Source organism: Phoenix dactylifera, chromosome 18, assembly GCF_051530095.1.
Source record: "Phoenix dactylifera cultivar Ajwa chromosome 18, Ajwa_hap1_PhDact_Kaust_v1.1, whole genome shotgun sequence".
Lineage (NCBI taxonomy): Eukaryota > Viridiplantae > Streptophyta > Magnoliopsida > Arecales > Arecaceae > Phoenix > Phoenix dactylifera.
The window spans coordinates 16,211,705-16,282,490 of record NC_143207.1 but is presented as its reverse complement, the minus strand read 5'-3'; the positions used below and the strand labels follow the sequence as shown (position 1 = coordinate 16,282,490).

General features: G+C 39.3%; 5 protein-coding genes and 2 pseudogenes across 7 annotated transcripts; 5 read left to right on the top strand and 2 right to left on the bottom strand.

The window, feature by feature from the left end:
- Window positions 1–18,154: 18,154 nt before the first annotated feature.
- Window positions 18,155–21,222, bottom strand: LOC113462065 (EPD1-interacting receptor-like cytoplasmic serine/threonine-protein kinase). Its single transcript, XM_039131514.3, has 5 exons — window positions 20,694–21,222; window positions 20,433–20,568; window positions 19,813–19,949; window positions 18,851–18,974; window positions 18,155–18,738 (listed from the first exon to the last, which is right to left on the bottom strand). The coding sequence occupies exons 1-5, from the start codon at window positions 21,027–21,029 to the stop codon at window positions 18,203–18,205; spliced, it is 1,269 nt and encodes a 422-aa protein (XP_038987442.3). The 5' UTR covers window positions 21,030–21,222; the 3' UTR covers window positions 18,155–18,202.
- Window positions 21,223–22,728: 1,506 nt separating this feature from the next.
- LOC103703288 (large ribosomal subunit protein uL15x pseudogene) lies at window positions 22,729–23,510 on the top strand (annotated as a pseudogene). Its single transcript, XR_015974588.2, has one exon. The product of XR_015974588.2 is annotated as a large ribosomal subunit protein uL15x pseudogene (transcript).
- A 5,909-nt stretch (window positions 23,511–29,419) lies between these two features.
- On the top strand, window positions 29,420–33,867 carry LOC103703287 (putative GTP diphosphokinase RSH2, chloroplastic). Its single transcript, XM_008786088.6, has 6 exons — window positions 29,420–30,513; window positions 30,716–30,901; window positions 32,182–32,642; window positions 32,780–32,938; window positions 33,009–33,363; window positions 33,454–33,867. Exons 1-6 carry the CDS (start codon window positions 29,791–29,793, stop codon window positions 33,727–33,729), a joined length of 2,160 nt encoding a protein of 719 aa, XP_008784310.3. The 5' UTR covers window positions 29,420–29,790; the 3' UTR covers window positions 33,730–33,867.
- Window positions 33,868–36,511: 2,644 nt separating this feature from the next.
- Window positions 36,512–39,338, top strand: LOC149750960 (endoglucanase 8-like). The gene is made up of 3 exons (XM_089928521.1): window positions 36,512–36,748; window positions 37,638–37,838; window positions 38,813–39,338. The coding sequence occupies exons 1-3, from the start codon at window positions 36,593–36,595 to the stop codon at window positions 39,242–39,244; spliced, it is 789 nt and encodes a 262-aa protein (XP_089784647.1). The 5' UTR covers window positions 36,512–36,592; the 3' UTR covers window positions 39,245–39,338.
- A 1,499-nt stretch (window positions 39,339–40,837) lies between these two features.
- On the top strand, window positions 40,838–41,164 carry LOC103703403 (endoglucanase 8 pseudogene; annotated as a pseudogene).
- A 2,081-nt stretch (window positions 41,165–43,245) lies between these two features.
- LOC103703286 (S-adenosyl-L-methionine-dependent methyltransferases superfamily protein) lies at window positions 43,246–64,363 on the top strand. 2 transcript variants are annotated; one of them, XM_008786087.6, is made up of 9 exons: window positions 43,246–43,554; window positions 44,700–44,761; window positions 46,814–46,865; window positions 51,092–51,206; window positions 51,410–51,504; window positions 63,426–63,532; window positions 63,615–63,729; window positions 63,892–63,936; window positions 64,076–64,363. In XM_008786087.6, exons 1-9 carry the CDS (start codon window positions 43,360–43,362, stop codon window positions 64,142–64,144), a joined length of 855 nt encoding a protein of 284 aa, XP_008784309.4. In that variant the 5' UTR covers window positions 43,246–43,359; the 3' UTR covers window positions 64,145–64,363. The 2 variants fall into 2 exon arrangements, with proteins under 2 accessions (XP_008784309.4, XP_089784505.1); XM_089928379.1 differs by having other exon boundaries at window positions 43,330–43,554; window positions 51,102–51,206.
- Window positions 64,364–69,005: 4,642 nt separating this feature from the next.
- Window positions 69,006–69,852, bottom strand: LOC103703285 (germin-like protein 8-14). The gene has a single exon (XM_008786086.5). It carries the CDS (start codon window positions 69,835–69,837, stop codon window positions 69,205–69,207), a length of 633 nt encoding a protein of 210 aa, XP_008784308.4. The 5' UTR covers window positions 69,838–69,852; the 3' UTR covers window positions 69,006–69,204.
- Between the last annotated feature and the right edge of the window lie 934 nt (window positions 69,853–70,786).

Here is a 70,786-nt window from a genome sequence, read left to right as displayed (position 1 = left end):
AATTCTTAACCTTCTTAAAATATCCTCCAAATTTTACCTTCAATTTGAATAGTTGTTGCTCCATTTAAGAACCTGTACATTGAATAAATAAATATACACGATATAAATTGTAAGAGAGTGTTTATCAACCAAATGTATTCTAACAAAATAAAAGAAAAAAAGAATAATATACAACCATATTATATTTCAACAATCAATCAAAAATGGGTTCGTCTTTCTTACCCCCAAATAAAGTATATGGTATACAGTTAGAAACCAAAAAATAGAGTTTCAATATAGGTTCACAGCGAAAAATAGGAATGAAATAAAATCAGCTACAACAATCATTATTGTTGTTCCAACACTTGTAATGATTATTTTTTTTGGTTCAAATTAATAGAAGAAAAATAGTATAAATCAACGAAAGAGAAGAGAGGAAAAGATGATATTGAAATACCTTTGTTTATGATCAACTTTGTTTATGATCAACAGATGGCAGAGTTTTTGAAGGTTTGAAAGATCGATTGCGTCTTTGGAGAGGAAAGATTTACAACCCAGAAATTTTTTTTCTTTATTCTTTGTTGGGTTCCAGAACAGGGAGGAAGGGGGTCGGAGATCCCGAGCGAGCGCCTCGTGATCTCGGGCAGCTCTCGCTCGCCATGTGCCGCGGGATCGCGATCTCGCCATCGCGAACGCCCGCGGGCGAACCAGCCAAGATCTCACGATCGCGTCTCCCGCGGGCGAACGCCAGCGATAGCGTCGCGATCTCGCGAACGCCCGCGATAACGTCGCGATCTCGCGGACGCCCGCGATCGGGATCCCGATTCGTGGGGGGCGGGCGGGCGCCGGGGGGTCGGGGCGGGGGTTGGGGAAGCCGGCCGCCGGGAGGGAAGCCCGCGGGGGGGTGGGGAAGCCGCCGGGAGGGGGGGAAGCCCGTGGGGGGTGGGGAAGCTGTTGTCGGCGCCCCGCACCGGAACCCACTCACACCAGCGCTGCCACCGACGTCGGACAAGCAAGAGAGATACAAACGGATAAGCACTCTCTCGCTCCCTCGACTCCGGACTCAAGGATCACCTCTTCGCTCCGCCTACGAAGGGCAAAAGATTACCCCGTGGTATCAGTAGGATAAAACACTTGAGCACCGCAACGGATTATCAAAGATCAAAGGAAGAAGAAGGAAGAAAATAGCAAAGCAAACACAAAAATGTAACGAGGTTCGGCTACAAATAGCCTACGTCCTCCACCGCTCCAAATCTCAATAAGGATGAACTGATTACAGAGATAGCACACACCCGAACGATCACAAGCGATCGATCTACAAGAGATTCACACAGAATTTCCTTTGCACAAGAAGTAGGATCCCAATCCTCTTCTTCTCTAGAACCCTAGCCTCACAAACAAGAGTCTCTCTCAAATATACGGCCAATAACCTTACCCTAGGGCTCTCATGAGTCCTATATATAGTCTCAAGACCTTCAGATGATCATAGCCGTCGAAACGCCACCAAAAACACCAAAAGAAAATCGTCCGTACGATTTTTCGCGAGCCCGAGTCGACTCGGCTGAAGTCCGAGTCGACTCTGGCACGTCTGAACAACTTCCAGTTTAACTGGCACGATCTCGAGTCGACTCCACTGTATCTCGAGTCGACTCGACGATGCTCCGAGTCGACTCGACTGTAGTTCGAGTCGACTCTGACAGTCTAGACAGAAACATGGTTTTTGCGGCTTTCTCCTCTCGGGTCGACTCGACAGACCTCGAGTCGACTCGACTATTCCCGAGTCGACTCGACTGAAGCTCGAGTCAACTCCGACAGTCCGCCAGACAGAAAACTATGCAGAATTGATTTTCCTTCAATTCTCTTCATCACCAAAGGTCTCCACATACCCCAACAATCTCCCACTTGGAGACCTTGGGTATATCCTCTTGTTACTTGGCTCTCCTCTGTGCTCCCACTGAAACTAAATCATCCTAGTGAAATAGGTACGATGCCTCCTCAACGTCTTCAAGCATGAAGACCAGCAGAAGCTGAACAACTCCTCAGCTTCTCCACCGTGACGACCTTCGTCAACATATCTGCAGAATTCTGACTTGTATGAATCTTCTCCAACTTGACGAGTCCCTGCTCGAGCAATGACCTCACGAAGTGGTACCGTATGTCAATATGCTTCGTCCTTGAATGGAAAGCTGAATTCTTTGCCAGATGAATTGCACTTTGACTATCTGAATATAACATGCAATCCTTCTGTTCCTTCCCAAGCTCCTTCATCAAGACTTGAAGCCATATTAGTTCCTTGCACGCCTCTGTGGCTGCCACATACTCCGCCTCCGTAGTCGACAATGCAACAACTGGTTGCAACCTGGAAATCCAACTGACGGCTCCACTGCCCAAGGTGAACAAGTACCCTGTCGTGCTTCTCCTGCCGTCCAAGTCCCCTGCCATGTCTGAGTCCACATAGCCCTGTAACCGGATCTCAGAACCTCCATAGCACAATGACATGTGCTCAGTGCCTTTCAGATACCTCAGTATCCATTTGACTGCGCGCCAATGCTCCAAGCCTGGGCAGCTCATGAAGCGACTCACAACTCCCACTGCTTGAGCAATGTCTGGTCTCGTACACACCATAGCGTACATCAAGCTCCCCACTGCCGATGCAAACGGGATTTTTGACATATTGAGCTCCTCCACCCGCGTCTTCGGACTTTGCCCTTTTGAGAGCTTAAAATGGGCACCCAGCGGTGTGCCAACAGGTTTGGCACCCTCCATGCAGAATCTCCTGAGTACTCGGCTGATGTACTCCGCCTGAGATAGTCTGAGGATATGTTTAGACCTATCTCTACTGATCCGCATCCCAAGGATCTGTTTTGCTGCTCCTAGATCCTTCATTGCAAATTTTCTTGACCGCTTCAGCTTCAATTTTGCAATCTCATGCATGCTAGCTCCTGCAACTAACATGTCATCAACATACAATAGCAAGATAATGTAAGATGTACCGAAGTCCCGGAAGTAGCAACAGTGATCCTCCTGACATCTCCTGTATCCTATCTCAAGCATGTAACTATCGAACTTGAGATACCATTGTCTGGGTGCCTGTTTCAAACCATAGAGGCTTTTCTTTAGTTTGCAGACTAAGTCACCCGTGCCAGCTGCAATGTATCCCTCCGGCTGCTGCATATATATCTCCTCATCGAGATCTCCGTGGAGAAAGGCCGTCTTCACATCAAGCTGTTCTAAGTGAAGATCCTCTACTGCCACCATGCTCAGCACCGCTCGAATAGTACTCATCTTGACCACAGGAGAAAAGATCTCTGTGAAGTCGATACCTGCTCTCTGCTGAAATCCTTTTACAACCAGCCTGGCCTTGTATCGCTTCTTCCCGCCTTGCTCTTCCTTCAGCCTGTAAACCCATTTGTTTGACAGTGCTTTCTTCCCCTTGGGCAGATCCACCAAATCCCACGTTTGATTCTGCTCCAATGACTTCATCTCATCATCCATGGCCAACTCCCACTCCTTCCTGGTATCAACCTCCAATGCCTCCGTGAAGCATTCAGGTTCGCCATTATCTGTGAGCAGCAAATAACTAAGAGTCCCATCATACCTTTGAGGAGGCTTCCCATGAGTACTACGAGTGGACCTTCTTAGTTGTGGAGGGGGTGCCAATGCTTCAGGTTCTTGCTCTGACTGAGTCTTCTGACCAGAATTTGTAGACTCCTCTTCAGGATCCACAAAACACGGCTCAACAGGTTTTGTTTCTGATTCAGTGCTCTGCTGCATTTTCTCATTGAATACCACATCATTACTACGAATGATCTTCTTGTGTTCGGGATCCCAAAGCCGGTACCCAAACTGTTGACCTCCGTATCCAACGAAAATACACTTCTTTGATTTGGCGTCTAGTTTGCTTCTTTGACTGGAATCAACATGGACATAACTGGTACAACCGAATACTCGTAAGTGCGCCAAATCAATCTTCTTCGCTGTCCATGCTTCCTCAGGAATCCCAAATTCAAGTTTCTTTGATGGCCCTCTGTTGATCAAGTAGGCAGCAGTGTTGTAATAACCCCCAAAATTTTTTTTTTATATAAAAAGGGATAGAATAGTCCTTTAAAATTGATATAAGGGATAAAATTGGAAGGAATCAAAAGATAATGGCATAGTTGTAGATATGTTGAAGTGTTAGGGGCAAAATGGGAATTTAATAATATTAAACAAAGGTGAATAGTGCTTTGATGTGATTTAAATGGGGTGGTTGGTGGCTCACGGGAATGAAACCGAGAGAGAGTCACAGAGAGGGGGTTCTCAGGCGTGGAGGAAAAGAAGGAAAGAAAAGGAGAAGAAGAAGAAGAAGAAAGAAGAAGAGGAAGGGGATTCGAGGAGGAGGGGGATCCCGGTTGCACTTCCAGCTGAAGGGAAAAACGTAGATCTCCTTCCCCTCTACGCAAGGACCTCGATTTCCAAAAAGAAAAAAGGTAAATATCCGTCCCTATCTAGTCTTTTGATGACATTAGGCTATACAAAGGGTGGATATAGTCTAGAGGGGTCGGATAAGGGTTGTAGAGGTGGTTAAAAGAGGAAGAATCGGATTTTAACAAATTTTTCCGGCACTACGGAAAAACTGTGTCGAAGTCCCAACTTCGGTGAATTATTTAGGGGGTCAAACGGCCTCCGATGATGATGTATGTTATCTCTTTGGAATCCTCTATGAGTGTAGAATGTTAGGTAAAAATTTCATCAAATTTGGAGTCTTGAAAGTGGATCAAAACCGGGATGAAGTAACCCACTGTCAGTTCGGGTTACTGTTCATCCGGGTGGAAAATAGGGGATTTCATGCTATAATAGAGTATTAAGCCTAGATCAAGCTAAAAGGGACCTTGTACTCATACAAAGGAGTCCCTAATACACATAAATGGTAAGTTAATTAATTAAAAAGAAAAAGAAGAAAGAAAAGAAAAGATTTAGGGAACAGGGGAGTTGAATCAATTAAAGTTCCCTATGTTATAATTGGCACGTAGATTATAGCCCTTGATACAAGACTAAATGTATTGTAAATGCATGTCACAGTTGGGCAAGAAGCTAGGGAACAAGAGGAAGAAGTCCCCTGCTGCCTACTGTAAAATTCTAGAGGCGTATCGAGGCCGTGCCGGATTGACAGGTGAGTGGGAGTCATGTACTTTGCACCATGAGCATCCTTAATTCATTTTCATGAATGTCGCCAAGTGTGAATTGATTCCACTTGAGCATATTGATTGATATTGTAGTAGATTCCTCTATAATCTTGATTCTCCATGCTTGATTATTCTGTACATGCATTTGAGAGAACATTGAGAGAAATTACGAGGGGTTGATGAGTAATCAAATTGATTCCGAATTGTGAAATGATTTCTTTTGTAAATTGATTTCATTTCCTCTATTTTAAAGACTTGTGAGTCGTAGCTTGATTATACTCCTTTATGAGTAATGAAATTGGATCTGAATTGTGAAATAACTTCTTTTGTAAATTGATTTCATTTCCTCTATTTCAAAGACTTGTAGAGCCCTTCTCATGGTATATTGAGTTGCATTGTACTCCCGTGATTCCTCACTCCCAACCCTGATGTTAATTTATGATTGGGTCATGATCGAGTGAGTGGTAATCTTGATTATACTCCATTTTAGTAGAGTATTGGGAGGGTGCATTATGGCATTTATGTATGGCTTGACAGTATCTGCAGGACACCTATAGTCGATGGGGTTGAACATCGGCCTTTGTGCACATAGTAGCCTTCTGGGTGGGCGGAGCCCAGTCCCTTCCTAGGGGGGGACACGGCCCTAGGCGTAGGATCGGCCGGTCCTACGACTTATATTCTGCTTGCCGCCGGGCATAGTAAGACCCCGCGAGGTGCAGTATGGCTTTCCGCGGATGTAGAATTCCCGCGAGGTGCCGTTTAGTATGTAGATGTGAGATGGATTTCTGTTCTGGATACTGGCCAGCATTTATATGATCAGTGTGGTGTCTTATCCTGCATATGCATGTGACAGTAGGGAGTTGTTGCTGGTTCGCCTGGGGCGTAAAACCCACCTCCCGATAGCTGTCTAGCATTTATGTTATCGGTATGGTGTCTTATCCTGCATATGCATGTGACAGTAGGGAGTTGTTGCTGGTTCGCCTGGGGCGTAAAACCCACCTTCCGACAGCTGTCTAGTGATGATTTACATATTGGTGTGGTGTCATATTCGATGTATGCATATGGCAGTAGGGAGTTGTTGCTGGTTCGCCTGGGGCGTAAAACCCACCTCCCGATAGCTGTCTTGTTGATGATTCAGCCTATTGACACCTGATTTATATGATTCAGTACTATGACCTGTTGAACGTATTCATGAGTAGCATATATGTTGACTTGATTATTCCATATATGCTTCAGATGAGTTGATATTGATTGTGGTGATATTGATGATTTACTCCATATTCTCTATGTTGAGTTCATGTTCATGTTGTTATTGATCTTGAGATTTCATCTCGAGCCATGATTATATTCTGTCTCATGTGCATAGTACTCTCTACTCCACTCACTGAGTATTTATATACTCACTCCCCAGTTTGATATTTTTGATTGCAGGGCAGGTATTGTATAGAGAGGAGCAGGATTAGTGGTTGCCTGCTAGCTGTGCCGCTCCATAGTATAGTATAGTACAATGTAGATAGAGGTTTATACCCTTTTGGTGTATTATAAACCTTCTGTTGTATATAGTGTATAGTTACAGTCATAGATCCTGTTGTGGATATGGGTTTGACCATGGATGAAATGGGAACCAGATTTTTATACAGATGAGTTATATGCCTGAGATAATGTATTGATATATATTGTCCAGGTTCATTATGTGACGGATTATGTGATTGCTGCTCTGACAGGTAGTGTGTTGTATATATTGAGATAATCCTGACAGGTCACTATAGGAAAAGTGATCATTTTGTGCATGCATCATGCCAAATTTTTCAAGATTTATTGATGATTGATAGGTAGTAGGGTTCTACGCGGTGGCTGGTGGCCTTATGCCTACCCGCACCCTAGGACCGTCGCGGCGGCCCGCCGGGAACGGGGCGGGGGTCGTGACAAAGCTTGGTATCAGAGCAAAGGTTAAACAAGAGTCCTGTCAGAGCAATAGGGTGACTCAGAATTAAGTATAGGATTATACTATGGAGCATAGGATTTTTCTGTATATTAATTTATGAGTCATTTACAATTCAGTAAAATATATTATGGCTCTGTGTAACGACTGTCCTCTCTTTTTGACTCTTTTAGAGACATATAAAGAATACTTCCAAGGAGAATGGAGCCAGATATAGCATTGGATGCGGGTTCTGCACATGTCGAGCCCCAAAGAGAAAAACCTCCTCCTGCTGATAGACGGAGGGTTGATGATCAAGGAGATGTAGGAAGTAGAGATGCATTGATGGAACAGTTACTGGCGGAGAATCAGGCTCTGAGGGAGCAGATTGCTCGGGGGAAATCTCTTGCCCCGTCAGTAGTATCCATCCCACCTCCTGTACCTGTGCCAAGAAGTTTGGCCAGGCGGGCTCTAGATGATGAGGGGATTACTGTACAGGAATTTCTGAGGCTCAGAACCCCAGAGTTTAAGGGGGAAGAAGATGAAGATCCTCAGAGATTCCTGGAGGAGACTGAAAAGATGATACGGAGACTGCCCTGTTCTGATGCAAGGGCAATAGAACTTGTAGGGCTCACAATGAAAGAAGATGCCTGGGGCTGGTACCAGAGGCACGTGGAGGACAGATTGTACAGTAGGAATCCTCCAACCTGGGAAGAGTTCAGGCAAGCAGTGATGGATGAGTTTTTGTCTCCGGCCGAGAGGCAGAATCGGGCTCTTCAGTTTGAGAGGCTGAAGCAGATGCCCGGAATGAGCGTATCTGAGTACGCTCGTGAGTTCACTAGATTGGGAAAGTATGCTTCTTACATCATCCCCACTGAAGCTGCCAGGATAGAAAGATTCAGGCGGGGTCTGATTTCCCCGCTTTATAATGCAGTACTGGCAGTAGAGGTCCCCACCTTGGCTAGGCTGATAGATAAAGCAAAACAGTGGGAGACCAGAAACAAAGAGGAAAGAGCTGAAAGAGAACAGAGAAAAATGAGTGTGGGGAAGGAGCAAAGCAGTAGAGGTAGATCTGAGGGAGTAGATCTCTCGGAGGGCCCGACGGAGCAGTCTGTACGCTCAGCTCCACCTGCCCCACGTAAGAGGAAATGGAGGGAAAGAGGTCAATCACAAGATACTTTTCTACCATCAGTACCTCGTCCTCCAGTCACTATGGCCAGAACTGAATCTAGGTTCCAATCATGGCCAGTATGTGGCATATGTGGGAAGCAGCACCCTGGCAGATGCAGAATGGGTCAGGGAGTGTGCTACAGATGTGGACAGCCGGGTCATTTTGTCAGAAAATGCCCGCAGGGTGCCACCCAGCAGTTTGTGCCTTTGGCATCCTATCCTTCTGTGCAGATGGACAAGCCTAGTAGTAGGGAGCCTGTAGGCAGAGGTAGAGGTCAAGCACAAACATCACAGCAGAGTGCTGGACCATCTCAACTGTCAGCTCCAGTAGGCAGAGGGCAAGGAAGGGTGTTCACGGTAAATCCACAGGAGGCACAGGCATCGAATGCAGCTATGACAGGTATGCTCCTCATTGATAAGATTAAAGTTAGAGTATTATTTAATTTTGGAGCTACCCATTCATTTGTGTCCCTTTATTTTGCTAAAAAGTTAGCTAAGGATAAGATATTAATGCATATTCTCTTAGCTATTAGTACACCTGTAGGGGATAGTATAAAAGCGAAGTATGTGTATCCTACCTGTGTGGTAGAAATAGAAGGTAAAACACTTCCAATTTATTTGATTCCCAATACCACACCGAGCAGAATATGAAGAGTAGATATACTCATCCCTTTGAGTAATCAGGTAATTTACTCTTTTAAATTCGAGGACGAATTTTATATAAGGAGGGGAGGATGTAATAACCCCAAAAATTTTTTTTTATATAAAAAGGGATAGAATAGTCCTTTAAAATTGATATAAGGGATAAAATTGGAAGGAATCAAAAGATAATGGCATAGTTGTAGATATGTTGAAGTGTTAGGGGCAAAATGGGAATTTAATAATATTAAACAAAGGTGAATAGTGCTTTGATGTGATTTAAATGGGGTGGTTGGTGGCTCACGGGAATGAAACCGAGAGAGAGTCACAGAGAGGGGGTTCTCAGGCGTGGAGGAAAAGAAGGAAAGAAAAGGAGAAGAAGAAGAAGAAGAAAGAAGAAGAGGAAGGGGATTCGAGGAGGAGGGGGATCCCGGTTGCACTTCCAGCTGAAGGAAAAAACGTAGATCTCCTTCCCCTCTACGCAAGGACCTCGATTTCCAAAAAGAAAAAAGGTAAATATCCGTCCCTATCTAGTCTTTTGATGACATTAGGCTATACAAAGGGTGGATATAGTCTAGAGGGGTCGGATAAGGGTTGTAGAGGTGGTTAAAAGAGGAAGAATCGGATTTTAACAAATTTTTCCGGCACTACGGAAAAACTGTGTCGAAGTCCCAACTTCGGTGAATTATTTAGGGGGTCAAACGGCCTCCGATGATGATGCATGTTATCTCTTTGGAATCCTCTATGAGTGTAGAATGTTAGGTAAAAATTTCATCAAATTTGGAGTCTTGAAAGTGGATCAAAACCGGGATGAAGTAACCCACTGTCAGTTCGGGTTACTGTTCATCCGGGTGGAAAATAGGGGATTTCATGCTATAATAGAGTATTAAGCCTAGATCAAGCTAAAAGGGACCTTGTACTCATACAAAGGAGTCCCTAATACACATAAATGGTAAGTTAATTAATTAAAAAGAAAAAGAAGAAAGAAAAGAAAAGATTTAGGGAACAGGGGAGTTGAATCAATTAAAGTTCCCTATGTTATAATTGGCACGTAGATTATAGCCCTTGATACAAGACTAAATGTATTGTAAATGCATGTCACAGTTGGGCAAGAAGCTAGGGAACAAGAGGAAGAAGTCCCCTGCTGCCTACTGTAAAATTCTAGAGGCGTATCGAGGCCGTGCCGGATTGACAGGTGAGTGGGAGTCATGTACTTTGCACCATGAGCATCCTTAATTCATTTTCATGAATGTCGCCAAGTGTGAATTGATTCCACTTGAGCATATTGATTGATATTGTAGTAGATTCCTCTATAATCTTGATTCTCCATGCTTGATTATTCTGTACATGCATTTGAGAGAACATTGAGAGAAATTACGAGGGGTTGATGAGTAATCAAATTGATTCCGAATTGTGAAATGATTTCTTTTGTAAATTGATTTCATTTCCTCTATTTTAAAGACTTGTGAGTCGTAGCTTGATTATACTCCTTTATGAGTAATGAAATTGGATCTGAATTGTGAAATAACTTCTTTTGTAAATTGATTTCATTTCCTCTATTTCAAAGACTTGTAGAGCCCTTCTCATGGTATATTGAGTTGCATTGTACTCCCGTGATTCCTCACTCCCAACCCTGATGTTAATTTATGATTGGGTCATGATCGAGTGAGTGGTAATCTTGATTATACTCCATTTTAGTAGAGTATTGGGAGGGTGCATTATGGCATTTATGTATGGCTTGACAGTATCTGCAGGACACCTATAGTCGATGGGGTTGAACATCGGCCTTTGTGCACATAGTAGCCTTCTGGGTGGGCGGAGCCCAGTCCCTTCCTAGGGGGGGACACGGCCCTAGGCGTAGGATCGGCCGGTCCTACGACTTATATTCTGCTTGCCGCCGGGCATAGTAAGACCCCGCGAGGTGCAGTATGGCTTTCCGCGGATGTAGAATTCCCGCGAGGTGCCGTTTAGTATGTAGATGTGAGATGGATTTCTGTTCTGGATACTGGCCAGCATTTATATGATCAGTGTGGTGTCTTATCCTGCATATGCATGTGACAGTAGGGAGTTGTTGCTGGTTCGCCTGGGGCGTAAAACCCACCTCCCGATAGCTGTCTAGCATTTATGTTATCGGTATGGTGTCTTATCCTGCATATGCATGTGACAGTAGGGAGTTGTTGCTGGTTCGCCTGGGGCGTAAAACCCACCTTCCGACAGCTGTCTAGTGATGATTTACATATTGGTGTGGTGTCATATTCGATGTATGCATATGGCAGTAGGGAGTTGTTGCTGGTTCGCCTGGGGCGTAAAACCCACCTCCCGATAGCTGTCTTGTTGATGATTCAGCCTATTGACACCTGATTTATATGATTCAGTACTATGACCTGTTGAACGTATTCATGAGTAGCATATATGTTGACTTGATTATTCCATATATGCTTCAGATGAGTTGATATTGATTGTGGTGATATTGATGATTTACTCCATATTCTCTATGTTGAGTTCATGTTCATGTTGTTATTGATCTTGAGATTTCATCTCGAGCCATGATTATATTCTGTCTCATGTGCATAGTACTCTCTACTCCACTCACTGAGTATTTATATACTCACTCCCCAGTTTGATATTTTTGATTGCAGGGCAGGTATTGTATAGAGAGGAGCAGGATTAGTGGTTGCCTGCTAGCTGTGCCGCTCCATAGTATAGTATAGTACAATGTAGATAGAGGTTTATACCCTTTTGGTGTATTATAAACCTTCTGTTGTATATAGTGTATAGTTACAGTCATAGATCCTGTTGTGGATATGGGTTTGACCATGGATGAAATGGGAACCAGATTTTTATACAGATGAGTTATATGCCTGAGATAATGTATTGATATATATTGTCCAGGTTCATTATGTGACGGATTATGTGATTGCTGCTCTGACAGGTAGTGTGTTGTATGTATTGAGATAATCCTGACAGGTCACTATAGGAAAAGTGATCATTTTGTGCATGCATCATGCCAAATTTTTCAAGATTTATTGATGATTGATAGGTAGTAGGGTTCTACGCGGTGGCTGGTGGCCTTATGCCTACCCGCACCCTAGGACCGTCGCGGCGGCCCGCCGGGAACGGGGCGGGGGTCGTGACAAGTGTTAACTGCTTCCGCCCAAAACTGCTGTGGCAATCCAGCATGTATCCTCATACTCCTGGCACGCTCATTAATTGTTCTGTTCATCCTTTCAGCAATTCCATTTTGTTGTGGTGTTTCTGGAACTGTCCTTTGCCTGACGATCCCAGCATCTGCACAGTAGTCCTCAAACTCCCTGCTACAATACTCACCACCGTTGTCCGATCTCAGGCATTTCAACCTCTTTCCTATCTCGAGTTCTACCATCACCTGCCATCTCCTGAAGACCCCAAATACCTCTGACTTGTGCTTCAAGAAGAACACCCAAAGCTTCCTGGTAGCATCATCAATAAAAGTAACATAGTACTGAGATCCACCAATGGAAGAAACTGGTGCAGGCCCCCACACGTCCGTGTGCACGAGATCTAGCTTTTCTTGCTTCCGAGGTTTACCTTCTTTGTTGAATGAAACACGCTTCTGCTTTTCGAGAACACAATCCTCACAGAAGTCCATCTCAACACTCCTGAGACCCTGCAGCTTTCCCAACTGGTGCATCACCTCCAGTCCCTGATAACTCATGTGCCCAAGTCTACAATGCCATAACTTGGTGTCCACATCTGCTGCAACAACTCCAATAGAGTTCTCCGTGCCGTTGGTGACATAAAGTGTCCCAACCTTCTTGCCACTAGCCACCGTCAACGAACCTCTGGATATCTTCCACTGATCAGCTGTGAAAATAGCCTTGTACCCCTGGCTCGCCAACTGTCCAACAGAAATCAGATTCCTCTGCAGTTGAGGTACGTGCCGTACGTCCTCAAGCTCAAGTGAAGATCCAGAAACTAACTTCACTTCCGCGCTTCCCCTTCCTTGTATGGTGCAAGGCTCTCCATCCCCTAGGTAGACTTTGCCAAAGTCTCCCTTCTCATATCCTTCAAGAAGCTTCCGTTGGGATGTAGCATGGAAAGACGCGCCCGAGTCTATCACCCAAGACTCGTCACAGGTAGACAAAGATAGAACGAGGGCATCCATATCACCGTCTTCAGCAAAATTTGCCAGATCCTTGCTGACTCCTTCGGTGTGGTCGCCTTGCTTCCCTTTAGGAGATTTGCAATCCCTCCTAAAGTGCCCCGTCTTCCCGCAGTTCCAGCACTTCGCTCCCTTGTTCTGAGGTGCTCGAGACCTGCTGGATCTCGACTTCGAGTCGCTTCGAAATCGACCGTCCTTCTTTTGTCTTCCCCGGTCAGAGGTGTTTAGTGCACTTCCAGACGACTCCATAGCTCCAGAAGATTTCCTTCTTGCTTCTTCACTCAGAAGCACTCCCACAACGTCATCAAAAATCAACTTCCCCGTTGCCGAAGAGTTGCTCACCGCCATCACCAGGCCCTCCCAGCTATCAGGCAATCCGGAGAGGATTAGCAATGCCCGAATCTCATCGTCAAAACTAATCTCCACTGACTCCAACTGGGCCGTGAGTCCATTGAACTCGTTGAGGTATTCTGCTATGCTGCCGCCATTTTTCATACGAAGATTAAACAACCTCTTCATGAGAAATACCTTGTTTGATGCTGAGGGTTTCTCGTACATCCGCGACAATGTTGCCATCAACTCCATCGTCGTCTTCTCGTTTTTGATGTTGAATGCCACTTGGGATGCAAGTGACAATCTGATGGTGCCGAGCGTCTTCCGATCGAGGACCTCCCAGTCTTCATCGGACATCTTCTCTGGTTTCTTTGCTCTACCTCCAAGAGGTAAATAGAGATCCTTCTGGTAAAGGTAATCTTCTATTTGCATCTTCCAAAACCCGAAGTTCGTGCCATTGAACTTCTCAATTCGCAACTTCCCTTCATCCGCCATTGCAGAATAACCAATAGCTCTGATACCAATTGTTGTCGGCGCCCCGCACCGGAGCCCACTCACACCAGCGCCGCCACCGACGTCGGACAAGCAAGAGAGATACAAACGGATAAGCACTCTCTCGCTCCCTCGACTCCGGACTCAAGGATCACCTCTTCGCTCTGCCTACGAAGGGCAAAAGATTACCCCGTGGTATCAGTAGGATAAAACACTTGAGCACCGCAACGGATTATCAAAGATCAAAGGAAGAAGAAGGAAGAAAATAGCAAAACAAACACAAAAATGTAACGAGGTTCGGCTACAAATAGCCTACGTCCTCCACCGCTCCAAATCTCAATAAGGATGAACTGATTACAGAGATAGCACACACCCGAACGATCACAAGCGATCGATCTACAAGAGATTCACACAGAATTCCCTTTGCACAAGAAGTAGGATCCCAATCCTCTTCTTCTCTAGAACCCTAGCCTCACAAACAAGAGTCTCTCTCAAATATACGGCCAATAATCTTACCCTAGGGCTCTCATGAGTCCTATATATAGTCTCAAGACCTTCAGATGATCATAGCCGTCGAAACGCCACCAAAAACACCAAAAGAAAATCGTCCGTACGATTTTTCGCGAGCCCGAGTCGACTCGGCTGAAGTCCGAGTCGACTCTGGCACGTTTGAACAACTTCCAGTTTAACTGGCACGATCTCGAGTCGACTCCACTGTATCTCGAGTCGACTCGACGATGCTCCGAGTCGACTCGACTGTAGTTCGAGTCGACTCTGACAGTCCAGACAGAAACATGGTTTTTGCGGCTTTCTCCTCTCGGGTCGACTCGACAGACCTCGAGTCGACTCGACTGTTCCCGAGTCGACTCGACTGAAGCTCGAGTCGACTCCGACAGTCCGCCAGACAGAAAACTATGCAGAATTGATTTTTCTTCAATTCTCTTCATCACCAAAGGTCTCCACATACCCCAACAGAAGCCGCCGGGGGGGGGAAGCCGCCGGGAGGGGGGGCGCCGGGGGGGAAGCCTGCGGGGGGTGGGGAAGCCGCCGGGGGGGGGGGGGGCGCCGGTGGTGGGTAAGCCGGGCGCCGGGGGGGTGGTGAAGCCGGGCCGGGGGGGGTGGCGCGGGGAACCCAGGCGCGGGGGTGTGGAGGTGGAAGAGTTAAGGGTAATAATGTCATTTCGAATTTTATTTTTATTTTTATTTAATATAAATACAATTTTTTTAAACACCGTTAGAACAACCGTTACATTAGGATATTTGTACAATAACAGAGTTTTACGAGGGTATACATGCAAATATCAATTTTGGAAGGGTATTCACACAAAATCTAACATTTAGAAGGGTATCTATGAAAAAAAAACCCTATTATTTAATACGGCATCAACGGTATTGAATTCAACGAGAAAACGGTTGATATTTCGACGGTGTCGAAGACAGCGTCTGGGGGCCACCAATGAATTAGGATTTAGGAGGCACGCGGGCCCTGTGGTGGCTTGGCTGCGGTACAGTGTTCCGCCGGTGAGAGGTGCGTGGGGCTATATCGATGAATGGCGTACATGTACATCGTACACCAAGCGGGTGGGTCCCAATCCTGGTGAAAGTCTACGTGGCGAGAAGGGTGAGGCGAATTTGATGCCAAAGCACAATGAATTATTAAAGACCCACATAAAATTTTCTGGACGCGTAACCTAATTAACGATCCATATCAAATCTTGAAACCACCTTTACGTGCAAATACATAGCTTATGTTCAAGTACATAAAGTCTAAACCTGAGATTTATATGACCTTTTTTTTATATATTTTTAAATTTCATTAATTTCTTTTTAAAACTGTTATTATTTATCTATTATCATTAGAAATTAATTATTATTTTTTTGAATATAAATCATAGTATCTATCTGAGTGCATAATGCTCAGGCTTGCTTAGGCATTACCCAATATTTTTCTTTCTTAAACAAAAATCTCTCAAAGTTCTATGGGAAGTTTCTAAGTTCGCACAGATCTCTCGAAGCACGGAAAACTCTGGACCAAAAATTGGAAAGAAAGAAAAATAGCACTTAAGCCATTGGGTACTCCACAAGTCCAGACAAAGAAAGCCGCCGATAAGGTCAAGATAGAGACACAACTTGCGGCGTCTCTGCGAACAAAACCATAGTCTGCGTTGCCTCATTTTTCTTAATTTACGTTGTCTAAAGTCCGAAATTCCATTCTACGACAAGCACAATTTCAAAGCAACGTTTGCGCGATCCATCGGTCGATTTGCGCGAAAGATACAGCCTCCAAGCCACCCACCATCCGACGTGAGGCCGAATATTTTGACTGATTCCATTCTACCGGGCCTTCCTCTTTAATATGAAGGCCTCGCCTTCCTCTTTTTCATGAAGGAGACCAAACCCTCTGCTCCAACTTCCATTCTCCCTGGAAGCGTGCTCTCTCCGAGTGCCCCATCTCCATGGCTCCAAGCTTATTCGAAGAATCTCTCCTTGCCGCGCCACAGACCGCCAGGACCAGGGGCACCAAGCCAAACCAGGTCGCTAAGTTCGCCCTCTTCGTCGCCGCCGGTGGCCTGCTGCTGTGGTCCGATCGTCGCCGCCGCCGCCACCACCACCTGGAATTGGCCTTCGAGGTAAGCCTCTCCGCAAATCTCATCACCCTCGCTCTGGGGCTCTTGCTGATGTACGTTTCAATGGTGGCACCTCCGGATTCTACCACCACCGGCAACGGCAAGCTCATGATGTGGGCGACCCTCTTCATGTCCATCGTCGCCCTCGTCCTAAGCTCTTACCTCCTGATCTTCGCAGACTGATATGTAGCGCTGGACTAGGCCAGAATCGGGCGTCATGGATCGGGTCGACTTGCACCACCCATTTGATCCATGATGGTTTCCTTTTCCTCTAGTCTTGCTCATACATAGATAATTGGTGTTGTTTGCCGGTCCTCTGTTCTGTGAGTGTGAACTGGTACGTATTGTCATGCGCTTTTTCATTTCTCAGTGTTCGCGGTTGTGTGAGCTTTGCTGTTATGGTGAGTGTGAAAGGGAAATGGCTGTGTTTCTCTACGTGTAAGGGTGAGGTAATCTATGTAATAAGCGGTGGTGTACTTTCAAAAGCTTCTGTGTTTCAGCATCTTTTTACTCTCTCCTAGATATTTGCTGGATTGAGAATAGAATTTTGGGCTTCTTTGTCTTCCAAGAAGGAAAGAAAACGATTGGTCCATAAGTGGGACCACAGATCGAGGGGACCCCAGGGGCCCTACAGCAGAACCAGTACGAGTGTCTCACCGGGTCAGCTCCCTTCCTCTCCCTCTCGTCAGAGTCTCCTCTTTCGCGAACACCTGTGGTTTTCGGCAACTCCATTTTGTTCCTTTTATTAACTTTGGGTATTTTTAACTTGGTTCCTTTCATGAATAATCTTTGATGAAGAGTCCAAACCTTCTACCTTCTGTTGATCTTGTGGCTACCATGTGGAATTTGTTTAAATTACGATCAAGGAGTTCTTAATATTCTCAGATAGCTCTGCTTATCCAATAGAAAGTCCAGGATTTTTTTTTCTTGGCAAGTTTTGCCCTCCTCCTTTTCTCCTTGCCCATATTTTTTAGGTGGTCCTATAATTTTTCCTCTTTCTACTTATTTGTAGATTTTTCTTGATAGGGATTGTTCTGCATGCATACGTTCAGCACGTTTCTTAAGGGATTTCTCTTTTTCTTTTTTTCTTCATCTTTGACCTTTTGGCCCCTCTTTTTATTTTTCTCTTGATGTGAACATGTGGCCACACTTCCACAACGCCTAATGATGCTGGTATATGCTGCCTCATGGAAATTAATAAACAAAATAAGTGATACCATATGGCTAGATTGGAGAACAACTATAGTTAAGATCTATTGTTGCTCCTAGATCTCTTTTTTTCTGAGTACAGGATGATCAAATTTGTGCCTCCTGAGCTTTTTCACTATAAAAATGCGAGCTGCTACTTGCATGGTAAGGACTTGCTCAGATATCATTTAGACAATTCTTTTTTGATATCATATATTGACAATCCTCGATTAAGAGCACATGTCAAAGACTAATGAGCTCTTGTGCCTCCACTAAGTTCCCCCAACCTTCGCTCTGTTCCATGCAACTCTTTGTACCATATTTCTTACCCTTCATATCCAATTTTTTAATTCGATCCACGGATGGTAAGCCAGAATGGACGAATGACCCTGTTATGTTTTGTAGGTTGAAATGGTCTATATTGAGACTATCTTTTAAAATTCAGATTATGTGAAGGAATGATAAGGTGGTAGTATGAACTGACGCTCAGCAATTCTAGTGCCTGTATGCACAATGGAGTAATTCATTTCTATGTAGACTGAGCCCCTCATCCTTGGTGGTGCCTTGGGGAGTTCCTATACAAATTTTTCCCCTCCCTATGAAGCATAGTTTCAGAGTGGATCGCAGAATTTGGAAACTTTAGTTTGTGTCTGCGATCATGGTTGCGGTGATCATGCTTCACCTTCGCACCGACCTTCATTTCCATCTTCCCTTCATCTTCTTCCCTTCTTTTCTCCACCGTCACTGTGTAGACCAAGGGACCAATGGGTATGTCATTTAAGTTCAGAAGTGGCTCCAAGGTTTCAACAATGTCTCTCATATGAGGCCTTGATTTGGGACTCCGGCTTAAGCACTGGTAAGCCACTGCTGCTGCTTTTTGGGCACCTTTGGGGGAGTATTGGCCTTCGAGATTGGGGTCCATGATGCGGCCTAGCTTATCGGCATTTTTCAAATAAGGCCAAGACCATTCGACAAGGTTCCGTTCTCTACTCGGTCTGGTTTTGTCTATGGACTGTCTCCCTGTCAATAGCTCCAATAGCACGACTCCGAAACTATAGACATCACTCTTTGTTGTGAGATGGCCTGGATAGAATGATCATTTGTTTGTTAATCAGATATTCATCATGGTAAGCTTCATCTGAACCAATACTTAAAAATGAACTAAATTAAGCGTGAATCATCCCTTGATTTTTACCAGTCATGATGTACTCCGGTGCGGCATAGCCATGTGTGCCCATGACACGCGTTGTGACATGAGTATCTTCTCCTTCAGGACCATCTTTTGCTAGCCCAAAATCCGAAAGCTTTGCCCTGTAATCCTGAGATGTGAAGTAGACACTATCAGACTCATATAAACTGAAGTCATTGAGAAGGGGAAACTCTGTAGATTTGGTATTCAATGTGAATTCTAGCATGTGGAATGCAGTCATTGCGTGTGAGAAGAGTAGGGTAAAAGAAATTTTTAAAAAAAACAGAGGGAATTGAAGGAATGAGAGATTGTAGTGTTGACAGCTCAAAGTGGAATGCAGAATGAGAGAGTAAGCATGGCTTTAAACAGGTTTGACAGCATAATTTAGATGAAACCCTTCTGCTATTCTGATAATGTCCATGCCTCCATTTTTTTGATTGAAAGGGTCCATGCCTGCATAAAATTTTTATATTTATGCCATCTTAATATTAATGGTGAGTTGTGGGGGAGGGGGTGAACTTATGCAACCGTGAAGGGATCCAAAGTTGTTAGATAAAACAAATGGTTAATTAGCATTGCTAATTAATGCTCGGTGATCAATTCGGCATCCATTACTCTTATTGGTCTAAATTTTTTCTGAAAATCTTTGTAAAATTGCTTGGTACTTTCAGGCAATGAATGCTCCTGCTTGTTGATCTGGATAAGGTTCTTTCTTCCACTGCTTCTTCTTACGAGCATCAAAAAAAACTCTTATTGGTCTAAAGAGACTTTCCAAAGAACCTTCCAATAAAAAGTCACAAGGCTAATAAGATCAAGCCAATGTCAATGAGTCCATGCCATACTTGTGATGGAGGGCAGCATTCGGGTATTTTTACACCAAGAATTCCCATAAGTTAACTCAGAATTAATTGGTTACTTTTCTGAAATGTTTGATAGAGGAGAAAGAGAGAAGGTGGAGAGAGACTTACCAAGTCCATTAATATATTTGAAGCTTTGAAGTCACGATAGATCACCGGCTTCTCAGCTCCATGAAGCATTGCAAGGCCCTTGGCAGCCCCTGTGGCAATCTTAAGTCTCATCGACCATGGCAAAGAAGTGAGAAGCTCTGCAGCCATGGGGGAAATCAAGTTTAATCCACATTTGTATTAACCACAACGTATCTACACACGCTAAATTTAAATGAATTAGCTATAAGATAATTATAAAGTTTACGGTTATCATAGTTGATAATGTTGAGAAACTAATCCAATGCCCTAACAAATTAGCAACCTTTGCTTCTAAGATTTGCCACTCTATCCCCTATATGCCTTACTGTAACATAAATAAAACCTCAACTGCCTGAAATTTTTTTCCTGCTCCCTGATAAGGCGTGAGACACCTTAGTTTATAAATAGTGGGTGCTGAACAATTCCATTTGGTACGAGAACAAACCATCAAAAGCTTATCCACGGCCAAACCATCTCACTAAATGTATACGGTTCATCTCTCACAGTTAGTTGTCTTCTTCTGAGTCGATATAGCTTCAAAAAGATCTCTCAAGAATCTAACTCCATGCTGAAAGATCCCAAGAAGATCAAAATAAACTTACTCTTGAAGAGATGGTTCTCCAAGCTCCCTCTTTCCATATATTCATAGACAAGAAGTCTGCGCTCATCTTCGCAGCAATAACCGATCAACCTCACAAGGTGAGGATGCCGCAATTGCCCAAGAAAGATAACCTCAGCCTGCGAATAAATCACATGAAACAAGTATTTAGTCTAGAGAAACATACTACAAGTGATTAAATTCTTAATTACCAGTAGAAGAACTTAATGTGCTAAGAAGCCAAAGGCACTGTAAAAGTCCTCACCAGCCATTCCCGGTGGCCTTGCAACCCTTCCAAGTCCAGGGATTTCACTGCTACCGTTTGAGCCTTCAGCCCCGGCATCAAAATGTCATCAATGAATCCCTTGTAGACAGGCCCAAACCCGCCTGATCCAATGAAATTGCTCATTGAGAAGTTCCTTGTCACAGCTCTCAGCTCCAAGAAAGTGAACACATGGAGATCTGATCCTACGAGGGTAGATGATAGATCTTCCGGCGACAGCGGTGAAGCGGAGTTGGCCTTCTCAGGCTGTTGGTGTGGCCTTTCATCATTCTTTCCATAGCAACCCATTAGAAAGGATTTCCATGAAAACTTAGCCATCTTCGAGAACTGGTGGAGCTATTGATCAATGAAGCCTAGCTTCTTTATCAACAATCCATGCAGATAGAATTACAACTGCAGTGAAGACCTTTGGTCATTCTTGGGGGGGGGAGATAGAGGTGGTTGTGGAGATGCCATGAGGAGGTGATGGAAGACTTTGAAGAGGGAACAGGAGGCCAGTTCACAGCTCAACAACTGATCCCCGATACCTCATGTAAGGCTTAGTTTTGTCATCTGTTTAATAGAAAATACCTATTAAAGTAAAAAAAAGTAAAAAAAAGAAGAAGATGGAAACGTTGGCCTATGCGTTTTGTAATACCAAAGCACATGGTTTTGTAGTACTCATCGTCGTTATCAAGGTAACATCTCACCTTTGTTAAGAAACTTCCTCCTAGGTAGTGTTGATTTGGTGCAACAAATGGCTGGCCATTATGATTTTCTATGTAGCTTTCGTAAGGTGGCTTGTCCCTCCCCAAGCCTATCATTTGGGTTGACATATGGCACATTCCATAAAGTATGGCTCTCGGAAACGTTGCAAGATAATGATAATTCCAACTATATATATATATATATATATATATATATATATATATATATATATATATATATATATATATATATATATATAAATTTAGAATTTAGAAGAGGGTGATTGTGATGATGTTGATCTTTTGAATTTAGAAAGATGTTTATCAATTGATTTAGTTCTCTTGTTATGTATTAGGAGTTATTATATATTATGATTAGATATGAGACCATCATAGTGGCCTTGGGAATAGATACCCCACGCCAGTGGAGCCTCCACTCCATTTTGTATTCACATTGGGTGGCTAATGACATCCAAGTGAAGGTGGGGAAAAAGGAACAATATTGTCCTATGGTGCATAGAAAATATGTGAGGCGCTCTTTCTTAATTAGGATGGGGCAGGATTAGCTTGCCATGTGAGACTTGTTTGGTTTGCAGGAACAAAAAAAATATAGTCAACAGTAAAATAAAAAAAATATATTTTTTATTTATTTGGAGTTCTGAAAAAAGAGAGATGGAAAAGTAGCATTCCCATGGAAGTCAGTTTCTTAAGAGAAAAATTCATGGAGGACATGAAAAAGCTACTTTACCACCGGTTGAAAATTGGAGACCTTTTTTTTCAAAAATATCCTTAAGCTATCAAAACTCATGAAAAAGGTTTTTCATTTTATTAAGGGTATAATAGGCATTTCATACAATTTTCTTAGAAAAGTAGATACTCAATCAAACATAAGCCACTATGAAATATGCCACTTTTTCATGGTCAACCAAACATGCCATGTGATTTATAGAAAGACAAATAAGGTTGCAAATTATATTGCGATATATGTGGCTAATTATACTGGATCTGCTCTATGGAAGACTTTGTTAGATATTTTTATTAAATTTTTTTTTTTTTTTTGCTAATTTATATGGATGTATTCGTTCTAAATTGGTTTAATAAATTTGATTTACCAAAAAAAGATAATTGTGGCAAATATGTACAGTCATTGTCATGTCTTAAGAAAGGCAGCCCATAGTATTTATGGCCCAGCCCAACTATCTGGGCTTTTAAAATGGCTCGGAGCTCCGATGAGAGTCGATCCAGCAACTACAATCTCAATCAGACGGTCCATAACCCATCACCCCCTCACGAAGCACCCCACATCCATCCCTTCAAATTTCAAAAGTCCCTCGGGCTAGGATTTGGAAGGCTCTCCGCTCATTCCGGCCCCCTTCCAAAACCCTAACCCTAGGAGAGAGAAGGGGAGAGAGGGGGAGAGAAGCGGCGGCGGCGGCGGAGATGACGACCCGCTTCAAGAAGAACCGGAAGAAGCGCGGCCACGTGAGCGCCGGGCACGGACGCATCGGCAAGCACCGGAAGCACCCCGGAGGCCGCGGTAACGCCGGTGGCATGCACCACCACCGCATCCTCTTCGACAAGTACCACCCAGGGTACTTCGGCAAGGTCGGCATGCGCTACTTTCACCGCCTCCGCAACAAGTTCTACTGCCCCACCGTCAACGTCGAGCGCCTCTGGTCCCTCATCCCCGACGATGTCAAGGAGTCAGCCGCCGCCGCCGGCGGTAGCTCTGCCCCCCTCATTGACGTCACCCAGTTCGGCTACTTCAAGGTCCTCGGCAAGGGCATGCTGCCCCCTTCCCTCCCCGTCGTCGTCAAGGCCAAGCTCGTCTCCAAGATCGCTGAAAAGAAGATCAAGGCTGCTGGCGGCGCTGTCCTCCTCACAGCCTAATCCGATCCTATCTACTGTTGTCCGGAGATCTAGGGTTCTTTCGCTTAATCCTTTGGTTAGTTTGCGATTTAAAGTTCATATTTTGAGATTCTGTTTCATTTGGATATGTGCTGGAGACTTGGTTCAGATTTCTTATTCTGGATCGCTGATGTATGTTTAAGTGATGTGATGAGTTTATTAAAACTAGATTTTGAAAAAGTTCAGACGGTTTTATGGTGCAAAATCTTCTCCTTTTTTCGGAAAATAGCTGGTTATATTATGATTAATCCCATCATATTGTTGTTTAATCCTTTAACCTGAAATAATGTGGTTGCTATGGTAATACAGTATTATATGTTTTTAGATGGTGCAGCTGGACTACTTGCATCCAATTGCTTTGGATATGAATGGTAGTATCATTTAATTTGTTATAGGAGAAGTTGTGAGTCATGGTTGCTTAGGGTTGCTTTAGATTTAGGGTCCAAGTGGAAGGATGTCTAGTTATTTTTCCTGAAAATAACAAGCTAATTCTCCTGTTTGCTAACTTGAATTTTGGTTTTTAGATTGCAAATTGTTATATCAAAATGTGAATGTATCTTATACTCAGAGAGTTTTAATTGTCTTCATGGAATTCACTTAAAAAAATTGTCTTTGTGGAATAAATTGATGCACAATTGATGCATCTATATATCTTTTTTTTTAAGAAAAAAAGGTTTTTGAATTTTTCTTGTCTATGCATGGTTGTTTTGCCGACAATTGATTTTGACTGCCTTCTGAATCATACATGTTTTTATAATTATACACCTATATACTTCTTTGTAGCCTTCGGTCCATTTCGATATCTGTTTTCACTCAAATGCAAATGATTTATATTGATTATGTTACAAGGGTGATTGCAAAGCAAATGTGATGACATTTAATCCTCATAGACACAAGAGAAAGGACATGGTGACTGAAGCTAGCTTGAAGCTTATTTGAAATCCTTGTGGATGAATTATGGCTTTTTAGTGTTACGTTTTTCTTTTTAAGTTTCCTTATGAGTGGATTTTCAGTCTTGTTTGTTCTTAATTAAAATCTTATAAACTGAATGAGATTCCATCTGTGGCACCTTTTTTTTTTCAGAGACCAAATTTACATATTTAAATAGAGGATCAAAGTATTGCATATCGGGTATGTCTCGGTCATAGCATGCTTCCATTCGACACATAAGCATTGAAAGATGTTCATGTTTGAAAGAAGATTGGCAACTAGTAGACCAAAATGTGCTTCCTTTTTTTTTTTAGTTTTAAGCATATGTTCTATTCTTTTAGCAACCTATAGTATCTAGAGTTATAAATTTTCATGGATATCTGGATTGATTGTAGTTCAGTATTTGCATTACACGATTTTTAGTAACTTATCATGCATTATACAACTATTTTACTTTCAAGCCTGATAAGCTTGAGCTCATGATAGTTTTACATGAGAATGACCATCTATGTATAGACATTAACAATATATTAGAAGTGTTTTATGCATATTATTAGATTGATAAGATGCTTAAATACTGATAGTACTATTATAAGCTTGAACGTTGTTTATTACCTTAAATTTTAAAGTTTAGTATAGTGAAAACGATTGCTTTTTATTGCTATCATGTCCGGTAGGCTATTGAATACCTAAAAATAAAAAAGATAAGGGTTACTGAACACATGGAGTTGAAACATAGGGTGCTTTGAATAATCAATTATAGGTTTAAGATGTAAAGTTAGGATCAAGCCTGGATGGCTTTGTAGTTGATTGTATTGCTTGATATCAAAGAGATGCATACTGTAATGAGCTAATATGATTTAATATTAGCTTGATGGAATGCTTAAATGCTGATAGTATTATTAAAAGCTCAAATGCTATTCCTCACCTTATTTTTCAAAGTTTAGTGAAATGAAAATGATCACTTTTTATTGCTGTCATGTCCAGAAGGTGATTAAATGCTTAAAGAAAAGAAATGATAAGTAAGAGTTATCAAACACAGAGTAATTGACCATCTGTTTAAGATGTAAAGTTAAGGTCAAGCCCATATGGCTCTGTAGCTTGTTGTATTGATTGATATGAAAGAGTTGCACACACGTATGAGCTAATGCAAATTGATAAGGACGTTGAATGGATGAAGGCAGGCACGTATATATAGCACAAATGATTCTTACCACGGTACAATCTGTTGCTGGAAATTGGACCCGGGGGCGACTGTCGGCTGAGAGGGGAGGAGCTCCGCTGCTGGAACGGTAGGTGGCGGCGCGTCAGCTGGTGGCGTCCTCCTGGAGAGTCCTGCAAGAAGCCGGTGGCCGGGATCTCCGGCGCCGGCCCTCCGATGCTTAAGTCAGAGGGGGCTAGTATATGAGTGGAGTAAAAGAGGGGAATGTTTGTTCTTGTGTCTGTCCCCTTTCTTTTTTCCCCCAGGTTCCCTTTTATAGAAGGATATTATGTTACCTGAGAGGTGACAGGGCAAATTGTCTTCTTCGTGATAATTGGGCACGATCATGCTCATTAATGGCGTTGTGGAGAATGAGACCGGATCAGACCGGAGTCAGCGAATTGTCATGGTTGATCAGACCTGTTGGAGTGGTTCAACCGCCGGCCGTGGTGGGCCTGGGGTTCGTAGATAGCAAGTGCATTAATTGCTGAGTGAACCGGTGATCAGGGAGAGCCATACGCTTTGATGGTCCAGTGATCCGGAGATCATCTTGAGCCGTGTTCATTAATGGTTGAGTGCACTGGAGGCCCGCAGGGGTCACACGCATTAATGATCGGGTGTGCCGGAGGCCTGCGGAGGTCACGTGCCTTAATGGCTTGACGACGGTAGCAGAGTACGGTGGAGTTGGATATCTAGTTGTCAGATTCTCTCTAAGGGATTAGGCTGGGGTCGAATATTTGGACAAGGCATTTTTAGGGCTCGGCACCTGGCCGGGTGCCGAGCCGAGCCAGTTGCTCAGTGGGGTGCCTTTAATTTGAGCGTCGCGAGGTCGGCGTCTCCTGGTCGGGCGCCTTTCTGGTCGGGCGTCTTCTGGTCGGCGCCCTTCTGGTCGGCGCTCTCTGGTCGGCGCTCCCTGGGCGAGCGCCTCCGGGCTGGCGCGACTTGGGTTTTCCCCCAACACAATCCATGGTCAAATATGATGATAACTAGTTTATAGAATTGATCAATAATAAGATAGCAACTAATACTACCTATTACGACATATTAAGGACCTCAAGTGACTTGAAAGACTATATTGACTGCTGAGAGATGGCTGGTATTCCATGGAAAGGGAAGCTTGAATGGTTTTAGGTGGACCCGGCAATGCCTCAGTTTTCAGCCCTCTTCTTGAGGTTTCAAGTATACTTGGCTCGCCGACAGTGCCTCGTGGTGTGATAGGGTCCGGGCCGGATAGGGCTCTTACCTTCTCCGGCGGCGCCCCTTTCCAGGAGACTTGAGCTCGGTCTGTCGCTGAGGACGTTTCTCCATACCACAATTTGGGAGTCTTTGGCTTTGGGTAATTTTCCCTCTCTAAAAATAAACAGAACGTCAAGTTAGATGTCATCTAATCAAATTATATGAATTATGTCATTCATCAACAGATGGAAACAATTCTTTACAAGATTCTCAAGCTAGCAATCCTTAACTTTACAATTCAAATGGCACGATATTTCATCCAAAAAAAAAAATGGATGATGATTGATGTAGAACTTTCTTATACTCGATGCAACTATTTGATACTAAAATCAAAAACTATGTCACTATATGATACAAACCTATTTAATACAAACCTGTGCTGTAAGTCGCTTCAACAAATTGAGTTGAAGGGGTCGGGTTTAGCCAAGATCGAGGTAATAGCATCCATAGGAAGCAAACGTGTAGCAATACCATCTGATACTGTCAAACCTATTATGTACCGCACCAATTCCTGATTGCCACATCAACGGCGATCTGAGGGATGATCGGACAACCTATTGCCACCCTTGGATCACAACAATCCCTACATGCTAACATTTGCATCGGACTTGATTCTTTGTTCCAAGTCACTTCATGGTCAACAACAGGGCGGTTCATCTGTTGCTCGCGGTTTAACTGCTGGGCTCCAAATAAACCGGTTCGATGTCGATGTGTCGGGTGAGTAACCGCCGGGATTGGCGGGCGGGCAGGACCGCGAAAGGGACGGACCGTGCCGGTCGGTACGCGAGACCCCGACCGGTCGGCAGGGCGACAGCCAGCCTTCGGCGCGATGGCCACGTGCCGACATATCAGCGCCGACGGACTCGACTCCTTCCGCACGTTTGCTACGCGACAGCCGACACGTGTTCCCCGCCGCTGAAGCTTCCGTTCTAGTATCCGGACACGTGCTCCTCTTCCGGCGAGGCGTCATCGGCAGTTTCGTTTATTTAGTGACACCTGTGCCCTTCCCTCATCTGTTTTGGAAGCTAATTTACCATTACCATGAAGAATTTTGCTTCTCGGAGCTGCAAATGTCTGCTGCTATGCTAGTTACACATGCTTGTTTCAAAAGGTAAGGGCGATATGGTGCGGACGCCAGCGTCGAATCACCTGTTACGCAAGGCCATCGCAGATCACTACTTTCATTATAGCTGAATTAATTTTATGATATTTTATTTTATGTTGATTGCGTTTGTTTACATACTATTATTTTAGGGCTTTTACGAGATTGTTTTCTTTATTGGGATTGTTTTATTATTTTATGGTCATATATATATATATATATATATATATGGGTTCATGCATATAATTAGGGTTATTGAATGATTGAATAAAATAGTCTTCTTTTCTTTGAAATCCTGGTATGAAGCTATGGCTAGAGTCAGATGAGAAGCCTGATTCTTTTTCTTCTTCTCCTCTTCTCTTCTTCCTTCTTCTTTCCTCTCCTTCTTGTAGTTGTCCTGCATCAACTTTGGATTGCAAAGAATCCTTAATTGTAAAATGCCTTAATTGTTTGAAAAATAATTATTAATGAGTATCTAAATAAAAATATGGAATTTATTCATTAGAACTGCTTAAAAAATTTTGATGGATGATATCATAACCATTTGTGACATTATGGGTTTCCTCTTGTACATGATGAGATCTGGTAATCCATTTAGTTGCAGTCGGTTTTGAGATGAGTTAAAAGGGCTATAACGGTCCTAATCTAAAAGAGTATAAAACCATGGCACTTGGGATAAATTATTATATAGATTGATAAGATACATTATCTAAAAGATATTGTAGAAAAATTATTATGGACAACAGGTACATTCTTATCCAATCCATGAAGCATAATGATGACTGTTTTAGAAAAAATAAAGTTTAGCAATGATTGTGTAGTGCAACTTTTGTCCTATATGAAACACTCTAGAAATAAGTAAAATATTTAAAAATGCTACTTGCTTTTTAATAAAGTCAAATGGTTAGCTACTAGCTTCCGTGTGTGTATATATATTAAATAAATTTAACAAGTTGAGTCACCTGCTCAAATGTGGTCAAAATATTGCCAAATATAATTTAATATTTATATAGTTTTCATAATATAATAATTTTTATTCTCAATCCAGCCAACCATTTCGAAATAATTCATACATCACCATTCAAAATCCTTCATTTCATGTCATAATCGAAGATTGTGAGATGAAAATCTTTTTAATATTGAATAATGCTTTTTTTTTTTGCAATTATCCAAACTTACTTTTCAAAGAGTTTACAACAGCCTATTAGTTAACCCCACTCTAAATCTAAAGATCAAACTACTTTACTTAACTCCTCAATATTTAGCATTATAATTATTATATCAAGATACATGAAAGCCCACCAACTATCTCCATAACTTATCATTCTAAATTATATTTCACCAAATTACAATGGAATAAGTTCGAACCAACTCCTCTATCACCAAAAAATTTTATCCAATACCAACCAAGACTTGGCCTAGCAACATGGTTCTTTCTTTCGTAGCAGGCCATGATGCCACATTGTTGGCGTGTCCACATTAATTCCTTGCCTTTGAGAATTAGATGCTACAATTAGATTCTTCCCTTCATCCAATTTAACCAACTTAGCAATGAATTAACAATTTTTACCAGCCCCCACCGAAATTTACGAAAAGTAAAAATCTCAATGGCAATTTGGTCATTCTACTGCTTCTCCTGGCCTCCGATCAATCTAGATGAGAAGCGCCAGATTCTTCCCCTCACGCACAACAAAACAAACCAACAGCGTGAGGAAAAGGAGAGAGAGGAAAAAAAAACCGTCACCTTCTCTCTTTTCTGTGACCTCTCTCCGTCGCCATTTCTCCCTTCTTCTCTCCCTCTTTCGGCTAACCTAGGGTTTCTTCCACGTCTCCCATAGATAAAAATCTCCAGGATTTCAGATCCCCACCTCCCGATCACATCAAGCTCCCTCCTTTCCCCCAATTCCTCGATCGTCTCCTCCCAAATTACCCGAATCTCGCTGCCCCGGTGCCGGATTCAGGGCTTTTGATCTCGGATTAGAAGGGAGAAAGCGGAGAAATTGGGGCCCGGTGACCATGTCCGTGCCGGCGATCGCCTTCTACGCGAGCCCCCCGAACGGCGTCTGCCCGACCCCCCACCACTCCTGCCAGATCGCCTCCTCCCACGGCCTCTCCGACTTTGACCTCAACCCTCGCCCGCCGTCCTCCTCCGCGGGCCCCTCCTCCTCCTCCGGCCAGAAGCCGATCGCCGGCGGCCTCTCCTGTCTTTTCTCCTCGCCGGCCGCCCGCCACTCGGCCTCCTCAAGCTTCACCGGCGCCGATGAGCTCGGCTCGCTCTGGCACGACAGGTCGGAGGATCTCGGCAGCTCCTTTTGCTACTCTTCTTACCCCTCGCCGTCCTTCAAGTGCCGGGACCATAGCCCCGTGTCGGTGTTCCAGGGTCCGGTGTCGTGCAGCGGGAGCGGCTCTGCTAGAAGCCTGCCGTTGGTGAGAACGACGCTGGAGTGGAGCAGCGGTGACTGGAGGCTGGGGAAAGATAGGATTTTTAGCGGGTTCGTTAGGAACGCGTCGGGTTCTTGTCTTGATTTCAATTCCCCAAGTGTACCTTTGCCCGGAGGTGGTGGGTTCGATGTGGAAGAGTTGGATTTTAATTTGGAAGAGCGTTTGCATGAGGAGGCGCCTGTTTGCGAGCCATATGCTGTGGAATTGCTCGCCGGCGCTCAATCAAGACATAAGATTTTCTGCGAGGAATTTGTGGTGAAGGCTTTCTATGAAGCCGAGAAGGCTCACAGGGGGCAGGTGAATATAAATATGCAATATTTTCCATTTGAAATGAAATGAGATCTTCTTAGCTTCTTTGCGTTAATTTGTTTATGGTTTATTCTGTGGAATCCTGGTTTACAATTATTCTGAGATTATTGGTGAACTGGATTGTCATTGAAGATGTTGATGGTATTTAGGTTTGTGAATTGAATTGGGTTTCCTTTGGCTTATCTATTAGATGAGGGCGAGTGGAGATCCTTACCTGCAACATTGTGTGGAGACGGCAGTTTTGTTAGCGAAGATTGGTGCTAATGCCACGGTAGTTGCTGCGGGGCTTTTGCATGATACATTCGATGATTCTTTTGTCGACTATGATTATATTTTCCACATGTTCGGAGCTGGCGTAGCTGATCTGGTGGAAGGGGTAATTTTCTTTTTGCCATTGCTCTACATTGGTTCTTCCTACCCGTGTGTATAATTGAGTGATGAGTTTTTATAATACGATACTTGTGAATGTTAGTTGGTGCAGTTTTGCATGTTCTCCTGCTGCATCATCGAGTATTTACATCATCTCTCTGAAAGATTGCAAAAATCATAATTGTAGCACTTGATGTAGAACAGATGTTCAAGTGGGCATTATTTCATTATCTTTGTTCATCGTTTTCCCTTCATTGACTAACAATCCATTATGCCACTAGAAGTTTAAACAAAAGTCTGATCTTGTTATGTCTGAATATCGCTCAGTGTGAAAGTTTGTTGGTTAGTAGTTTGAACTTTGGAGAAACTTTTGCTATTTTTTTCATATCGAGGAGGAACTTGGGTTCATTTGATTCTGTTAAGGTTCTCTAGTTTGGCAATGTGCTTCAATTCATTTTTGTGCTTCTCTGTTGTTATTATATTTAGACCTGATGAGTGTCTATTCAAATGAGCATCATGGACCGGCATCAAGATATGAGATCCTTACCTTGCTGCTCTGGAGTATGGACTCTGTAGCTTGTTGACCAAGACTTTCTTTTTTTTTTGCCTCTTTGGATTAAACAGAGTAGGACAACTTTAACTTTGATTTAGTGTAACATCTAATGGACCAACTTCTAATTTTTATAAGCTATACAGGAGTTTGATGAATTGGATTTATCAAGAATGGACACTGGATCATTGACATGGGTTTTCTGGGTACATATTGACATGTGTTTTAAAACATTATGCAAAAGTGAATGCAGGATTTGAACCCAGATCTCGTGTATAACCGCCAAAAGACTTCACAGCAGGCCAAGCTGGTCCTGTTAATCATTTCCTTCACAGATATACTGTCATTATCTGACTGTTCAGTACAGGCAAATTTTTATGTTATCTGGCATTAGCTCCTTCGATTGGACATTATAGCTTTCTGCCCGCATGGATTTTCTCTGTGAGGTGTTGCTTAGGTGCATAATAAGACTGTAGCGGCATTTACTTTTGGTTTCTGATTGTAAAATAACTGTTGCATATCATATGTTGTTGCGAAGGAAGACTTATCAGCTAAAACAAAAATATCATGAAGTGGTTTACATTTTTTTTTACTTTGTTTTTTTATCATGTCATTTATCTTTTTGTATTCTATACCATCGGTTGGTAATTTTGTACGTACAGGCAACCGTATCATGTATTATTCCATCACAAGCTCTGAAGACCTAAATTTTAATTGCAGTTTGGCATTTTATGCAGGTCTCAAAGTTGAGCCAGTTAAGCCAGCTTGCTCGTGATAACAATACTGCTAGTAAAACTGTTGAGGCTGACCGGTTACACACAATGTTTCTTGCAATGGCAGATGCCAGAGCAGTTCTTATAAAGCTAGCAGACAGACTGCATAACATGATGACATTGGAAGCATTACCTAGGGTTAAACAACACAGATTTGCAAAGGAGACGTTGGAGATCTTTGTTCCTTTGGCCAATAGATTGGGAATCTCAAGTTGGAAGGAGCAGCTTGAGAATTTGTGCTTCAAACATCTCCATCCAGAGCAACACAAAGAGCTATCCTCCAAACTTGTCAAGTCCTTCAATGAGGCAAATATATCATCTGCGATTACAAAACTTGAAAAGGCTCTTCAGGATGAAGGTGTTTCTTATCATGCTTTATCTGGGAGGCACAAGAGCTTGTACAGCATATACTCCAAGATGCTGAAGTACATCCTTTCCCCTTTCTAAGTAATCATATGTCCAACTGAATTCATATGTCCATCTGAACTGAACATTCATCCTTTCACATATTTTACTCCAAATTTATTATAAGGCTAATGAGGTCGATATATCCAAATTTCAGGAAGAAGCTAACCATGGATGAGATACATGACATCCATGGGTTACGGTTGATAGTTGAGAATGAAGAAGATTGTTACATAGCTCTGAATGTTGTTCATCGGTTGTGGCCTGAAGTTCTTGGAAGGTTCAAAGACTACATAGCTCATCCCAAATTTAATGGGTATGCCATCGAAAGACTTAGGTAGTTTGACTAAATATTTTTCGAAACTAGTGCTGATCATTATTTGCAGGTACCGATGTTTACACACTGTTGTTCTGAGTGAAGACATGCTCCCACTCGAATTTCAGATCCGAACTAAGGAGATGCATCTACAAGCTGAATATGGAATTGCTGCTCATTGGAGATACAAGGAAGGTGATTGTAAACACTCTTCATTGGTGCTCCAAATGGTGGAATGGGCGAGATGGGTAATTACTTGGCAATGTGAGACATTGAACATTGACCGGTCTCCATCTCTTGGTGACTCCAGTCTCATTAGACCACCATGCCCATTTCCTTTCCATTCTGATGAATGCCCTTATTCATACACAAGCCGATGCGACTATGATGGGCCCATTTTCATCATCATCCTGGAAAATGAGAAGGTGAATTGTAATTTTCATATGTGATTGTTTATAGTCCCAATTATTGTTGTTGTTCAGATATCTAAATTGTGGTGTTTTTGTGGATTTCAGATGTCTGTGCAGGAGTTTCCGGCGAACTCAACCGTATCGGATTTGTTGGAGAGAGCAGGGGGAGGGAGCTCAAGATGGCCACCTTACAGTTTTCCTCTCAAGGAAGACTTGAGGCCGAGACTGAATCATGAGCCAGTGAGCAACCCCAGTCAGAAGCTGAAGATGGGGGATGTGGTGGAGCTGACGCCATCTATACCTGACAAGTCGTTGACAGAGTATAGGGAGGAAATCCAGCGGATGTATGAGCTTGGATTATCTCGAGCCAGCATGGTTTGAGAAGTTGGCCAACACCTTTGTGCATCATGCCTTATGTTATAATTAGTCCATTGATTCATTGTATATATGAACTAATTGTACAGAAATCCATTCCCATTTGCGAACATAACAACTTAGCAGTTAATGACGTTTCTTAAACTTTGTTTATCAGTTCCTTTCCTGTTCTCCCATGGACCTGCTTCTTCGGATGCTTAGGCACTACCAGGTTCTCATGAAAACTAGCTCGTCACCAACTGGACTTTATTTCATGCAGTGTTGCCTTGGTGTCCTTAGGCAAGCAGTGACATCATCTTGCCTCTCTTAGGTTCATCCAGAAATTGCTTTCTTCGGCTGCTTTGGATGGTCCAGGAGCTTCTTCGGATGTCTATATCCTGATATCTTTCTCAGAATCTTCTGGTTCAGGCAATGCTACATACATCATATCCAGGGCGTCAGCATAAGATCTTTGGCTGCTGATCAATCCAACATGATGCTTGAGGGTTAATGCTCCAAGTGTCGAACAACCCACTGCTCGTTATTGAGGCAGTTGTCACCCCCTACCCAACTCCCATCTGTGGGTAAAATTAGCCGTCTAATTGATGCCGAGAAGCTTCAGATTCAAGAGGACAAAGCCCTTAAAATCAAGGATGCAGAAGAGCCTAATAATTTTTTTTTAACTTACAGCAGTCCTTTTCTTTCTTTCTTTTTCTATTACTTTCCGCCTTATATTTGTGTTCCGACAAGGTAGAAATGGTCTTTTCTACCTTATATTTTGTATTAGTAGAGCACTCGAACAAGAATCTCTGGCTTAAATCAGGTTAATTGGATGGTTGTAGGTGAAGGGAAAAAAAATATAGGGAAAATGTGATAAAGTAATGGGACCTACCTGTGTTAAATAAATTCACAACTTACAGCACAAGGGGAGCAGCTTCTGTGCTATTTTTCCAGACACTCGGTTTGGCTTTACTGGAGGTTTGTATTTTCTATAGTATATTTAGGTATTATTTGGATGTTGCACTAAAAGATCTAAATTCATTCAAATCCATATGGTTTATGAGTTGGGTCCTTTCTGATACCATCTGTAACTAAAAATGCTAGCTCGAAGATATTATTTGAATTATTTAGTACTATAAAAGTATTCAAAATCTACGCAATGTATAGCTATTATGAGACTAAATATACATCTGCATAAATTCTTAAAAATATATTTAGAAACATAGAAGATGAGAGAGAAATGTACCAAACAAATTTTAAGGGAAGCTTATCCTTGCTTTTACACCACCAACATCTTAAAGTGAGAAAGTCTAATAACTCTAACCATTATTGATTATTGGTGGTTTTCACCTACATAAGTGTGCTCTAGTATTTTTTATCTTATGCTTGTCGCCTTTTACATTTCTCCACAAATTTGAATATACTTTGTTAGAGATCTAATCTAAAATTAGACCCCAAGTGGCAGCTAGTGAGTGGGTACCTGATGATCGAGTTGAAGAATGAACCACTTTTTGAATTTGATGGAAACACCTGCTCAACCTTCTTAAACTTTGCACCCTAACTTTAGGCAAATTAACCAAAATCCTTCTCCTGAGAACAAAAATTTCCACAAACCTACATTGCCTCACCAGAATCCCCTAAAAACCCGTTATATGTCATGAGGAAATACCACACACATAGAACCAAATAACTCTACCCATATTAAGAAAACTTAGGAAACTAACCGTTGGAGCCCTGTGTTTAAATATCTGATAATACTCTTTCAAATCCCAAACCTCCCTCCCACTTTGTTGTTCGTTCTTCTACTTCCAGTTCCAATCCTCATTTCTTCTCGCTCTTTGGATTTGAGAAAATGAAGTCATCCATGCATGCACTGATGGCTACGTGCATGGCATGGTTGGCACTCTTCAATGGCTTTCGTTCGGTTGCTGGTGGCGACTAAAACTACAAGGAAGCACTCACAAAGTCACTGCTGTTTCTTGAGGCCCAGCGGTCAGGGAAGCTCCCGGCCAATTCCAGGATCCCTTGGAGAGGGGACTCAGCACTTGATGATGGGAAGCTTGCTAATGTAAGTTTTACCCATTTTCACTTGTTCAAATTCTAGCATCTTGTAGCTTCTTGCCCCAAAAAAAATAATAAAAATAAGATTTCTATTTTGTATTAATGTTGTATCTCTTTCAAATTACCAATGTCATCGGTATGGGTTATTATGTTATGATTTGGTTCATATGTTTTGGGATTGGAGTTTGTAATCCAAGTTTTTGCCTGTTTAGCATGATATTGGTTTGATAAAATTACATATATAATATGTGGTCTTTGCTTTGCTTGTGTTTCGATGGTGTTTACACATGTCTATTCAAATAAAGTAAGGGTTTACAATATCCACGCACATATGATTTACCCACAGCAGAGAGAGGAGGTTTAAAATCTAAAGGAGTTTTGAAAGAAAATAGATTGTCATAGTTTTTGAAGTGAAAGGTATAAGAAATGTTATAAGAAATTTGAGATGCTATTTTTTTTTTTCTGTATGTAACAATTTTGAGCTATGTAAATTTCATATTTGTCCCTTTGATGAAAGGATAATATTGTATACATAAATGTAATTTTGTTTTTTCATATATTATGCTTCGTTCGAAGTTCTTTCATGCATTAACGTTATTGAAAAGTAGTATGAGTAGTTGAGGTTCAATTTAATCAGTTTTCATGATTCAATAATTGAAAAATAAATAGAGTTTAAATATATCATGTTTTATTTCAATCGAGGAGTCATTTCTATTATCGAATGACGCTCATTTTTTGATTTTGCCTATGTTGGTATTCTCTTGCAATATAGGTGGACCTTATTGGAGGGTATTATAATGCAGGCGATAATATAAAATTTGGGCTACCAATGGCCTTTAGTATTACAACGCTTGCTTGGTCTGCTCTTGCTTATCAGTCTGAGCTACAAACCACGGGGGAGCTAAAGAATGTGCATGCTGCCATTCGTTGGGGAATAGATTATTTTCTCAAAGCTACTGTCCAGAGCAATAGCTTGTGGGTTCAAGTGAGATTCATGCCATCCAAATTTGATATTTTAATTATATGTGCCTAATATTTTTAACTTCTAGCAAGCTCCATAAATTAATCATGTAATTACCTAGAAGGGTATGCAAAATACTGATAACAATTCATGCCTAATTTACAAAACTTTTTGGTGGAACTAATAGTGACTAACAATATTATGCCTCATTTATGCTTGATGATCATTTAATTGGAGTTAGGGGATCAGATCAAGAAGCTTCAGTTTTGTAGAAATTGTATTCAAATAAATAAGATGAGTACATGCATTCCAAATATTAAGTAGATTTGTCCATATCTTTATATAAAATCCTCAAAACCATGGATTTAGTTTGAAGAGTTTTGTTTTGCATGTGAAATGATGAAATTTCTTTTATGGAAAAATGCAAAATATTGATATTGAAAACCCTCCCACCCTCACCCTAGTAAAAAAGAGAAAAGGAAAATTTTTCATGAAAGAAAATCAAGAGAGATTTTTTAACTCTTCAATTTCTTTGAGTAAAAGCTCAAAATTTCTTCCCGTTATTCGTGAAGATATTGGAAAAATAGGAGCATGAATAAGAATATAAATAAGAAGGAAATAGAATAATTTATAGTTTATTATTTTAAATAGAACTAAAGTTGCAAAAACTTATGGAGGATTCCATAATAACCAGATAATCTGCCAAGAGAATGATCTAGGTTAGATAAGAGAAAAAAGTTACATGGTTATCAATAACATGCAATTACATTTTAGTCATGAAACCAAATTGGTAGTTCAAAACATTGTATAAATAATAGCTAATCATATCCCACTAAATTCATCAAGTTTTATACATTTCTACTTTATGTGAACATTTGTAATAAGCTTGACAATTCGTATATATCACATAAAGGTGGGAGATCCGAATGCTGATCATGGGTGTTGGATACAACCTGAGAACATGAAGACACCAAGAACTCTCTACAAGATTGATGAGACTCAGGCAGGGACAGAGATTGCATCAGAGACAGCTGCTGCCATGGTTGCTTCTTCTATTGTATTTAAGGACAATGACCTTGAGTATGCTAGTAGACTCCTTGACAAAGCTAAGGAGGTGAGGATGCTACTCCATATATAGTTTGTTTGATTGCCATATGTGAATTTCGTAAGTTAGGCAACAATCTATTCAATTGGATTGTTAGTAACAGCTTCAACTAAGTTAATTCAATTCAATTGCAACGATGGATTAATGCAGCATTCATCAAGCTAATCTATTAACAAACAAGTTTCAATTTTTTTATTATTTGCGAAAAGAACATTTATAATCTACATATAGGTTGTTGATTTAATAAAAGCCTGAATTTTATAATGATATAATTGGGAAACTTTAAGCCCGAGATATTCTGATGATCCATTCCTTATCAACTTAAGCTTTTAGGGCTGGTTGGTTTGTCAACATGCTATTAGAGCTTAAGTTGCTTTATTTAATTAAACTACTTTTTATCTTGACTTGTTTCGGTCAATATGGTCTTTGCACATGCATGGTCTAGTTCTCATGTGAGTAGAGGGGATGTTAAGCCCAATATATTTTTAGCCCATTCCTTATTAGGATGGAGTTTTGGTGTCAATTAAGTACGCTATGATGATCCAGAGAAACGTGTGGTTTCTGAACCACGGATCTTGGTTCACGCTTTATGGCGAAAAATCCAATCCCATATAAAAATATTAGTTAGCATAATAAACATTCAATCTTTTTTTTTTTGTAGTATTGCATTACGAGTTTCGCAAAAAAGGAAAATTAGAGATAAAAAAGATACACAAACAATACACTGCTCTCGGGAAAGAAAATGGTCTATCCCTTTCTTTGCCTCATTAAGAAAGTGATAAGAAAAGTACACAAAAAGATTATCAAAAAGAGCTATAGTACTTGGTTAAATGAAATAAAGTAGCCCCTTTTTATTGGGTATACTAGGACAGAGTTGGATAAAGATTTGAAGAACTTTTCATTAATTATCTTGTTATTTTGCCAAATGTGGTCATATACACTAATCTAATCCTTTTCTTTTCTTTGTATGCATTTTCAACCAGCTCTTTGAATTTGCGAAGAACCATAAAGGAACTTATGATGGGGAATGCCCATTCTACTGCTCCTATTCTGGTTATAATGTAACTCTCTCTCTCTCTTCATATGTGCCCTTGGGCAACATGGGCATTGGTCAAAAGAGTACCAATAATGATGGAGATATATGGTTTCATGCATGCACTTCGTTCTTCTTGTATATTTTTGCGCAGGATGAGTTGCTGTGGGCTGCTTCATGGCTATACATGGCTACAAAATGGGATCATTACTTGAAATATATTACTGAAGAAGCCATAACTGCTAGTGTGGCTGAATTTAGCTGGGATATAAATATAAAGTATGCTGGTGCACAAGTTCTTCTGTCAGATGTGAGAATCCCAAACCAGAATTCTCTTAAAAAAAGAAAGAGAAAAGGTGTCAGTGATTCAAAAGATTATTGAAAAGGGCCAGAATGGATCATAAAATAGTAATTAAAAGACTTCTGAAGTGTTAGAAAGAAGTTTCTCCAAAACATAATAGTATATATAATCAATGTATAGGTTTTAACTCGTATACCTAAGCATATTTAATTCCCTTGCAGTTACATCTCACTGGGGAGAATGGTCTTCAAAACTTCAAAACTCAGGCTGACAACTTTGTTTGTTCAGTCCTCCCAGATAGTCCACTCCACCAAGTGTACATTTCTCCAGGTTTGTTTAATCTTTTACAAACGTCTCATGAAGTCAACTTCAAGCTCAATAGGACTTGTTATAGGTTAATTTTTGTGAAACAGTCAACAATGAGAGTTTACTTTATGATCAGCATAGTATATGGAAGAACAAAAAAGCTAAAAGCTACATTGTAGAAACAAATAAGAGCAGCAAAACATCAAACTCCAACAGACTTAAACTCATATTGCCCTTGTTTTCTTCCATTTAAACTTATGTGCATTAATGTGTGTATTTCTATATCTTTTAGATGCACAGTTAGCCAGTAGTCTTACTTATTTATGCATCCAAATTCCACTCTAGGGGGCCTGATTCATCTCCGTGATGGAGCAAACACACAGTATGTCACAGGCGTCGCGTTTTTGTTTGGTATTTATAGTGACATTCTCACAAAGAATCGTCAAACAGTTTCATGTGGAAAGCAGGAGTTCCAACCCACTCGCCTGAGTGAGTTTGCTAAGCAACAGGTCATCTCTCTCCCTCTGCATGTTGTTTAGCTTTTGCAGTAGATTTTTTTTTTCATTATTGTCAAATTATCAATAATTAATTTTGGAGACTGATGTTTCAAATACTCATAAAATTATCGAGGTTATTTACTGAGTACATAGTAATAAGTAAAACAAAAAAAAAATTATCTCAAGAAGAATTGTTTTAAGAAAAAACTTGGAGTTAATGATAAAATGCGTTTGCTATGGTATTATATGTTAACTAGAAATTCTATTACTACTATTTAATAAAAAGTTAGACTAGTACTTAAAAGTTCATGCTTAATTTTAAAAATTATTAAAATTCATCAAACAAGCATTTTCTTTTTCTCCGGTACGTAGAATCGATATTTGTTATTTTTTAAAGACTTGCATAACATAGCACTGAAATATATGATTCTAGTAATGATTTAAAATTGTTGAAAAAAAATAAAAGAAGTATAGAGCAAGGAAGAAGTTCCCTATTTGGACCATTGCATTTCTCATTTTATTCCATATTGTCAAAACAAATTATAGAGAACTAATAGTTATCCCAAATAAGGGGCATTTAAGAACATATGATTTAGTTTTTTTTTTTGAATATATGACCATATATCGAAATGAATAACAAACAACAAGTCAAGACACATATATAAGTTACAATCTTCTATTTCTCTTCTCCATAAAACTCAAATTAATAGAACTCATGCATGAAAAAGAACTAGAAAAATATCTGCAAAAAGATAAAAAAGCAAACATCTTTTCCATGTAAAATTTATACAGAAAATATTGCATTATATATATAATCTCTCTTCATTAGATAGCACCATGTCTTAAGCTTCCATACTTTGATTTGTGGCAGATGGACTATATCTTAGGTAGCAACCCTAGGGGAAGATCCTACATGGTTGGATTTGGAACCAACCCACCAATGCAGCCCCACCACCGCGGCGCGTCGATGCCGGTGCTCCCAAGCAACGCAGAGGTTGACTGTGCCATGAGCTTTGTTAATTGGTACAAGAAGGATCAACCCAACCCTAATGAGCTCACTGGTGCTATAGTCGGTGGCCCCGACCGCTATGACAACTTCGACGACAAGCGCTCAGACTCATCCAAGCTCGAGCCATGCACCTACATCAACTCCCTTGCTATTGGCCCCCTTGCCAAACTAGCCATGCATGGAGCTTGAGCTCACATGATATGTAGAGTGTGTAGATGCTTACATTGAATCCAGAGCATGGAGATGGCAGGTGGCCTCTTTCCTCTTGCTATTTGCTCTCCTTTGGAGAGGTGTGTTGGCTTGCTCCTGGTTCCATAGTGTGGAACTTTGGTCTAGTGATTTGCACCCCTCTAATTTGCTCAAGTGGGATTTTTGGGATTCAAAACCTATTGATAACATTCCCGCCATATGAATTAATTAAGAGAAGCAATGTCTTAAAATATCAATTTTACCAATATCAAAAATTTTGAACTGGCTTGTTTCAACCACAATAGTCTTTTACTTTACTTTGTTTTGTGTGGCTAGAAGGGCTAAGGTTGCTCATTAAAAAAAGGAGCTCTACACAACCTTCGTTGTTGGAAGCTATTCCAACAAGTGGATCCGCCAATTGATTTCCTCCATGATAATGTGATGACTCTTCCTATCAATCAAATTGCACACCATCTTCCAATCTCAGCAATATATGGATGCACAAAGGCCATAAGAAGACATTATCCTTTTTCAAAAAGCCAAGTCCCATTTTGGTAATCTAAAGGGAAATTTTTCGAAGATCGAAATATATAAGGAACAAGGTGATCGTGTAAGAATTCAGGTTCAACTAATGTAAAAGAGATAATATAAGAATCTACCAGAAATAATGAGAAAAATGATGGATACTTGAATTGTCTCGTTGCAACCTTTTTTTTACGAGTATGGTAGTTTTAGCAAGTTATGCCTAAATAAATTAGTCTGGCATGATACACATATATGGTGTTATAACTGTTATTTCATGCAGATGCAAATTCAATGGACTAGTGTAGATCTAGTTGCTAGCCCCTGCTAAATTTGAATATAATCCAACAAGCAAAATATACAAACCACATTAACATCTTAATGACTAGATTATTAGTCTCATTAACCAAATCTTTCTTTATATAAACCTATTTAGTCCAACCCAATTAACAAAATACACAACTTCAATATGACCTAACCACATATTAAATCTTATTAACTAAACTGAATAGAATACAAAATCCTTATTTAACTTGAATTGACGGTTATTCTGATTAACATGACCATATGATAACACCTTTGCCAATATTTTTTAAATTTTTTCTTTTCTACTTTAGTTTAGCAAGAATTTGTTTTCTATATATTAATAATTCCAGTTGTCTATTTTATCTAAGCTTTATTTTATATATTTTAGTACTTAAGTTTTTATCTCCCACCTCCGTCTCGAGAGTATTTTGCTTGTAAATTTCTATCTAGAAAAATTTATATTGCTTTGCTATTTTATAGCCATATCTTACTTGCTTATTTTAGAATTGCTAGAAAGTGCTCATACATGCTACTTTTTTAACTTCACCTTAGTGCTCATACATGATACTTGTTTAACTTCACTTTTTTACTTTAACTTGGCAATAATTTCTTTTACATATGCAGAAAATTAAAATCTTTTTTTGTTATCTAAGATTTTCTTTATATTTTAATATTTCTTTTTCTCTCCTCTGAACATGGTCATTTTGCTTGTAGATATTTATTTGAGAAAACATATATTGCTTTTGCCATTATACAACTGTATCTTACTTGCATTGGAAATGCTTGTATAGGCTAACCCTTACCCCAATCAACTTCCATACCTCACAACCCTAATTCAGCATAACCCAACCTCGAGTTGGATTTTACCACATCTAAAGTTAAATTTAGGTGGTATTTGGGTTGTGTCGGGCAATGTTTATTTAGTTTAGTTCGAGTTGGATAGAAATTTCAAGATAAGAAGAATAACATTTAATGTATTTTTGCTAGGCTTATTTGTTAGTTTAAGGTCTTAACTATCTATTAATTTGATGGTATTGTTGCATAGCTATGTAATTATAACTAAAGATACATGAAACATGCAAATAATTCATGTGAAAAATAAGTGTTATCTATTTGCTTATTATTTATTATTTATCTACTGAGTCAGATTTGGTTTGGACCAGGTTGTATTCGGGTTAGATTAAATTTAATACTAATTTAACCCAAATATGAGATTGTCGATTTATGAATCCAAACTCCATCCAAATTTATAAAACCCAAATCCAAACGCTAAGGAATTAATCTGGATCGAACATTCGAACTAAACCCTCAAATATCACAGCGAGTGCGTCCTCCTCGCGAGGGTTTCTTTTGCGCGAGAAGCTGCAATGGACGCTCGTGGTAAGAAGCGGAAATCCAGGAGGGGGAGACGAAGGAGGAAAGCGTTGCAACACCAGCACCCCGAAGCCCCGGAGGAGGAGCAGACAACGGAATCTACCACCCCATCGCAGCCGCCGCATCCGAAGCGGAGAAGGATGGATGCCGCTCCCAACTCCACGAACCGGCCCAGCTTCCTTGACAAGGTATGCCATAAATCCCTCACAAGCACTAAATTCTTCCGTTATTGCTTCTTACGAAGTAATCGATTGCTATTTTGTGCAGCAAAGTATACAAGAATCAGCTGCCGCAATCTTTCTTTCTTTGTTTGGGGTGGGGGGGAGAGGATAAAATATGGAGCAGCTCAAGGCTTGAAAACCTTCGACCCAAGCCTTGCCTGAAATTGGGCTGGCCTGAGTGTTGTTTTTTTTTTCCCGATCCCTATGTGGGTATTGCAAGGACGTGTAGACTTAGGAATTGATACAGAGAAGGGAGCTTATCAGTAGCACTTAAAGAAGATTTAGTTGCAGAAAACCAATTAAGATGCTTATTTTATTTGTATTGATGGACAGAATTTGTTGTGGTTAGGAAGATTAACGCATCAAAGTGATGAGACATATTTAAGGGCGGTTGATATGATGAAGGGTATGGTCTAGTTGTCAACAAATGGTGAAACTTTACTCTAACCTTAAATTCAAAGTCTTATCCCATTTATCTATGGTTGGTCTTATCTTCCAAGATATGATCCATCTGAATTGGAAGTTCTTCAATGGCTGATTTTTAACCTGAGCTCAACCATCTCTTGATTGATGTTGAGGAAAACTTTGTGTAAGTGAGGGGCATGGCCGTGGTAGCCTAAAATTTGGTTAGCCGGAATAGAAACCTTGCTGGTTTGCAGGTTAAGCTTAACCAACTAGGAAACAGCCCTCTAAGATTGCCCTATGGTTTGAAAATGTCTTAGATGAAGAGGGGAAATAGGCAAAAGCCATCACATAAGTTGGTTCCTGCTTTCATTTACGATGACGGTGTTGCCATTATGTCTTTAAAATTTAGTTTAGATGCCTTTTTGTGAATCTCTGTTGGAAGTGTTTCTACTGCGATGCATTCTTCTTTCTGCAGTTTAAGCAATTTGCTTTCATTCCAGTGTTTTATCATGGGTATAAAGTTAGTTACCCATCTTGTACAGTCCAACTGCAGTAAAATGTTTTTACTTAGAAACCTTTGTTTCAAAGAAGTTTTACTTTCTAGCTCTAAAGTTCCTTCTGTGGGTCTTAATTTTTTCCTTTTTATTTGCTTTGTAGGTAGTGTTATTATGCCTTGCATTTTCATAATGTTTTCTATTGATGTGCAGATGCGAGTTAGGTTATCTGGAGGACATTTCAGAATGATAAACGAGAAACTGTATACTTGCAAGTACACATTTTCTTCCCTCATTTGTTCACTTATTTTTTGTTGCTCTGCTTTGCTGAAATTTATTAGGTTTGTCCTAGCAAATGCTCGAGTTGACATTAGGTGTTGGAAGAATGAGGAATTAGCCTAATAAATAGATCGCTTTAACACAATAACAACTGATTATATTAAACCCGATTTGAATGGTAGAAAAGTAAATTTTTGAGTAGTTTTAAGCACTAATAACACATATTGATTATTATGAGACATGCCATGGAAGCAACAAAATTCTATGCTGGTGGTGCCATTGAATCTTGAATCGTCTAATATTTGATTTCGGATCATAATCGATAAACAAATTTCATTTCTAGAGATTTTTCAGCATCCCATTTCTCCATATATTTTCAAGGCATATCCTTAGCCTAAGGTTGAAAAATTAGAAGAGAAATGGGAAATTCGAAGGAAAAAAGATTATCTTATGTCTTTTAGAGCGAAATAGCATGATATCTCATTTTTATTCATTGACACTATTAGTGCTGTTATGTACTTGATAAGTGGTGTCTATTAACTGTAAGAAGGAACAAATGATTCTTCATGTCAACTCTCTATGCACTGACTTTCTATTGTGTCTTTGCTTGTGCATTGATCTTAACTAGGCAATAATAGTTTGCACTTTCTATCCACTAGCAATCCACGTACATCCTTAAATTTATTCCTGTAGAGCTTGGGAGCTGCAGCTGATTTCCTTTTTCAGTAGGTTAAAGATGTATGCATCCAGTGTACCATGTAGATCCATATGAAAGTATATTTGATGATGACAATACTTTGCTAATGCCACCACAATATTTACATTAGAGGACAAGGTAATTACAGCCAAGGGTGGATTCATGAGCTGTTTAGTGAGGACTTGGTCAGCATTGAGGTGGACGATCATTGCTGATGGAGGGGAGAAGATTCTTCTTGTGCTAAGAGACGTAAAGATGATGGAGAGGTGGGGGATGTTAGGGAAAGCGGGAGGTCCTTGGTGCTGGACTTCGAACCTTGGAGGTGAAGGTGTGGGACTGGAGAACCATTCGAAGAAGACGTCTTTGTTGGACAGTGTGGACAGAGACGATCAAGAGGATGGTGCCAAAGCTCAAGCCCCGTCTTGTGGACTGTTTGTCAAGAATTCCATTGCTGCCTACTTGCATCTGGAGGCCATTGACCGTCTACAATAGGATTGGAGAAAATGAAGGTTTAGGGAGTTATGGGAGTTGTTGTGATGGTGATGTTGCTGAGTTTCTAAACCCCTAGATGTCCAATTGGTAGATCTTTTTTGCTTAGGATCAGTGTTTGAAGTGTTTTTAGTAACCAGTGATAGATTTTGACCATTTACTAGTTGGGCTTTCTCCTTTAGGATGGAATAGACCTCTAATTGAATTGGCTTCTTTCATCTTTCCAATGAGCCTCAAACAGATAGTTATTTTTCTACAAGTATTCTATTTTTTTTATTTTTAATATATAATCAGTCCAACCAGTTGACCTACCCCTTAAGCAGGTCATCTGATAAATATGCCATTCAAGCATCAACTTTTCGCCTTCTAGATGAAAAAAATGAAAGAAAGAAAAAGAGATAAAAGATGGTTCAGATACTTCATTATTATGGAGAGATTTAAGTTAGATAGGGACTAAACTAATTGTCTTAGAACAGATGCCATTTATACAGCGTAGGTTTTCTTTTTTCAACATATTAACTCTTAGTGCTGGTATAAGTGAATTGGAGATAAAATTTTAAGAATTATAACCATCAATCCTTGGCCAAACTATTTGGAATCAGTTTGTATGTTCAAGACCATGCTACCAATCTAGTCTTACTATCAAAGTTTGGCATTGGACCCTAGTTTTTGCTGCACTTTCTGTCAATTGTAGTTGTTGCTTCATAATCTTAAGTGCACGGTTGAAACTTGGAAGCACTACATGTGTCAATTATCTCCTCTTCAATTTATTATTGTTATGAACTTGTGATATTCAAAATATGTTGTATGGTTTCTCGCATTAGCTTTGACATTATAATATTCTTTTTCTTTTATTTCTCAGTGGAAATGAGGCATTCAACTTGTTCAAGAATGATCCACAACTATTTGATGTGGTAAGCATGTTGTCCAAATATTTTTTTCCTTGTTTCCATTCTTATTAGTTTCTTGTTTTCAAAATCTTTCTTTCCAACTTGATGTGCTAGCATTATTTCAGAAATGAAGCATACATGTTATAGATGTCATGATCATAGGGGTGATCATTAATATGCACTATGCATCTCGAATCTCTAAGACTACCTACTAGAGTAACTTAATGTGCAAAAGGCAGTCAGCTGCACCTCCTAAATTCTGATGAAAAAGATAAATTATTGTTTATTAGCTTTAAAGAAGATAGTTCCAATAATTTTGTTTAAAGAAGCTGTGTTTTTTTACTTAATGATTTTTCTTTGACTGCCTACTTTATATGCTCCAGAATAGGATACTTCCAGTGATGGTAAGATTGATTTTTATAAAATCAGCTGAAATCAGCCTTTGCTCTTTAGCTTTGGTGTAAATTTGCTCTAATAGTAAAAAGGGTTTAACATGAGAGCTCAACTATTCAGCTACATCTTCTGTTTGGTTAACCGACAAAATGATTGTTTGTACAATGAATAGTATCTATTAGTAATCATGACATATAATTTGATTTAACTAGGGATTATGGTAAGTTATTGAGCCTAAAATGTTGCAAAACTCTGTGATTGCATCACTATAACTATAATTGAGCTTATTTCAAGTAGCTGTTATTGACCTATGAACTCTTCTTCTCCATTCATTTGGAACAAAAAACAAGCCACCACTTTTGGCATATCAGTTTTCTTTCTCTTTCCCCTTTTTATCCATTTCTACAACTTCTGTCCAAGTTATGCTCGGCCTACCCCTCCTATTTTTCATCTCTTGTAACACATTGATGTGTTAAAGTCCTCACTTGGACCTCTCGTGGAAAACCAGTGTCTGAAAATAAATTTTAGATATCATTATCTTAGTGATAAGGAATACAACTTCGACAAGGAGGCAATAGGTCAGCCCGAGGTCGAAGAAGATAGAGAAGGGAGAGTTTAGAAGAACAAAATTCAAATTTTCATCCAGTTTTCTGCATTACTGTTACATCGACTCCTTTTTAAAACCCTTTAAAGGTCTTTACTTAATTTTAGTCCTTAACTAAACATACAGTTACTTTTTGCCAAACTTAAGTCTAAAGAAAATAGAAAAATGTTATTTCATGTTCAGTGTCCTGTTTTGGCACTTCTTATTTAGCACTTTATAACCATGATAACATGGTCAGAGTGGGCCCATTTGGTATGTACTTTTCATTGTGGCACACAGAATCATATAAAGATCAGCTAAAAACAGATACTTATAAATCTCAAGTTATGGGCATGAGAAGCTTGGGCTGCAAGATTATCAAAAAATAATAAGAAGTGAGACTCATTATATATAGGCCAAGGAAAAAGAAATCAAACAATAAACCTGGAAACAGCAACAACCAACTTCTTATGACTGAATTAAATTGAACTGGCTAAAACTTGGCCTTCCAATGTCTGATTCATTATCCTTTCAGACTTGGTGTAGGAAGGTTAACATATTCTTTATCTTTAAATGCATGTCTCGTTTTGTTGAATATTCAGCTTGACCCAGTAAGATCTGCATAACTGTCATTGGCAACATGTCAGACCAGCCCACTTGTCTAGTAAATCTTCAACAGTGAACCACTTGAGTCAATGCAAATGCACCATCATGCTGCGATCTCGGCTGATCCAAGAAACAGAATATGGTTAGGAAACCTTAATCTACTACATAGACCCAACTTTGTGATGAAGTCTTGGCAAGCTAGGATAGCCATGCTCTAGCAATCTCGCTTACGACCACAGCACATCCTCATTTGTTATCAGTTAAAGTGGCCTAATCCTCTATGAGAAAAGGCAAATCTAGCCTCTTTCAATCTTCCCCATCCGTCATTATGTGTCCAAGCTTCCTGCTCATCTTCCTCACCAACTGCATTCGCTACTTCCCTGGTAGCTGCATGCTAATCTGTATGCCAGCTCTCCACACATTTGAAGAATGTTAGCTTTGTTGTGGACTTATTTGCCTCTGAATTGCTTCTGTAGCACTGCTCTGTCAATCTGACATGTAGGTTGTAGCTCTTTGGGTGGCTTTAAGAGCATTAAGTGGTATTTTTTTAGTACTGACAATCCTTTTGAACTTCTATACATTCTGCAAAACCACTTGCTGGGTCCTCAGCAGTGTCAAGTTGGATATCTTTATTCTTATGATGGGATTAGTAGAACTTATCCATCATTTTCCCCCGATTTTCAAATATCTTGGAAGTGGCTAGTTAAACAAATCAACCTAGTTTCTCTCCATAATATTCCAAAGCTTGAATATTATTTTCATCCATCCATAATGCCTTCTCCTTGCTCATGGTTTTCACTTCTATACAGATTTTTGCTTTTGGAAAAAGGACCCAGCAACTTACTGGTTGTGGTGCTTCTAAACAAATTCGTCTATTAGAGTTTTTGCCTGATAATTTTTGGAAATACAAATTCATCTTTATTTGACCTCCCTCTCTTTTATCCTCCAAGTTCTACCATCCTCGTTTCTGAGTGCTTCTAGCTTGTTGACATCTCTAGATTTCCAGTTCCTGAACCCACTTATGCTGAAATTGTCATCAGTTTTTTATTTGTCATTACTGGTTTTTTCACATCTTAGTCTTTTTATATCTTTCATAATCATTCATGATATCTATTCTTTAGCATATCTTAAAGTAAGTCTTCTTCTCCGTGATTGCCTCCAAGTTCTTTATTTTTAGAGAGAGAAAATGGGGAAGACCCACTTGCACTATAATTAACTAAGCCCAAATAATTGGCTGCACTACCCAAGACTCGAATCGAGAACTTTTGGTTGATTAGAGGGGTGTGACCATTGGGATAAACCCCAATTCACATACCACCAGGTTCTTTTAATTAATACCTTTTACCATTAGAGAGAGAGATATACAGTTGACACCAAGCCGAACGAAACGAAGACTTTCCATTTCATGGATTCCACTAGTAGGATTTAAAGTTTTGAACTTAGATCCTATTAGTGCAAATCAAAATGATAGGACCATCTATGAAAAAGGACAACCTAATGCATGAGGCTCCTATCATTGCAGAGTCTGAGGAGCATCGGAAGTATGCAGCCTTACCCCTACATGTGGAGAGGTTGTTTCCATGATTCAAATCCATAACCTTTTAGTTAGAATGGAGCAACCTTACTATCATGTCAAAGGCTCATCTTTTAAAATGGCAGCCTAATGTACGAGGCTCCTGTCACTGCGAGGTCTGGAGAGGTGGTTTTTATGTGTCGAACTTGTGACACTTTGTAAGGCATGTTTTGAACAATCTGGTGTAATATGTAAGTCAATGCACGTTCCCAAATCAAAGAGGTTGCTAGTCAGATATCATGTTCCGTTCAATCAAAAAAGAGTTATTGCTTTTTTCAAAAAAAAAAAGAAAAAGAAAAGATAAAGTTGAGAAATGAACAGCTTATTTTGGTCAAGCTTGTTAGACTATGAAATACGCATGCTATTATAAGGGGGGAGTGAAAGGAATTAAAGAAAAAATTAATCAAGGCTTTTGTGGAAGTTATCTTTTAAGTTGGCTAGTTCATATGGTAACACTAATATGCCTGACAGGTTGAACTGGACTTGCACATAGTATTGACCTACTGTACTTGTGAACAACAATGTAAGTTCTGTTTCTTAGTAATATTATGGCCAATTTTTTCTTGTGGATTTCACATATAGAAATGGAGATAATCAATGTGCTGGCTTTGTATGACCAATTTAAGGATGAAACCCATCTACACCTGCTAGTAGCCGTTGTAGATTGAAATAAGAAATTAAGAAATATTGGGAAAAGGAGACATATCGTATAATTCATTGGTTTGTGCTTGTGATCATTTTCTCATGTAAATTGTCAAATTCCTAGATGACATTTTGCAAGTTGAGGTGTCAATGGAGGCTGATAACCTGCTAACTCAATCCAAAACCGACCCAAAACATAAGTTCTGGGTATGAAAAGTAAACCTAATAAGCTACTGGGTTGGGCTTGGCTTCCAAAATAAGACCTGAAGTTTTATTAGGTCGGGTCTGGGTTTAGGTAGATCCACAACTGAAAACCCGAAACTATGTACAAACATATATATGTCTGTGTATGTATCTATCAATTTTTTCTCCTCCCTTGTAGCTCACTTTTTAGTAGCAATTACGTAGCTTTTAACTGTTCCAGTACAGATTTATGTTTTACTCTCTCTTCAGTATCATGCAGGGTATCAAGAGCAAATGTCTCATTGGCCAGAGCAGCCAGTCAATATCATCATCAGATGGCTAAAGAGCCGCAGCTCTTCCTTGATTGTCGCTGATTTTGGTTGTGGTGAGAATGCAAAGAACAAGGTTTTTCAAAGTTGCTATTTGTATTTTGCATTCTCAATACACTTGTTGAGATGTCATTTAATTAATTCCAAATGGTATGCTTTTCTTAGTTATGTTCAAGTAGTTGGGGCAAGGCTTAATAGTTACGACTATGCTCTTTTTTATTTTGTGAAAGTCATACTAACTATTTCTATTTTATTCTAGGGAATGCAAGCCTTGCAAAAAATGTAAAGAATAAGGTTTTTTCTATTGATCTTGTTTCAAGTGATCCATCAGTAATTGTTTGTGACATGTCTCATGTAAGTATTACCATTTGAAACAGTTCTTTCATGATTCATAACCTGTTGGTTAATTCATAATTTTTTCAGCAATTTTAAGCTATCTCATTGTTATGTTTTAGGATCCTTACTAATCTTTTTGAATGTATATCTCCTTTGACCATGGGTAAGGTTTTCAAATAACTGGAGATCAAAGATAGAGTTGCTAACTTGCTACATGTAACTTATTGTCTTGTGTTCTTGCTAGCTCCTTGTGACTGTTTATTCTTGTTAACTCCAATGCTAATTGGATAATCTACAATGGTGACAATATTACATACAGCATTAAATAGAGATGCTATATGTCTTTCCTTGTAAAATTATATGCCTCAACCAGTCACATAATCAGAATTTTGAATTGAGTTAGCTAAAGTTTTGTATTTCTGCTGGTAGAAAGTTGAATAAATGTTATAGTTTATGACATAAGAGACTTGAGAGAGAAAGATATAAGGAATATGATTGAGGATTCATGTCTCAATGCATCCTGTCATGTCTCCATCAGTATCATACCATTCTGAGTAACGGTACATGGGGCAAGCACTGGTACCCGACATCCTGACTGTCCCAGTTGGTACCGATTGGGATGGACTAGGATGGTTATGTCCTGACACTTGGGATGCGTATTGGTACCAACACTTTAATTATCGAATGTGATGGTTTATGTGAGTCCAAGGAATAAATTTAGCCGAGTTGAAAAAAAAAAGTTCATGACCCTTGTGCAAAGACATGAAATAAAGATGTTTTATAATGCATTTGGAACATAGTCTTTAAATGGAAAATATGGAAATATATTTCAACCATCCAGAGTGGTACTGGGTGGTACTACTTGGTTCGGGCCTGGTTGGGGTAAACCAACCTTGATCTGCTTGAATTGCTTCATCTGGGTCGGATAAAGTGTTTGGGGTGGTTCTTGTGGTATTTGCCTGAGTTGAGACCTACCCGTACTGCTTTAGGGTTGGCCTCGTATGTACTTGGCGGCACATACTGAACTGACCAGTTTTCCAACCTTAATCTGAAGTGTGCTAGCTGATCCACAATGTATGTTCAAATACACTTTTATATTCATTTGCATGATTGTACTAGTGGTAACAAGTCAAGGCAACAAGTTCCCATAGTGTTGCCCAGTAGATACAACCCAAGAGGGGGGGTGAATTGGGTCTTTTAAAACTTTTATGCTGCTTTTGAAACTTTTTGATTAATTATGCTAAGTTGTACAGATGCACAGTGAAAGTTAAACTTAGCAACAGTTTGATGTATAGAACGTGACTTGATTGAATATGCTTGCAACTAAAGGATGCGCGGATAAGAGTTAAGCAAGCAATTTATCTAAGTAATTAAGTGTGTTAGTTAGACAATGACAAGAAGCATTACAAACACAACAAACATATAGTGGTTCGGTGCACCCCAGCACCTACATCCACTCCCCAAGACCTCTTGGAAATTTCACTATAATTCTCCAGATTACAGCCGGTTGTTTTACAAGCTCACAACCCAACTTGTTGTTTTACGAGATCACAACGAACTCAGTCGGTTTTCACAGGCTCACCGACTCGAACCAACCGATTGTTTTCACGGGCTCACAATCCAACCCGGTTGGTTTTCCCCAAAGGCTCACCAACCACAACCTTACAACGTTGGTTTTTCCCTTTGGCTCACCAACAAACCTTAACCCTTTGATTCAATCCCTTGATTGAATCAAGTTACAAGATATTAGAATAAAGGTTTAAAACAAATCAAAGCTTCTTAAACAAGCAAATATAACAATATAAACAATAGAACCCGCAAGAACCCTTTTAGCCGTTGGAAGCGTGGGAGATGATGGTTCTTCCGATGTGGATCGCGTTGGCTTGAATGTGAGCTTTGAATGCCAAACGGGAGAGAGTAGTTGAGCACGAAATCTGTTGGAAAACTTGAAGGCGCTTGATTTCTTCACTTGAATGCACTAACTCCCTTGAACCTCTTTTTCTCTCTTCTCTCTTGAATGATCTTGTATTGGGTTGGTAAGAAGATGTTGAGAAGCACTTAAGAGGTCCCTTTTATAGCCCAAAAAGCAAATATAGCCGTTAGACACAAAAAAAGAGACGTTTGAAATTCAAATCAAACCTGAAAAAGTTGTTAGTCGCGTCCCAGGCGCTCCGGGGACGTCTCCGCGCTTTACGGGGACGTCTCCGCTTGTTTGCGCTTTTTGCATGGGGACGACTCCGCTTCTTCGGGGACGACTCCGCGCTCCGGGGACGTCTCCGCGCTTTACGGGGACGTCTCCGCCGTTATATCTCCGAAAAACAAGTCTTCTGGAATTCTCTGAGAGAGTCGACTCCGCTTTTTCAGGGGACGTCTCCGCGCTCCGGGGACGTCTCCGCGCTTTACGGGGACGTCTCCAGACGTGCCAGTTCTTCCTGTTTGTGCCAGAGACGTCTCGGAGACAACCCGGAGACGTCTCGGCTGTCCCTGAACTTTTTCTTTCATCTCAAAAATTCTTCAATAAGTTCTTAAAAATCATGGGAACTTGCCTAGACATTTCTTAACAATATTCTTAATTAACCAACTGAAATCCTCAAATAAGTTGTTAAGATAAAGGGAATTATGCTCTAGTGTTTTGTATTCATCAAAATCCATTAGAGGGTCAACAATCTCCTCCTTTTTGATGATGACAAAACTTGGAGTATGTGCAATATAAAATATATTGTGTTCTAGGACTAATGCATAGTTAAGTTGCATGAAGTAGAAAACATAAATATTTAAAACATACTTCATGATAATGCTTTAGATTTCAGTTTAAGCTGAGTTGGTATTCAATATAAAATACAAAGCATTATGAGCATATACTTAGATATTTCTCCCCCTTTTTGACAACATCAAAAAGATAGTGGAACATTAAGCACAAAGATAAGAATACTCAAATATTTTTTTTTCTTATTGTACGCTGATTTGCATGTCAAGTTATTGCAAGAATATGAATCATATAACTCAAGGCAATAATGTTAGAAAAAGATTAATGAGCATAGATCAGAGCCAATTAAGATAATTCCAGAGCAGAACACATCGAATATGATTTCAAGAAATTTTCTAATTTGATACCACAGATAGTTTTCTAATCAAGTGTAGGTGGAATCTTCCTTAGGTTAATTCAAGAAGTACCACAAATGATATTCAAGGAAAGCACGAATGGAAATCTGACCTCTCTTCAATAATAAGTGGGAAAGCTTGTTCATTTAAGACCTTTTGCCCAATCTATTAAGTATTTTATCAATAGGAGAGCAATTCAATTGATTTTCAGAGTAAAAGATCAAAACTTATATATTTGAAAGACATATCATCCTGTTGGATCATTAATTCTTAATGACTTCAAAGTTCTTTTATGATAATAAGAGCATTGGGGCACAAATACCAAAATATGAATTCATGCAATTTTTTGATACATCTTAGAGCTCTTTTAAAGACTTTCTTTTATTTCTTTAGAGAATAAGCACAATTTGATACATAAAATAATGAATTGGCACAAAATTGAAGTTCTAAAGAGCAAGCCAATTAGGACTCATTAGTGAAGTTCAAAAATAGATTTTCTAAGAGATACTCAAGAAAATTTAACACATTATTCTCCTCCTTTTTCATTAAATTAGAGGCTCTTAAAATTTGCAATTTGGTTCAAGAGTGATGCATGAGATATACTAACCAAATAACACGCCTCAAGGTGTATCATAAAGATTTTCAGATTTAAATTTCAGATGATACATATTGGAGAGTATTAGGATCACTTTTCATTTAGTATTCTTTCCCTCTCCTTTAGTTATAGATTTATGCGATTAAGTTCCATAAGATCTTTCCTTCTGAAATTTTCTTTCTCCCCCTTAATTGATCATTCCATTTTAAGAGTTTAGAATTTGTAGATAATGTTCAATAAAATTGTCAATCTCAAAAATATGTTTTCTATAAGTTTCAGCTTATTTTCATAAGACTCAAGGTTTGAGATAAGACAACCTTTATAGAACTCATCTTAAGGTATAAACTTATAATTAAAGCATGTATTGCAATATAAGGAGGTTCATCAAAATCAATCCATAAAATTCTAAGTATGCATCAAAATAAAGTGTCTTTGGGATAGGATACTGAATATCTAAAGCTCTCCCTCAAAAGATGCATTCTTCTTTAATCATTTTAATTGTTGAATTTCAGATTTTAGTGATAAACGTGAATAACACTGAAATTCTGTAATATCAAGAATGTAGAGTGATCTAGAATTATTCAGAATTTATAGTAATCACTCTTTCTAATCCTTTAAGAACAAGTTATGCTTTCTCCTAATCTTAGAGAAAATGTATAAAAGTATTAATCAGAAAATGATTCAATTGAAGCTCAATTTCTTTCAAAAGCATTTACATTTTCTTTCTTTTAGAGTCATTTGAGTGAACTGAAATATTTCTAGTTTTAAGATCATTCACTCTATTGATGGAAGTCTTTAATAATGTAGGGGAGAAAAACATATAGATGATCATTGAGGTATATATATTTATAGAACTCAATTTCTTAATCATAGTTTTTCAGCAATGTATACATGAAACACAATAAATCCTTTTAATATCAAAATAAAATCATATATTTAAAAATTTTTGTTTGCAATCAAGATCATCGAAAGACACATCATTTGAACCAATATTAGTATACTTTGAAGATAAGAAATGATATGTTTCGGATGCGTATCGGAGCAATCACCAAAGGCATCAAAATTAATTCTGTTTTTCCTAAAGTAAGACTTTATTTAAAAAATCACATTTAGTTTAAGCTTTTAAACAAAATCAGATTCTGAATTACATAGGATTTTTAATAAAGGCTTTCAAAATCACATTATAGCTCATCTTAAATGATTACGATTGAAAATACATATTTCAAACATATAAGAGCATATTCAGAATCTTTGTATTAAATGTTGAGTTTTGGTACTAAATGGAGGATTTTTTAACAAGTATTAGGGTATTATGTATCAAAGTTAGGCAAGTAGAAAGATAGATCAAGATTAATTCATTCTGCCTAAATAGAGATATCTTTCTCTTCTCCTTTTTACAAATTTATTTAACTTTCAGATTTTAAAGATGATTGTGAACGACAAATCTGAAATTTCTTTTCAATAATACCCAAAAATTTATGCAGTATTTCAAACATTCAATCAAATTATCTAAGCATGGAGCATTACAAAATATTGAGAACCCATAATTCAAAACATCATTCCACATGCAACATATATTATGTGTTAAGTCATACATTAAGATATTAAGAACAAGCATGTCAAGGATCAAAATCAATTCTTTTCAAATAAACTCCCCCTATTTAAATATAATCTTGCATTGATTTCATCCTTAAGGTGTGTTTCCAAGTGACAAAGAAATTGAATTGATTCTTCTTATATATTTTCATTTACTTTATCTTTCATTTTTACTTTCTTATGCTCTATACTCTATTTGCTCCCTATCCGGTGGAGTTGGGAAGGGGCACGAGGTACTACCACTAGCCTCCCTCTTGTGCCGTCCCTAATATGCCCTACACCGAATAGTTGGGTCAAATAGTGCCGGGTACTACCACTAGCCTCCCCATTGGCACCATCCCTATGATGAGCAATATAGAAAGTTTAAAATGTTTACTTCAAACTCTCCCTGTTTAAGTGTAATTAATTATGGATTTTATCCCTTTCAAAAGAATGCTCACACAAGTCTCACAAATGTGCCGAATATATTATGCTTGTTTTGCTTTTCCTTAAGATTGGAGTATTTGCCTTTGCTTAGATTTTACATCTCTTGAATAATATTCATTTTCTTTTCTTTATCTCTCTCTCTTTTTGTTATTCTCAAGTAATTTACATGAAAGAGCAGAATAAAGAAATAATCAAATGTATCATATAGAGGTATATCATGCAAACAACATTTTCATTATGCCCAAGAATTCGTAGCTTCTCACAAGTCATTCTAAATCAAAGTTTTAATCATATACTTGTGTATTTCATGGTTATGATATAGCCATAGAAATATTTTAGTTTGAGCAAACCATGAAACAATTTCCAAAAGCATAAGTCAATTAATACATATATGGACATGATATCAAAAGATTAATAATTAAAGAATTTAATCATGCCATAATAGGATTTAAGTTATTGACTTTGCTCAATTAATTTGTGAGAAAGGTATCTAAAATTACCTATTCATTATATATTCTTCAGGCCAAACTAGATTTCTTATGTGTGAACTTTTGACTGAAGAAGATCCTTTCTCTTGTTTGCATGTGAATGTTTATTGTATCTTACATGAAGATATCCTTCAAGTTGAAATCTCTCATTTTTCTTTCTTGAAGGAAGGTCATTAGTTTCTTTAAGATACAAAGCATTCATTCAACATAAATATTTTTTTTAACTAAATGACTCAATATAAGATATGACAATAGTTGCATGTTGAGTCACTTTACTCAAGAGATTGCCTAAATATAAGCAAGCACATATCACTTGAACTGAAGAGATAGTTTCATTAACCAAGATAGTTCAAGGACAAGCATGTGAGGCAATAGACAGATTTTTCAAGGTCAAATCAATTTAGTTTAGATTCTATTTGCTTAAGATAATTATCAATAAGATGTGTTAACTAAGTTTTAATCAACTTATCTTAAACGTTTGTTTCTATCAAAATTCAGATTATGACGTATTTGTTATTAATAACATATGATTAATTAAAGTTAGATTGAAGTCTTGCACAAGGTCACATAATGAGCATACAATCTGGTCTACTAGCTGTATGATAAAATAATTATTCTATCATGCTTCAATACAGCTTTAAACAATAGATCTACTTTGCTCATCCTTTACAATTTCTACAAGATGGGGTCATAGATATACCTTCTTCACGCCAATCTTCTATAAGAGTTTTCTTGTGGACTAACGTTAGTCAATGAAGATCCCCTTTCCTGTTTGTCTTAATTTGGAGTTTGAGAGAAGATGTTAATTCATTCATCATATTTCAAACTCACCTTGCAATATAACTATTCATATAAATTTTCATTAGTAGAACAAAAATGATGCCATCAATGTGTGCTATGAGCAAGCAAGATATCATAGATTCTTCTTTTTGATGCATAGATTTATCATTATTACTTTCTATCAAAAAGGTTGCTTAAGCTTTTATATCATGCTTTTGATGCTTGTTTCAAATCATATAATGCTTTATCATATTTGTAATGAGTGTTTTCAAATATGGTGGTTATCTAATATATATAAAGTAAGCACATAGGAGTCCATTCTACACACTCATTTGATAAGATATAACGTTTATAAAGCAAACAAATGATAAGGGTGATTTTTACTTCTAATCATGCAAGAATCTTATCAAGATCTATTTCATCTTTTCTTGATTTAATCTTTTAGTAGTCATCATTAAGTGTATATCTGAAAAATCCAATTTGGTTCTAATTAACAAGTTTTTCAGATTGTTATATGTAAAAGATTTAACCATATAATTTGATTTTAGTATTTTGATAATAGATCATTAGTCTCATAAAGAATAAAATGAATTGATACTTCTACAACTAGAATTTTTCATGAATGTTCTATATGCATTGCTTGATGAATGATATCCAAGGATAGCAATATCTTTGTTAGATTTGGCATTATTTTTCAAGAGAACATATCAAGCATAACATGTACGACTGAAAAATATGAGAGATACGCAATAGTTCGTTTTCTATTTTTCAGAAGATCAGAAGAAGTATTCATCAATGATAGATCTAATAGAAGTCATATGTATGACAAGTAGTGATGATAGCTTTTAAAAATCAATGACTATCATACAACATTGCCCTTTTTCAATTCTTCAAAGATTCTATTAATCCTATTTTACCTATAGTGTTCTTGGTGCAGAAAGAATTGTATTCAATATTATTTTCTGTGCACAACTTAACACAAAAATTGGTTTTCAAAACTATGCCGTGATTCATAGTTTGCAAACCTTTATCATTTGATCGCTTTTTGTGAGTTTGTGCCAATACAGAAAATATTTCAATTTGAGTGCCAAGAACAAGGCTAATGTAGGCTTTTGAAAAATTAGTGTTGGAAACAACATCTCTAGATTTAGAAATTATTTTTGTTTGTTTCCTTAGTTAGCATGCATAGTAAAACTTTGACCTTTAAGAGGATAATCTAAGTAAGCCTATGGCAAGGTCTTTTGAGATTAAGTACATACTAGCATGAGCTGATTTCATATGCCAAATATGGTTTCTTTAATCTTGGTATTCATAGTGCATATATTCAAAAGTATACCAAGTACACATTATCATATCTATGATCAATAAACAATAATGCCATAGATAAAAACTCTCAATCAAGCATATAGAGAATTCATAGAGTTATTCTTAATAAGTTGATTAATCATTTAGCACCTTATCCAATAGTGAGTAAAATGAAATGATTTGATTATATTTCCAAAAGTATTTTTTATATCACAAAATTGATCACTACTAGCAAATCATATCAGATACTAAAGCACAAATAATGATGAGATGCAAGAATTACTGATTTCATTATTTTTTTTTGTTAATAACTTTTTAAGTTTCTTTATGTTCCATGGGTACCTTGGTACACCTATGTGTACATCCTCATTTTCTCATTTTGGGTACCCAAGCTTGCTTGAGTCCTTGAGAGTTAGGACATATGGTTCCTTTTGGAACCCATATCTGTTTAATAGTAATAACTTTACCATTTGATTTAATTATACTAGAACGATAGGTAAAGTTGTTATTCCCATCCTTTTCATTTTTGAAATAAGTTATCTTATTTAATGATTTGTTTGGTGAATTAATAACCTTTTTCTCTAGAGATTTATTGTTAAGTAAAGAAGTCAAGCCAAGTTTTGATTTATCATAAGTAACATATTGGCTTTCAAACATCATTTTTAATCGTTCTGAACTTACGGTGAATTTGTCAATAAAAGATTTTAATTGATTAATTTCTTTACTTAAGTTTTGATTTTCTTTAATTAAGCTATGATTTTTCTGAATCAATTCTTCTGAAAATGACCTTAAGCTTTCATTTTCAGAATTTAGTTTCTTAAGATTTTTATTCTTTACAGTTAATTTTCTACATTCACTATACAAATCATGAAAAGCATTTAATAATTCATCATAAGAGAATTCTTCTTGAAAATCATTTGAGGTAAGAGTAGATTCAGATTTTACCTTGTCTTCTTGTGCCATAAAGCACAAGTTGGTTACCTCTTGTAGTTCCTTGGAGCTAATATCATCATTGTTGCTCCTAACTTCTATTTTCTTGCTAGACTCTTTCTTGGTCAAGGCTCTCTTCCTTTTTACCTCTTTCTTCCTTGTCTTTAGGAAGCTGATTTGCCTCGGAGTCGACTCGGACCTTATTGGAGTCGACTCGGTGAACTTGAGAGTCGACTCTGAGATACTTGGAGTCGACTCGACTGAGGGAGATTCAACACCCTTTTCTGCAGTCTCATTGTTAGTATATAATTGAAGCACATGTGAGCTAGTCTGAGATTTATCATAAACATTTTCTAAAGTATCCCAGATCTCCTTAGCAGATAAGCATGCAGAAATTTCATTAAAATTTGTTTCTTTAATAGCACAGTATAATATGTTTATAGCATTAGCATTCAACTGTGCTAAGTCCTTTTCATTAAAAGTTTGAGAGAGTGTGTGAAGGTCATTTATTATGATTTTCCATAAGTAATAGTTTTGTGATTGAATAAAAATGCGCATGCGTATTTTCCAATGTGTATAGTTTATGCCATTAAATAGTGGAGGTGTATCAATTGATTGTCCTTCTCCTAGAAAACTATCTATTTGAGTTGTCATGATCTTTGGCTCTAGTCGGTTAAGACTACAAATAATATTTGAGCACCTGCTCTGATACCACTTGTTGCCCAGTAGATACAACCCAAGAGGGGGGGTGAATTGGGTCTTTTAAAACTTTTATGCTGCTTTTGAAATTTTTTGATTAATTATGCTAAGTTGTACAGATGCACAGTGAAAGTTAAACTTAGCAACAGTTTGATGTATAGAACGTGACTTGATTGAATATGCTTGCAACTAAAGGATGCGCGGATAAGAGTTAAGCAAGCAATTTATCTAAGTAATTAAGTGTGTTAGTTAGACAATGACAAGAAGCATTACAAACACAACAAACATATAGTGGTTCGGTGCACCCCAGCACCTACATCCACTCCCCAAGACCTCTTGGGAATTTCACTATAATCCTCCAGATTACAGCCGGTTGTTTTACAAGCTCACAACCCAACTTGTTGTTTTACGAGATCACAACGAACTCGGTCGGTTTTCACAGGCTCACCGACTCGAACCAACCGATTGTTTTCACGGGCTCACAATCCAACCCGGTTGGTTTTCCCCAAAGGCTCACCAACCACAACCTTACAACGTTGGTTTTTCCCTTTGGCTCACCAACAAACCTTAACCCTTTGATTCAATCCCTTGATTGAATCAAGTTACAAGATATTAGAATAAAGGTTTAAAACAAATCAAAGCTTCTTAAACAAGCAAATATAACAATATAAACAATAGAACCCGCAAGAACCCTTTTAGCCGTTGGAAGCGTGGGAGATGATGGTTCTTCCGATGTGGATCGCGTTGGCTTGAATGTGAGCTTTGAATGTCAAACGGGAGAGAGTAGTTGAGCACGAAATTTGTTGGAAAACTTGAAGGCGCTTGATTTCTTCACTTGAATGCACTAACTCCCTTGAACCTCTTTTTCTCTCTTCTCTCTTGAATGATCTTGTATTGGGTTGGTAAGAAGATGTTGAGAAGCACTTAAGAGGTCCCTTTTATAGCCCAAAAAGCAAATATAGCCGTTAGACACAAAAAAAGAGACGTTTGAAATTCAAATCAAACCTGAAAAAGTTGTTAGTCGCGTCCCAGGCGCTCCGGGGACGTCTCCGCTTGTTTGCGCTTTTTGCATGGGGACGACTCCGCTTCTTCGGGGACGACTCCGCGCTCCGGGGACGTCTCCGCGCTTTACGGGGACGTCTCCGCCGTTATATCTCCGAAAAACAAGTCTTCTGGAATTCTCTGAGAGAGTCGACTCCGCTTTTTCAGGGGACGTCTCCGCGCTCCGGGGACGTCTCCGCGCTTTACGGGGACGTCTCCAGACGTGCCAGTTCTTCCTGTTTGTGCCAGAGACGTCTCGGAGACAACCCGGAGACGTCTCGGCTGTCCCTGAACTTTTTCTTTCATCTCAAAAATTCTTCAATAAGTTCTTAAAAATCATGGGAACTTGCCTAGACATTTCTTAACAATATTCTTAATTAACCAACTGAAATCCTCAAATAAGTTGTTAAGATAAAGGGAATTATGCTCTAGTGTTTTGTATTCATCAAAATCCATTAGAGGGTCAACACATAGTACCTTGTTTATAGATTCACTAATATGTACATTATCAACTTAGAGTCTGGCACTCTGCCTGTTCATTTCCATAATGTTCTTGTTCTTCAAATCAACGGATTGATTCATCAGAACAGTTTGTTGATTTTATTATATTTATCTGTATAATCATCTGAATAAGTGTCATTCTGAATGATGTCTTTAAGCAGAAACAGCCTCTGTATAACTATCTTAGGTGCTTAGGATTGTAATGAGAGCATTTGTGGAAGAAGAAAAACTATGAAAATTTCTAGTTTTATATATGGAAGTACCATCCTCTCAGCAAATACTTTCTGCCTTTATAAAAGATTAAATGCTACTATTAAAATGTGGTCTGCAGCCTTCGTTAGTGCTCCTAGATAGTTTGACCGTATGATGCTTCCATTTTTTTACGAGGCCAGGAACCAAGATTGTTTCTTAAAAGTCCAATATGAACTGAGATGTGGTGCTTGACTAACATTTGGGGGCTATGAAAAATCATGCAGACACCGTTGGACAATTCATCTGTAGATGTTGCTGTCTTCTGTCTTTCATTAATGGGGACCAACTTCCCCAATTATTTGCAGGAAGCAAAAAGAGTTTTGAAGCCACGGTTTGCCACTTAAGCTTTAATATGAAAATCATTGCTGTTGCTATGTTATGCTTTTTCAAGCATTCATAATGTCATTTTGCAGTGGCTGGCTTTTGATAGCTGAAGTACAAAGTAGGTTTGATCCAGGCAATGGAGGAGCTGACCCTGATAAATTTGGCGAAGCAATCAATAAACTTGGGTTTTCTTTAGTTTCCAAGGTTCATTTCACCCAAACATCCTTTCTTTGCATGTTTTTCTCATAAAATGATGTCTTGAACTTCTCCAGTGAAATTTTCCAAATTCCTAATCTGTTAGAAAATCATAAAATTGTTTTACTTTATGCTTGTGTGACAAACTTTCTTCTTTTTTTTCACCCTTAGGACTCCACAAATAAAATGTTTCTTCTGTTCTACTTCAAGAAGAAGGTAAGGCGTTGCAATTTATTTCCTTTTTCTTTTTCCTGGGTGAAAATCTAAGCAATCTTGTGATATGGTTATCTGTTGCAGGCTGGCCATAAATTGACTTCAAAAATTTTTGTCAATCATATATTTTCTGTTGTTGCAGGAAAAAATTTCAGAAGTGAGAAACATCGAATGGCCAGAGTTGAAACCTTGCATCTATAAACGTCGCTAAGTTCTCATTGCTGATTGTGGGAAGCCTCCTTTCTGGTTGCCTTTTCTTTCTTTGGTGCAAATCAAATTTTGTTTAGAATAGTCCACAATTTTGTATATTTGCCAACAAAAGAAACAAACTGGAAAGGGCCATACTGTATTCTTCATTGTGTTAAATTTTAACAATCACCAGATTTTTCTTCTGTTTACCGCAAAAGAAGCCATAGATTTTCTGTTGGTCTATTTTCTTCACACTCAAATTTGAGGTTTCTGGTTTCGTAGGTTATAATAAACAGCAAGATCATATGAAACCAATATTTTTGAAATTTGTGGCTAAATGGCATTCAATATAATGTTACAATAGCTTGAACAAGTGGATACGTGCAAAATTTTAACAATCACCAGATTTTTCTTCTGCAAGGAAATGTTTACCGCAAAAGAAGCCATAGATTTTCTGTTGGTCTATTTTCTTCACATTCAAATTTGAGGTTTCTGGTTTCTTTGGTTATAGTAAACAGCAAGATCGTATGAAACCAAGATTTTTGAAATTTGTGGTCAAATAGCATTCAATATAATGTTATAATAGCTGAATGATTTGGGCAAAGTGGATACCTGCAAACTTAATTGCGTCCCAAAACTGATCATGCCGTGATACTTTTTTTTCTTTTTTTGAAGAAAAATATGAACCACGTGCATGCATGTTACTCTTTGATGGTCCCTCAAGGAATATTCCATCTGATATTCCTCTCTTCCAGGAGACGCTCTTATCGATGCATGTACCCCAGTCGCCGAAAGAGCCGTCACGATCACAGGAACAGACGATCAGACGCCCATCATTTCTCCTCAAGTGGTCCCAAAATCCACAGCCGTCCGATTAAAATAAAGAAAATCCCTCCAAACTGCCCAGCAAATTAAAATTAAAAAAAACAAAAAATTCCAGCCCGTGACAAGGGACCACCACAAAAGAACGGACCGGATGATTCCAACTCTAGACAGGGAGAGTAAATCTAAAACCCGCATAGATATTTTTAATTATATAAATAAAAAAATTCTAAAATACGTTAGATGATACTTTGTACTGGCTCTCTTCTAATAAATAGCAAAGTAATAACAAATCAGAAATCTTTCTAGAAAAGCCTTAACTGGAGGATAAGGATGAGATCATAAGCCTATAAGGTTCCTTCAATCTCCGTGCGAAATTCATTAATTTAGTAAGTAACAGCCATTAGTTGCATAATTATAATATTAAAAGTGGTACTGTATGATTACCTTGTGACTCTCTTCTTTCTTATTTGTTGCCCGGAGGATTGGAGGACTGTTCGGTGGATGGTTTAATCAAGTTTGAGTTTGTCGCAGAGATTGTTTGGACGAGCGGAGGGATATTGATTGCGCTGGAGAGGCGGAATAGGATTGGTGGGTTGGGGTTTGGCGGGGGATTCGGTGCTTCTCGATCTACAAGTCGTCGGAGTGGTGGCGGATCGATCCGTCGGAGGAGGAGGTGGCAGAGAAGAGGACGGAGAAAAGGCAGAAGGAGGAGTCGTGCAGCTCTTCGATTGGGCAGAATAGCGATTACTCAGTGGCGGGATTGAGATTAGATAGGGAGATGGAGGTACAGAGCAGGTATAAGGGGCCACTGAAGACTATGGACGCACTAGAGGAGTCGCTTCCGATCAAGTGCCATAGCTTTTCTTGAGATTCTTCGGTTCTTTTTTCCTTTTCCACTTGAAAGTTTGGATTTTTTTTCTTTTACTTTTATTTAGTGATTTTTTTCTTTTTTTTCTTTTTTTCTATCGGAGTTGCAATTTCTTAAAAGATAATGAAGAAATGTGACGAAAAGTGGTTTTAAAAGAATTATTCAGAAAACAAAATGAATTTTTTAATCTTTGCAACACTTGAAGATTATTATGGTCTTGATTCTGTGTTACTACGTCTATGTGCTATTCTTTCTTTTTTGGGTTTCAATCTTTAATTAATTTTGGTTTGTTTGCTTGAATAGAATACTTGGGGAAAATTGATTATGTTCTGGATTCTTTGCGTTCCATCTTGAATGTTTCTGATGATTTTGGTCTGTCTGTTAACAATTGTTTCATGCAGATGCTACCTAAAAACATTCAGTTTCTTAACCCGGTATATGTCATTTTAGATCACCTTGCAGTCTTGCTATTTTAGCCTGCCTCTGTTATGTTATATTTTTGTTGCTTCCTATGTTATAAGTCAAAATAAGTGATAATATGATCTTCCATGTCTCTAATGCATTGAATTGTGGGTCTCGCATAACTTGACTAGGTGAGTTACATTCCCCCCCCCCCCCCCCCCCCCCTAGATGTTGTGTGATATTCAGTGTAATTTATGGTCCCAGCCACTTGAAAGGTAACCAATCAACAGAAAATGTCTGGATCTGGGAGTTCTTCTCTGAGTCTGTATAATAGTCATTGTCACCATCTTGCACTAGTCAATTCTTCTAATCATGTTATGGCCGCAAGCGCAAAAATCTCCCGACATTCAAAATGGCTAACTGAAATGTATTATTTAGGTTTCCTGATACCATTTGTAACATCCTAAGATCTCTCCCAAAATAGCTAGTTGGAAGATATTATTTGGATTCTTTGTTTCTATATAAATACCCAAGATCTATCCAGTGAATAACCAACGTGGGATTAAATACACGCCCATACTGGTCCTCACAACTAATCTTAGACATTCAAAAAGCATTTGATTTGGTCAATCGCTATTTTTCGCTCCGTGCATTGGAGGAACTCAGATTTCATCATAGGTGAATATCTTGGATCACGGAATGCCCCTAAGTTTTCAGTATTTTGATTAACATCTTATAAATTAGTGGCCCATTTTTTAAGAAAATTCTCTTAAAAACAAAGAGATCAGAAGAAGAAAGGGAAAGGCCGTAGGGATGGCTAAGTATCAAGTGGCCAAAATGGACGCACCACTTGGCCAAAATGGGTGTTATAATTGCTAGAACTTTACTACAATTGGAGTTACCTAGTTGTAAAGCTATCATAACTTGCATCAGGATTTCGATAAAGATTTAATGGCATTCCAAGGATTTTAATCATGTTTAGCTAATATTTGAGATCCCCGAGTGTAATTACGGCATATGATGATGACTAGCAAGTTCTCGAGACAAGTTTATATATAATTCTTGAATTTTAAAAAATATTCATGCATTATTTTTAGGTCATTTCAGATTATATATGAGTTGAAAAATAATGGTGCTATTTGTTGCTATTGTTGTAAGAACCTTCAAAATAATCTTCATGATGGGGAGTTCTTGACATACTTGGCGTGTGTAGGTGGGAGCAACGTACACGCACCATGTGTTTGACAAATGGAATCCAGATCAAATAACCTTCCATGAGTTCCATCCTGTGAATGCTAATCGCCTACCTTTGCCACTAAATCGCAGTCCATGAGTGCAGGTGCACCAAACACCTTCTTTCTGTGTCTTTCACCAAACCACCATTGCTTGCAGTATGGATTTCTACGGCAGATTTCTCTCTCTCTCTCTCTCTCTCTCTCTCTCTCTCTCTCTCTCTCTCTCTCTCTCTCTCTCTCTCTTATGTATATTACTAGTAATGCAGCACTACAATCTGCAGTGGCTAAGATTAAAGTAGCAAGACCTTAGAAGTTCTTCATTTCATTTGCTGTGTATATTTCAAATCAACAAATTAGCACAATAGATTAGAATATAATTCAAGTTGAGATCCAATGGAAATTCAAGTTTTAATCCAACATATTAAAAGCTCCGAAAATCTAACATGCTAGTATTGGCCACACAATAATAAGCACTATATGGATGTTTGTGTTGAAATCACCATTTTTCCTAAAAGCTTAAGCTGATAGGATGAGGTAGATTTATTTATATATTTTATATTTTCTTACACTTCCCCTCACATGTGGGCCGGACTTTCCTTTAATGGGTGGGCCCAACATGTAAAATTTTTAATAATGGGGTTAAAGAGTGCGGAGACAGGTTTCAAACTCAGGACCTCTGCTCTGATACCATGTTGAAATCACCATTTTTCCTAAAAGCTTAAGTTGATAGGATGAGGTAGATTTATTTATATATTTTATATTTTCTTAACAGTTTGTATATATGAGATATAGGGATGAATTGTTTTCATGTGTTTTGGTCAACCGTACGTGCTCCCTCCATTAATTCCATTCTCAAGAATGTTATAGTTTACCAGAACAAGAGCACCAATGATGGCGATTTCTTGGTTTTTAGACAAGCGACAGCATTAGCGATGGTGGAGGAAGAGGTGAAAAGGAAGGAGGGAGGAAAGCAAATGGGAGGTGGAGGTGGAGGTGCACTCATCTGCAGGAACTATGAGAAGAGGGAGAAGAGAGAGGATTGAGAGGGAAGACTATTCTCCAATTAAGATCCAACAGGGAAAAACATTCTCCAGTTCAGATAGTTGACCAAGTCAACGCAACTAGTAGCACTGCTTTTTTTTTTTTTTTTGATTTTTGAGACTAGAATGGGCTGATCCATCTTCTATCCATTCCCACCCCACTCTACAAGGTTCCAAGTGAGTGTGGGCGCAACTCGAATTCCTATCCTCTTATCCAAAAGGCAAGAGATAATACCATCCAAGCAAGCACTCATTGTGTTACACTCCTATTTTCATGATATAATCTTTTTTTAGGGGGAGGGTATAATAAATGTTTAGCGGACAGTTCTTCAGCACAATTCTTAGCTGAGATTTTTTTGCCATTTTGAAGACAGAATGGAATTAATGTCGACAATGCTAAAGGGGTCCCTTTTCCGACAATTTAGCTCAGCTGCTGAACTCGGTCTGCAGGGAAGGGAAAAGGGTTAATCACAAAGAAATTAAGTTCTTTCTGAATTCTCAACAAATCGTACATCGAGGCTAAGTGATATTAGATTAATTTGGTCACCTCATAATACCTCACCCAAAGCAATTAAGACTCCATACACCACCATTTGCCCACAACGAAAGAAACACATCTACCACTAACACTGCTAAGAGCACACAGACACAAAGCCCTCAAAGAACTCACATTAAATCAACTTTCTGGAGGCAACCAATTAAGTTCGCTCCCTCACCCGGTCCCTCCGAGCAGCTTCTTGAGTTTCTTCACTTCAGCATCGTCCAGGAAGGTGACCTTCTCCACCAATGCCGACGGCAAATTGTTCGCGAAGAGCGCGAATGACGTTATCTGGAGCCCTGGGCTCGGGCTGCTGAAGCTCACAATGGCCACAGCCGTCGTCCCACCACCATTCACCTGGAAGTGCAGCAGCCCTTGGGGGAAGAGCATGGAGTCGCCCGTATTGAGGGACTTATAATAGACGTTATTGGCAGTGGAGATGAAGCCGGCGCAGATGGTTCCCTGGGTGACCACAAGGAACTCGGTGGCGGCAGGGTGGGTGTGGAGGGGGACGACGCCCCCTGGAGCAATGTCGAGGCGAGCAGCAGAGATGCCGAGCCCATTGACGCCCGGGAATTGGGCGACGAAGGCGGGGGTCACTGCAGCCTTGATGAGGTTCGAGGTGTTGCCGGCCTTGCCGAGGCCGGTGAAGACAAAGTCGTTGGTGGTGACGGCAGCCTCCTTCTTGCATTCGTAGCCTGAGGGGGTCAGGTGGCCCGTGAGGTCTGCGACGCAGAAGTCTGCGGCATGAGAAGAGGGGAGGAGGAGGAGGAGGAGGGAAAGGAGGAGGAAGATGACGGGAGGCATGATTGCCTTATCTTGATCTTAGTTATTTTTTTTATCTTCCTTCTCACTCTATAAGCTAGTACTTGGCGTGAGGATTATATAGAGGGGTTGGCGTCTGGGATTGGAAATTTGAGGCCATGCGCGCGCAGCGTTTCACGTGCATGCATGGGGTACGTTAGGGTTTTGGTCGGAAGAAACCGACGGGTTGTTTAGCTGGATAGCATGTGAAAGAAGGACGTTTCTGCTTGTCTCTCTCTCTCTCTTTCTCAGTAACATCTTTAAGATGTCATGACAAAAGTACACTTTTACTGGGACGAGATGTTTCTTAATGTGTGGATTGAGGGATTAGATTTGTGATGGTTTTATCATTAGGGAATAGTTATCTGTTTTTATGGTTTAAGTTTGACGAGGTGAGTAAATGGACTAAGAGAGTTATGATGATTCATTGACTTGGAAATAGTGTGTGCATTGGGCTCTGCATGCTACTTGAGGTATTGTGATGCTCAGTCTTGTGCAAGTGGCTCCACTTTAGACAGAGGAGTCGATGATTCTTGTATTACACCAAAGAGTGACATACTGCATTCAGTCAATAGTAACTAATCTAGACGACACATAGGAAACCTGCGAACTTAATTAACAAGGACCCATCCTTTGTTGCTGTTAACTTTTTAAAGTTCTTTTTAATTAATTTTCATTATATGTTATTATATGAACCTCTTTTCCTCGTTGTTCGCTGATAATCTATGTAAACATATTGCCTTTTCTTGTGTAACTTCTTTACTATACCGTAAAATCGATTTTCGACGAAATGAAAAGGACATATCTGGTAGAATCGTAGCCATAGAATACGATCCTAATCGAAATGCATATATGTACTCGAGCTATTTCAATTCGTTCTCCATCTTCACGCTCCAATTAATCCATCAGTTGGCAAGAGAACTTGTTGGTTTAAGCTGAGTAATTACAAGGC

Bases quoted from the DNA above. Each gene is read 5' to 3' on its own strand.
- LOC113462065 (XM_039131514.3), bottom strand. From the start codon at position 21,029: ATGGCTAAGTTTTCATGGAAATCCTTTCTAATGGGTTGCTATGGAAAG. The intron at 20,569-20,693 runs GTGAGGACTTTT...ATTTATTCGCAG, and splicing joins AAGGCCACCGGGAATGGCTG to GCTGAGGTTATCTTTCTTGG. The intron at 19,950-20,432 runs GTAAGTTTATTT...CCATGGCTGCAG, and splicing joins GGAGAACCATCTCTTCAAGA to AGCTTCTCACTTCTTTGCCA.
- LOC103703287 (XM_008786088.6), top strand. From the start codon at position 29,791: ATGTCCGTGCCGGCGATCGCCTTCTACGCGAGCCCCCCGAACGGCGTC. The intron at 32,643-32,779 runs GTACATCCTTTC...TCCAAATTTCAG, and splicing joins ATATACTCCAAGATGCTGAA to GAAGAAGCTAACCATGGATG. The intron at 32,939-33,008 runs GTATGCCATCGA...CATTATTTGCAG, and splicing joins GCTCATCCCAAATTTAATGG to GTACCGATGTTTACACACTG.
- LOC149750960 (XM_089928521.1), top strand. From the start codon at position 36,593: ATGGCCTTTAGTATTACAACGCTTGCTTGGTCTGCTCTTGCTTATCAG. The intron at 36,749-37,637 runs GTGAGATTCATG...TATCACATAAAG, and splicing joins GCAATAGCTTGTGGGTTCAA to GTGGGAGATCCGAATGCTGA. The intron at 37,839-38,812 runs GTGAGGATGCTA...ATTTTCAACCAG, and splicing joins TCCTTGACAAAGCTAAGGAG to CTCTTTGAATTTGCGAAGAA.
- LOC103703286 (XM_008786087.6), top strand. From the start codon at position 43,360: ATGGACGCTCGTGGTAAGAAGCGGAAATCCAGGAGGGGGAGACGAAGG. The intron at 46,866-51,091 runs GTAAGCATGTTG...CTCTCTCTTCAG, and splicing joins ATCCACAACTATTTGATGTG to TATCATGCAGGGTATCAAGA. The intron at 63,937-64,075 runs GTAAGGCGTTGC...CTGTTGTTGCAG, and splicing joins TGTTCTACTTCAAGAAGAAG to GAAAAAATTTCAGAAGTGAG.
- LOC103703285 (XM_008786086.5), bottom strand. From the start codon at position 69,837: ATGCCTCCCGTCATCTTCCTCCTCCTTTCCCTCCTCCTCCTCCTCCTC.